This window comes from Triticum aestivum, chromosome 6B (genome assembly GCF_018294505.1).
Source record: "Triticum aestivum cultivar Chinese Spring chromosome 6B, IWGSC CS RefSeq v2.1, whole genome shotgun sequence".
Classification (NCBI taxonomy): Eukaryota; Viridiplantae; Streptophyta; class Magnoliopsida; order Poales; family Poaceae; genus Triticum; species Triticum aestivum.
Genome location: NC_057810.1, coordinates 70,718,795 through 70,790,883, shown reverse-complemented (window position 1 = coordinate 70,790,883; position 72,089 = coordinate 70,718,795).

Below are 72,089 nucleotides of genomic sequence, written 5' to 3'. Positions count from 1 at the left end.
GCGGTGTGTCTCAACTCCCCGTCCGACTTACGGTCCTCTTTGTGCCATCGCAACAACTTGGCATGCTCTTTGTTCCTGAACAGACGTTTCAACCGTGGTATTATAGGAGCATACCACATCACCTTGGCGGGAACCCTCTTCCTGGGTTTCTGGCCCTCAACATCGTCACCAGGGTCATCGCCTCTGATCTTATAACGCAATGCAGTGCATACCGGGCATTCATTCAAATTCTCGTATTCACCGCGGTAGAGGATGCAGTCGTTGATGCATGCATGTATCTTCAGAACCTCTAAACCTAGAGGGCAGACAACCTTCTTTGCTTCGTACGTACTGGCGGGCAACTCGTTATCCTTCGGAAACATATAACTCAGCAGCCCGGAGAGTCAGCCCGGAAGCTCTGAAACGATTCCTTATCAAAAAGAATCAGATAGTTGATTGTCCGGACGCAGAGGCCCTAGCAGCTTTCAAACATAGCGTCCGAGATGAATGGATCACCAGACACCTCGGCCAAGAAAAACCGCGAACAATGGCCGCGTTAACAAGCCTCATGACCCACTTTTGTGCAGGAGAGGATAGCTGGTTGGCAAGAAGCAGCACCAGCGACCCGAATACGTCCGAACCCAGAGATGGGAACGGGAAGCCGCGCCGTAACAAAGAACTGCGTTGGATCAAGGACAACAACCCGATGAGCACGGCAGTAAACGCCGGATTCAAAAGCTCTCGGCAAAATCAGAAAAAACCGCCCCCCAAAGACGATAGGGACGAGCTATCCAACCTGAACAAAATCTTGGACAAAATATGTCAAATCCACAGCACTCCGGGAAGACCTGCAAACCATACCCACAGAGATTGTTGGGTCTTTAAGCAGTCCGGCAAACTCAACGCCGAACACAAGGGGCTCGACACACCAAGCGAAGATGACAATGCACCCCACAAGCAGAACACCGGAGAACAAAAGAAGTTCCCACAAGAAGTCAAGACAGTAAACCTGCTTCATGTGACAAAGGGGAAGAGCAGAACGACACCTACGAAGACACGCGCCGTACGGCCAGCCCCAGAGGAGCAACGCCACTGGTTGTTACAACCAATCACCTTCGATCATCAGGATTACTCTAGAGGAGACCAGAACGCAGGCTGGACTGCCTTAGTCGTAAATCCAATTATTAACGAACTCCAATTTACAAACGCCCTTATGGACGACAGCAGCGACTTGAACCTGTTATATCAGGACTCAGTCCGCAAACTCGGGGTAAACCCATTTATAATCCACCTTGGCAACACTTCCTTTCAAGGAGTCACGCCAGGCCCGGATACCCCAAGTATGGGTTCCCTTACGTTAGAAGTCACGTTCGGATCACCCGACAACTTCCAAAGTGAAAAGCTAACATTCCACATCGCCCCATTCGTAAGTCGCTATCAAGCGCTATTGGGATGTGAAGCTTTCGCCCGCTTTAACGCAATACCGCATTACGCATCCCTTACACTCAAAATGCCCGGCCCAAAGGGCATCATTTTATTACAGGGGAACATAAATTGACCCCCACAGTACGGGTAAAGGTGCGGCTGCCTGGACAGCCGCCCACAAATCCAGCCCTACTATCCCGGACACGGCTCGACGAGTCCGGCGTAAACATGCTTAATAACCGCATATCCCCGTACAAGGGGCTCCGTGTGCTCACGCCCGGAGACAAAAAGGCTCAACTCTTGCTCCAACTATATTTTGTTTATTTCAATATAGATTTCTCGCATGCTTATTTTTTACTAAGTTCCTCTCTTTCGCAGACGAACATCATGCTACGCCCGTCCAGGATACGGCACAACAGAGACACAGGCGCAGACGTGCAGCAGGGACCCATTTTAAGGATTCTTTTCAGATTAAGACCCTGCGTAAACCTTTTTTACTGCCTCTTGTTGATAAGATCCCCCGGTTTTCTCTATAACCGAGGAGGAGGCTGGCGTCTTGGCATGTGGCCACGCTAGAATTTTTGCGCGTACCTGGACACTAGGGGCTTTTTTACCAAGGGCTCTATTTTGGCCCGTCTTCATAAAGACCGAATACCTTAGGGAGTGTTCGGCTTCGCGAGTTTGGCCCTATATGCATCAGCTCCGAATCATGTCTTTGGTCAAATGTTGGGTTTGCCCGGCTCCTGTGTTTTGCTGCCTTACGTTCCGTTATATCGGCTAATGCGGCACCAGGAGAACTACTGCGATTGTGCCCCGGTTCGGCCAGGTGAGCACCTCAGTAGAGAAAGCCGAAAACTGACTGTCATGATATAGCGAGAGACTGGTCAACCACTTGATGACTTTCGGAATCTTTAGGATTCCCCCGCATTAACGAAGGGCCGCTTCCCGGTTAGGCACACTCGCGCCCTGAATTCGTGCGAGCACGGTGCCCCTAGGGGCTATTTAGTAGCCCCACTGTCAAACTCCTAAGGCTAAGTGAAAGTGATAAAGCATTATAGTCCGGTTGCCTAGTTCGCCGCGCCACCACCTCCTTTTTAGGACCAAGACGTTGGATTAAGTGTGAAACGGCGCCTTTTTGCGAACACCCCCGCATTCTATGCGTGGGGGCTGAAGCCAACGACTGCCATCTTTCAGGTTATATACAAATATATACATTAAATGGCCGCACAGGAGGCGTCATGATTCTTGCAAGCACAAGTATAAAAAGCTTTTTTCATAAAAATAAAATTCGTTTTACAAATAGTATAAGCTATTCGAACACAACATCCTTCAAGCACTGCGACTCTATTATATGAGTGCCAGGAAGAACTTCCTCAAAATAGTGCTTGGCAGGTACTCGGCTTTCGTCCGAATCCTGGGACGCAACAATACTGGCCTTCATATCTGCCCAGTATGTTTTGACACGGGCAAGAGCCATCTGTGCGCCCTCTATGCACGCCGACCTCTTCATTGCATCAGCATGCGGCACCGAACCAAGGAACTGCTGCACCAAGCCAAAATAACTCTTCGGCTCCGGCTTCTCCGGCCACAGACGACTCGCAACATACCTCATGGCGAGTCCGGATAACCTGTTCAGCTCCGCCCAGGCGGCCAAACGGTCGGATACTGACAGTGGGCGTTCTGGATTGTCGTACTGTGACCAAAAAAGCTCTTCCAGTCCATGGTCACCTCGGCTACGGAAGTGTTCGGTCGTGTCCGCCGCACTTGCTGCCAAATCCAGATAAGCGTTTTCCGCACTCCACTGTCGGTCTAATGGAACATACTTGGGGTCTCCGAACTTCATCCGCAGCATATAAGGCTTTCCAGCCGTGATATCTCCCGCCTGACGCAGCTCCTCCTTCATCGCTCTCATGGCAGAGCGAGTATCCTTGGCTTCGGAAGTGATCTTTTCAAGGTCCTTCTGAGCCGCCCTATCTTCTTGTTCAAGAAATTTACAGCGGTCGGTAGCATCCTTCAATTTTATGGCCATCTCAGCTATTTCCTTCTTGCTCTGGCAGTGAGCAGCCTGTTCGGCTTTTAGCTCTTCAGCCTCTTTAACGGCAGCCGCATCACTTTTCCTTGCTTGCTCCTTGACTCGGGCAAGTTCCGCCCGAAGGTTCTCTACGGCAGCAGCACCATCTACATAAAGTATATATATATAAGGCCTGAGCATCGAGATCCTATTACTGGGTGTCTTTTGAACATACCTTGAGCCTCGTCTAGCCGCTTATTTACAAGCGCGATGTCGGCATCTGCTACGTCAAGTTGTCGCTTTAGTTCGGTAGATTCATCAGTCCGGCTAGCCACCGAACGCCTCGCCACCTTCATGGAATAGGCGACATATTATACCTGGGGTTATGATCCTCTGTGCATCGTCACTCGTGACGACACACAGAGTCTCAGGGGCTACTATTCATACAGGGCACATTTAATATGCGGCTCTACCAAAAGGTACACCTTTTTACGTACCTCAAAGCCTGTTAGTAAACTCCTGGCAGCCTCGTACAATCCTCTATCTGCGGATGAAATCCTTCCAATCACCGTATCCATCAACATACGGTGTTCTTCTGAGATGGACGCCCTACCAAGCAGATCCTTCAGCCCCTCCGCCGGTGCGCAAGAGGGTGCCGGACTAGCTTGACGACCTTTTCCAGGGTCCGGACTTGAAAAAACCCTCCGGAACGATACCTCGGGGTCACCAGCCTCGTGAGACGGTGCAACAAGGGGAGGCGTTTCGCTCTCTATCATCTCTGGACGAAGATCCCCTGAAGATGAGCTCTGCTGAGAAGGGTTGAGATCCCAACTGCAAGATAATGTTTCGGTTATTTTCCTCAGGAATAAAACATGAGTGTGGTTCATTATGGAACCCCTCCCTTCACTTACGTCTCGGGGGAGAGCGGGTCCCCTTTAGGGGGCAATTCGGCCGGGGCGTTCTCCGGTGCCGAACCCTCTGACGAAGATTTCTTTCCCCGTTTTGAGGTTATCACCTCCGGGTCTTCAGAGGCAGTCCTTTTCTTTCCCTGGTCGGGGGAATTTTTGATTCTTCCCTTCCTAACGGCCTCCTTCGCGGAGGCGGTAGCTCCTTGGTTCCCTCCTTCGCCTTCTGCCAACAGCGCGACCTCCAGCATCCTGGTCAGCATGGGATTCGGCACGGTCTTGGGCAGGGGGGCTGGACACCTGATAAGTTTTGCCTTCGCCATCCACTCCTGTTCAAAGGACAACTCTGCTAAAGGGTAGATTTGATAAAAATATGGATGGTGTATCCAAATACGGGGCTACTTACTTTAGCATCCGGGCGATTGCAGCTCAGACCTGCATCCTCGGACAAATCCGGACACCTTGCTTGTGATCCGAAGAACAATTTGTACATCTCCACTGGTGTCATTCCCATGAAATGTTGTAGGACTCATGGTCCCTCCGGATTGAACTCCCACAGGCGGAGAGGTCGATGTTTGCAGGGCAGTGTGCGGCGAATCACCATGACTTGTGCCACTATGGTAAATTGATATCTCTTTCTAGAAGATCTCGAATACGGCCCTGCAGCAAGGGCACGTCTTTGGGCGGCCCCCAGATAAGTCCTTCATTAACCCATGACGCCAGCCGTGGTGGGGGACCCGAGCGAAAAGTAGGTGGTGCCACACATGTGCTGCCCCTAGGGGCTGTGATGTAAAACCAGTCCCGTTGCCATAAGCCGAGCTCCTCTTGAAAAGAGCCTTCGGGCCATGGAGCGTCGTCCATCTTGCTTATTATTGCCCCTCTGCACTCAGCGTGCTGCCCCTCGATCATTTTCGGTTCCACTTTGAAAGTTTTTAGCCACAATCCGAAGTGAGGGGTGATATGGAGGAAGGCCTCGCACACGACAATGAATGATGAGATCTAGAGGATGGACTCCGGATCTAGGTCGTGGAACTCCAGCCCGTAGTAAAACATAATCCCCCTCACAAAGGGATCGATTGGGAAGCCTAGCCCCCGAAGGAAGTGAGATGCGAACACCACGCTTTCATCGGGCTGGGGAGCAGGAACAACTTGCCCTTGAGCAGGCAGTCTATGCGAGATTTCGCCGGTTAGATACCTGGCATCTCTCAGCTTTCGTACATCTTCTTCCGTAATGGAGGAAGGCATCCACCGGCCTTGAAGGTCGGAGCCGGACATCGTCAAAAGTCCGAAGCGCCTAAAACTAGAGCTTTGGGTGTTGGAACTCAAAGCGAGGGGCGGATTTGATTGGTTTGAGAAGAAGGGAGCTGGGCCTTGGTTCCTTTATAAAGGAGGTGAATACCAAGAGCCCTCGCCGTAACCGTTTGAGACTCGCTTTCAATTAGGGAGTCATACCTAAGTCACGGTTGGCTTACCCACGCCCGTATTGATGAGAATCCTGGAATAAGGGGACACGGTCTCTACTTTGACAAAGACGTGCCAAGGAAACCGCCTCGCTAAACGCGCCGGGGTGGAACAGTAAGATGAATAAAAGCCTGGCCATGGCATGATGTCACGCCGCGGAATACGTCAGCAGATCCGATTGATGCAAATATTATTCTCTCTACGATGGAATGTGGAACTTATTTTGCAGAGCCGGACACTACCCTGGTGTTCAACATCTTCTACGGAATATTCGGAGGAGGAACCCGCCTTGCAATGCCGAAGACAACTTGCACGCCGGACTCATCGTCATTGAAGCCTGGTTCAGGGGCTACTAAGGGAATCCTGGATTAGGGGGTGTCCGGATGGCCGGACTAAGACCTTTGGCCGGACTCCAGGACTATGAAGATACAAGATTGAAGACTCTGTCCCGTGTCCGGATGGGACTTTCCTTGGCGTGGAAAGCAAGCTTGGCGATATGATATGAAGATCTCCTCCCATTGTAACCGACTCTGTGTGACCCTAGCCCTCTCCGGTGTCTATATAAACCAGAGAGTTTTAGTCCATAGGATGAACAACAATCATACCATAGGCTAGCTTCTAGGGTTTTGCCACTCCGGTCTCGTGGTAGATCTACTCTTGTACTACCCATATCATCAATATTAATCAACCAGGAGTAGGGTTTTACCTCCATCGAGAGGGCCCGAACTTGGGTAAAAACATCGTGTCCCTTGTCTCCTGTTACCATCCGCCTAGACGCACAGTTCGGGACCCCCTACCCGAGATCCGCCGGTTTTGACACCGACAGTCATCTTCTCGTGGAAAAGAAAGTCGCCGCTGCTCGTGGCCCTTGACAAGGTTGAACTCCGAGTCATCCATGTCTGCACCGTCGTTCTTGTCTCATAGTTAAAAACAGAGGTAATGTACCACACCACCAGGCAAGTAGTCCGAATCAACTTTCAGATTTCATATGGTTAGATATAGTAGACTAAATTAATTAGTCAGGGTTTGTGTACACATCAGTAACAAAATCAATAATCAATAAGGCAAAGTTAGGCAAATCCACATACTAAAAAAACATTGTTAATGCAGTGTGAAATAAGAGAGGGATGGAACATAGAATACCTGTTCATCATATGGTAAGAGAAGATGTGCAGCAAAACAATTTGTGCCGTTTGAAGATGAGTGTAACCATGGACAATTAGGTCAACATGTCCTGATGCTAACAAAACCAGGGACACCTGATTTAGTACTAAAATTATGTTAATGTCAAATTCTTCAATTTTGTTCCTATAAAAAACGCCCACTGTAACTATGTTTTAGTTCTTCATCACTCCTTCCACTTTCCTGAAAAAGGAAAAGGAATAGGGCAATATTAACAAAGGGGGATATCTTACTGGAGTAATAACAATGAATATCTTTATACTTCAAAAATGTTGAAGTGGTATCCCAGGCCAAAATAATTAAAATTGCAATTGATCTAACACAAATTCATGTGTAGCTGAATCTGTAATGTTCATGTGAACGAATGTGAACAAATGACACAGCAGAAAACAACAGTGCAATATTTAAACCTGGTTATAAGCAGAATATGAACATCGTAACTGAAATTGAAGAAAAAACCTGAAACCGTTTGATGCAATTCAAAATCTTATCAATAGCATCTTGACACCAGTCTAAGATCCTTGGCAATTTGAGCATTGCAGCTCCTAGAAGTATGTCAATACAGAAAGGGGGAAGATTGAATCCACGGACGATGACAAACCTGAAAACATATGATTTGATCACTTCCAAGTTCGAACATTACCTAGTCTAGTTCATCAGATAGAAAAACATTACCTTGTCTAAGACCTGACTTCTGATAACATGTAAGTGCAGACCTTTGCTTCATATATACTTTCTGAAGCAGGATTTGGATCTAGCAGGTTATAGAACTTCAGTTCAATTAGAAAATCTTGATAATATCACAAGGAATAGGAAGAAACCATTAAAAAATATGTGAATGCATCCTAACTCGTGCCTCTCCAAATTAAATCATGTCACTCACGTGAAGAACTTCCAAATTGCAGCCAATACCACAATTTACGTCGTCTTCTACTAAAAACTCTGTGCAAGCTCTTGTCCTTCTCCAGTTGATTACATCATCTAAACCAGATTAAATTTTATTAGTTTACCCATGCTAAATTATGTATCAAAACCAAGGTAAGAACTTTTCAAAGGTAAAGAAGTATAGAACAACATGTAGCCTGATCTTCCCAAAATACGCACTAAGCAGAATATTAATGATAGGGGTGGAGATGGGAAGGTGTTATGACCGGCTATATTATAGCCCAGGCAGTTATGGGCCTGGCTCAGTTATCTTATCATTATTAGGGGCTTAACCCAGTTATTGGTGGCTATCAAAGGATGAGTCTATCAGAAGTCTACATTAGACACTCTTGTGCACCAAGCATCGATAATTTGTTCAAACATTACCTTGTTCTAGCCGGCATGCAGCAAGCATTTCATTTCCCTGTCTAATTTTGGGAATTTTAGGCCTACCACTCTTGTGCACCATACTGACAAAATAGAAGACAAAAAACGTCCTGGCAATTTTTCACCTTGAATGCTAATCATGTTTTACAAATGCAATTATGTTTTGGAGCAGAAATTATGCATGTTTGGGAATTGATTAGTGGTAAGTAAGCGAAGAGGTTAATTGTTATTACCGCGAGGACTTTCTTGTACTCGGAGATGATGAAGGGGATGTAGTCGTGGATCTTGAACTGCTGGGACCTAGCGGAGAAGGGCACAAGGAAGTACTTGTTGATGAAGTCGTTGCCGCCGAGCGTGATGAGCACCAGCGACTGGCTCACGCGCTCCCTCGCCACGTCCTCGCCGATGTACGCCGCCAGCCTCCGCTGGTAGTCCTTGAAGTTCTGCAGCTGCTGCGCGGTCCTGATGATGTTCACCTGCACATGCACACGTACAACATTATTGTCATCTCTGTTGCATTATTGTAGATACGTATACCTGATTCGAGCATGTGTGCATGCGTGCATGGAGCTTGCGAATTGCACGCCTGTGTCGTTGAGGATGCCGATGCCGGCGGACGCGAAGTTGGTGCCGACGAGCAAGTTCTCGCCGCGCATGTAGGGGCTCAGGTACGGTAGCGCGGGCTCTGCCCCGAGGTACTCACCTGATCAAACATGTGGCAATGTCAAGAACTACTCTCCCAACCGAAAGAGAAATGGTGCAGCGGGGAGGATAACGTACTGATGATGTCGGGGAAGGATCGCGGGGGGGTGACCTTGTAGGTGGGCGTCAATGATGTAGAGGTTGCCGGTGTCATAGCCGTCCAAGGAGGTGCAAGTCCGTCGGAGGGACAGAGATGGCCAGCGGCGAGTGCTTGTACCCGTGGAGGCTAGGCATTGTATCAATGTAGCTGCAACTGTCGATGGTGTCGAAGCATAACATGCGGTTCACGCGATTGGCCAAAATGACCTTGCGCTCCGAGGTCGTGGGCAAGAAATGAAGACAACAAGGAGACCTTATGGAGTAGGAGACTCCGCTCATGTCCGACGATCCTTCTCTCCTGAGAGGGTAGTAAGGAAAAAAATTAGATCGATTGAATTTCCAAGGTTGGTTACTATGAAGTGAGGTTCCTAAAACCCGCAGACGTCGGTGAATCACGTGAGGTTCCTAAAACATTTGCATGACCAGGTTAGTATGAAGCTTCAGAAAATAAGTGCATCACGTGAAGTTCCCTAAGTGAGTACGTTTACCTCTATATATTTGACTAACAACATGACAGGTTGTGTGTGCTATTATGAACAAAATACAATGAACAAATTGATGGATCGATATGGTTGCTTCACTTTACTTCATAATAAGTGGATTTCTTTTCCTGAACAAATTGACTGCTGATTTCAGGCAGTAGGGTAGATGTTAAGCAAGCAGATATATAAACCCAAGAGCACAAGACAAGATCATGCACGTATCGTAACGGGGAAGATGTGAATTACTTAACAATGTATCCAAACGAAGCAGATCGAAGACACACGTACGTACGTATGTATACAAATCCAATGAGCAACACCAAAATCACATAAGTACACATCCAAATTAACCTTGATGGGGAAGGAAGGAAATTGAGATGGAGAAAGCACCTTACCTTGGCGGTGGCTGGAACGGTCACGACGGTGGTGGCTAGCTAGGTATTCGCAGGCGCTCGCTTTGGAAATGGACGGAGCCCAGGAGGCGTCTCGCCTTGACGTGCGTGGCGGGTTCCTCACGGCGCGGAGGTGGAGGAGACCAGAGCCGGCGGCGGCGCGGCACCGAGGTTGGTGCGATGGCGAGCTCGGGCGGTGAGGCAGCGGGGCAGAAGCTGCAGGAGACGGCAGCGGGGACCTCGAGGCCGAGCTCAGGCCATGGCTTCCCTGGCTCCAGAGGCCGTGGTGGTGCCGGATGCAGCGGCGGGGCGAGGAGGAGGCCCGTCGTTGGGGAGGCAGGAGCTCCTCGTCCCCTCGATCTAGATCAGGATCGAGGAGGGAGCAATAGGGGTGCGAGGGAGCGGGCGGCGTTCCGGGTGTAGGTTTAATTTCGTAGGTTAACCGTCGTAGATTTTTTTAGGATGATTTTCTGTCGATGAACCGTAGTGTTGCACAACTGGCATCGTGGGAGTATACCGATTTTTATTTCCTGGATCGAGGGCGGAGGGGGGAATCGAGGGGACGCGGGAGGTGGGATCAAGGACGAAAAAAAACCGTCTATGGTGGGACGAAAATTGACCGGCGGAGACTACCAACTGCTCCATTAGGAGTAGAGATAAGAGAGAATAGCCATAAGTAATGAGATATAATGTGTAATAACAACCCATATGCAATAAATATTGATATAAAAGCATGACGCAAAATGGACATATCAACTCCCCCAAGCTTAGACCTCGCTTGTCCTCAAGCGGAAGCCGATATCGAAAAATATGTCCACATGTTTAGAGATAGAGGTGTCGATAAAAATAAAATACGGACATGAGGGCATCATGATCATTCTTATAGCAACAACATATAAAGATTCCATTAAATAATTTCTTATGCTCAAGTAACAATCAATTCACAATATCAAATATGGTTCACAAACCTCATTAAGAACTAACAAACTATAATCTCAGTCATTGAAGCAATCGCAATTTATCATAACATCAGAAAGAGTCAATAATAGAGCTTTCTAGCAAGTCCACATACTCAACTATCATATAGTCTTCTACAATTGCTAACACTCACGCAATACTTGTGGTTATGGAGTTTCAGACGGACACTGAGAAAGATAGGGGCTTATTATGTTGCCTCCCAACGTATTCACCTTTAGGTGATGTCAACAATAATAGCCCATGCTAACGAACATCCAATTGGATATGTATATCACGATATTTTAAACACGAAGAGCTTGCCAAAGGATAAAATGAAAAAGGGAAAGGTGGAGATCACCTTGACTCAAGCACAAACATAAAAGCATAAAGTAAGAACATGAAGTAAAAGATAGGCCCTTCGCAGAGGGAAGCAGAGGTTGTCATGCACTTTTTAGGGTTGATGCATAAAATCTTAATGCAAAAGAACGTCACTTTATATTGCCCCTTGTGTGCGGACCTTTATTATGCAGTCTGTCGCTTTTATTACTTCCACAACAAGTTCATACAAAGCTTATTTTATCCGCACTAATAGGTCATACATAATTAGAGAGCAATTTTTATTGCTTGCACCGATGACAACTTACATGAAGGATCTTACTCAATCCATAGGTAGGTATGGTGGACTCTCATGGCAAAACTGGGTTTAAGGGTAATTAGAAGCACAAGTAGTATCTCTACTTGGTGCAAGGAATTTGGCTAGCATGGGGGGGAAAGGCAAGCTCAGCATGTTCGGAAGGTCAATGACAACATACTTTAACTGAGATGTGAGAAAACATAAACTATTATGTTTTCTTCCTTGTCCATCGTCAACTCTTTTAGCATGTCATACTTAATGAGTGCTCACAATCATAAAAGATGTCCAGGATAGTGTATTTATATGCGAACCTCTCTTACCTTATTACTTCCTATTAATTGCAATGATGACCAAGGCTACGTTCATCAACTCCCAACAATTTTTATGCCTCATACTTTCTATGTGTGAAGTTATCACTATCCATAAGATCAATATGAACTCTTTTATTCTTTTTATTCTTACTATTTTTCTCAAGATCATGGCAACAAAGCAAAGCCCTTGACTTCAACACTAATCTTTATTATAGATAACTCGCGGACTCGAATACAAAAAGAGATCACAATGCAGAACTCAAACTACTTGATATCAAAACTACAATCTACTAGATCAAGATACTACTAAAAGGATCGAACTAAATAAAGCGGTAAAGGTAAGAGTGTGATGGTGATACGATACCGGGACACCTCCCCCAAACTTGGCAGTTGCAAAGGGGAGTGCCCATACCCATGTGATTATGTCCCCGGAGGTGATGGAGGTGGTGATGATGACGGTGGATTTGTTGCATTTTTCTTCTCTAGCTTGCGTCTAAGACTAAAATTTTCCTCCCTCAGATCCTCATTCTCAAGCTCAAGTTTCATTATCTTTTTGCATAGTCCTGCCTTGCTGTCCTGCAAAAAACATGGTGGGATAGATTGGACCTTAGGGAGGCTTGACTTCTTGAACTCCACATGCATATCACCAGGTTGAGGTAGTGGATCGTCCTCTTCATCGGAGCTTGTCTCCTCCTTCCCCTTTGGATCATAGTCTTCTTCTTCCTCCGTGGTCCAGCCATAATGTTCCACATCCCCATATACTTTTGGGTTTGCGATATAATCAGCCATGTAGCTCTCCCCCTCCGAATCTTGAGACGACATCTTGTTCCAAATCTGCAACAGGAACAGCTCGAAACGAAAACAGAGGATATTTGCATGATACAATGGTCAAAACCTTCGGGAGTATATATAATGATTTTTTACCGACCAAAATACGTATCATACAAGAAAATGGAGTCCGGGAGGCACACGAGGTGCCCACGAGACAGGGGCGCGCCCTACAGGGGGGCGCCCTCCACTCTCGTGGGAGCCTCGTGTCCCTTTCGGACTACTTCTTTCTTCCTAAAATTCTTAAATATTCCAAAACTGATAAAAATTGCCATTGGAGTTGTTTTGTAGTCGGTTTACTTACCGTACCACATACCTATGCCTTTTTGGAGTCTGGAACGTTCTGGAAAGTGTCCCTTATGTATTCTGCAGGGGTTACGGTTTCAATAATATTAGTTTCAACATTGATAGGATTACCTGAAATATAGTGTTTAATTCTTTGATCGTTTACCACCCTCGGACTTGTGCCTTCGAAGTTGTTGATTTTTATGGCACCAGAACGATAGACCTCCTCGATAACCTAGGGACCTTCCCATTTTGAGAGAAGCTTTCCTGCAAAAAATCTTAAGCGAGAGTTGAATAATAACACATAATCACCTACGTTAAACTCACACTTTTGTATCCTCTTATCATGCCAGCATTTGACTTTTTCTTTGAAAAGCTTGGCATTCTCATAGGCTTGGGTTCTCCATTCATCAAGTGAGCTCATATCAAATAACCTCTTCTCACCGGCAAGCTTGAAGTCATAATTGAGCTCTTTAATAGCCCAATATGCTTGATGTTCAAGTTCAAGAGGTAAATGACATGCTTTTCCATAAACCATTTTATACGGAGACATACCCATAGGATTTTTGTATGCAGTTCTATAGGCCCATAATGCATCATCAAGTTTTTTGGACCAGTTCTTCCTAGATCTATTAACAGTCTTTTGCAAAATTAATTTGAGCTCTCTGTTGCTCAACTCTACTTGACCACTAGACTACGGGTGATAGGGGGATGCAATTCTATGATTGACATCATACTTAGCAAGCATCTTAGGGAAAGCACCATGAATAAAATGTGAAGCACCATCAGTCATAAGATATCTAGGGACTCCAAACCTCAGAAAAATAACTTCTTTAAGCATTTTAATAGAAGTGTTATGATCAGCACTACTAGTTGGAATAGCTTCTACCCACTTAGTAACATAATCAACAGCAACTAAAATATGTGTATAACCATTAGAGGCAGGAAAAGGTCCCACATAATCAAAGACCCAAACATCAAATGGTTCAATAACAAGAGAATAGTTCATAGGCATTTCTTGACGTCTACTAATGTTACCTATTCTTTGACATTCATCACAAGATAAGACAAACATACGAGCATCTTTGATGAGAGTAGACCAATAAAAACCAAATTGTAGTACCTTGTGTGCAGTTCTATCTCCAGCGTGTTGTCCTCCATAAGATTCAGAGTGACACTTACGTAGAATCTGTTCCTGTTCATGCTCAGGCACACAACGTCTAATAACACCATCTACTCCTCCTTTATAAAGGTGTGGATCATCTCAGAAGTAATGTCTTAAATCATAAAAGAACTTTTTCTTTTGCTGGTATGTGAAACTAGGCGGTAAATATTTAGCAACAATGTAATTAGCACAATCAGCATACCAAGGAGCAGTACGAGAAGCATTGATGACCGCTAATTGTTCATTAGGAAAGCTATCATTAATAGGCAGTGGGTCATCAAGAACATTCTCTAACCTAGACAAGTTATCTACAATGGGGTTCTCAGCTCCCTTTCTATCAATAATATGCAAGTCAGATTCTTGGAGCAAGAGAACCCATCTAATGAGTCTAGGCTTAGCATCTTTCTTTTCCATAAGATATTTAATAGCATCATGATCAGTGTGAATAGTATCTTTGGAATCAACAATATAAGGTCTAAACTTATCACATGCAAACACAACTGCTAAGAATTGTTTTTCAGTGGTAGCATAATTTCTCTGGGCAGTATCAAGAGTCTTACTAGCATACCGGATAACATTCAATTTCTTATCAACTCTTTGCCCTAAAACAGCACCTAAAGCTTAGTCACTAGCATCGCACATTATTTCAAAAGGTAAATTCCAATTAGGTGGCTGAACAATAGGTGCAGTGATCAAAGCTTTCTTAAGCACTTCAAACGCTTCAACACAATCATCATCAAAGACAAAAGGAATATCTTTTTGCAATAAATTAGTCAGAGGCCTAGAGATTTTAGAAAAGTCCTTAATGAACCTCCTATAAAAACCGGCATGACCAAGGAAACTTCTTATACCTTTTATATCCTTGGGACATGGCATCTTTTCAATAGCATCAACTTTGGCTTTATCAACTTCAATAACTCTCTCGGAGATCTTGTGCCCCAAGACAATGCCTTCATTAACCATAAAGTGACACTTTTCCCAATTCAGGACGAGACTAGTGTCTTCGCATCACTGCAAAACTCAATCAAGGTTGCTCAAACAATCATCAAAAGAGGATCCATAGACAGAGAAGTCATCCATGAATACCTCACAAATCTTTTCACAAAAATCAGACAATATAGCCATCATGCATCTTTGAAAGGTAGCAGGTGCATTACATAAACCAAAGGCATACGTCTATAAGCAAAAGTACCAAAAGGGCAAGTAAAAGTAGTTTTAGATTGATCCTTCGCTGACACAGGTATCTGAGAGAAACCAGAATAACCATCTAGAAAGCAAAAATGTGTGTGTTTGGATAGCCTTTCTAGCATTTGATCAATAAAAGGTAAAGGGTAATGATCTTTCTTGGTAGCTTTATTTAACTTACGGAAATCAATTACCATCCTATAACCTGTAATAATTCTTTGTGGGATAAATTCATCTTTATCATTAGGAACGACGATAATACCTCCCTTTTTAGGGACACAATGGACAGGGCTTACCCATTCACTATCAGCAACGGGATAAGTAATACCTGCCTCAAGGAGCTTTAGTATCTCCTTTCTTACCACTTCCTTCATCTTGGGATTTAATCGTCATTGAGGATCTCTAACTGGTTTGGCATCCTTCTCCATTGAAATCTTGTGTTGACATAATGTGGGACTAATGCCCTTAAGATCATCCAGAGTATATCCAATAGCTGCTCGGTGCTTCTTCAGAGTTTTCAATAATCTTTCTTCTTCTTTCTCTGAAAGGTTAGCACTAATAATAATAGGATATATTTCTTTTTCATCAAGATAAGCATACTTCAGATTATCAGGTACTGGTTTGAGTTCAAACACGGGATCACCCTTGGGTGGAGGGGGATCCCCAAGAATTTCAACGGGAAGGTTATGTTTCAGCATAGGTTCCTGTTTAAGGAACACCTCACCTATTTCTTCCCTTTCCTTCATAAACATATCATTTTCATGGTCTAGTAAATATTGTTCTAACGGATCAGTTGGAGGAACAGCAATGGAAGCAAGACCAATAATATCATCCTTGCTAGGTGGTTCCCTTTCACGAGGTTGTCTACTAAACTTAGTGAAATTAAAATCATGAGACATACCATCTATGCCAACGGTGACAATATTCTTTTCACAATTAATATTAGCACTAGCAGTATTCAAGAAGGGTCTACCAAAAATAATGGGACAAAAATCATCTTGTGGGGAACCAAGAACAAGGAAATCAGCAGGGTATTTAACCTTCCCACACAAAACTTCAACATCTCTAACAATCCCAATAGTTTAATGGTGTCCCTATTAGAAACCTTAATAGTAATATCAATGTCTTCTAATTCAACGGGTGCAATGTCGTGCATAATTTCTTTATAAAGATCATAAGGTATCGCACTAGCACTAGCACCCATATCACATAAGCCATGATAACAATGATCTCCTATTTTAACAGAAATAACAGGCATGCCTATGACAGGTCTACGTGTCTTAGTATCAGGTCTAACAATATTAGCGGTCTCACCCAAGAAAGAAATGACATGCCCATCTAAGTCCTCATCCAAGAGATCTTTAACCATAGCAATACTAGGTTCAACATTAATTTGCTCAGGAGGTTTATATGTCCTAGTATTACTCTTACGAACAACAGTCGAAGCTTTAGCATGATCCTTTATTCTAACAGGGAAAGGAGGTTTTTCAACATAAGCAGTAGGAACAATAGGATCACTATAGGTAATAGTCTTTTCTTCGACTGTAATAGGTGCAACTACTTTCACTTCAATAGGAAGAATATATTTAAACCACTTCTCTTTAGGGAGGTCAACATGAGTAGCAAAAGATTCACAAAAAGTGGCTACTATCTCAGAGTCAAGCCCATACTTAGCGCTAAATCCACGAAAAGCATCGGTATCCATAAAAGATTTAACACAATTGAACTTAGGTGTCATACCTGACTCCTTACCATCGTCGGAACCCCAATCTTCAGAGTTGCCTTTAATTCTTTCCAATAAGTCCCATTTGAAATCAATAGTCTTCAGCATATAAGAACCAGCACGGGAAGTATCGAGCAGGTTGCGATTATCAAGAGAAAGCCGAGCATAAAAATTCTGAATAATCATTTCCCGAGAGAGCTCATGATTGGGGCATGAATATAACATTGACTTAAGCCTCCCCCAAGCTTGAGCGATGCTTTCTCCTTTGCGAGGCCAGAAATTATATATGTAATTACAATCACGATGAACGAGATGCATAGGATAGAACTTCTGGTGAAATTCCAACTTCAATCGCTTATAATTCCAAGATCTCGTATCATCACATAGCCTATACCATGTCAATGCATCTCCCTTCAAAGATAAAGGGAAGACCTTCCTTTTGACAACGTCATCGGGAATACCTGCGAGCTTAAATAATCCACAAACTTCATCCACAAAGATAAGGTGTAAATCGGGATGCAATGTTCCATCTCCTGCAAATGGATTAGCTAGCAGTTTCTCTATCATACCCAAAGGAATCTCAAAGTAAACATTTTCATAAAGGTCAGTAGGTTGAGGAGCAACTCTTTGCTCTTCTAGTTGGGGTGAAGATACCCCAAACAAGCCCTTCAAAGGATTAGTTTCCATAGTGACAAGTAACAGAAAATTTCAGCACACTATATAAATGTTTCCTTACCAAGTTCCACTCACCAAAAGAGCTACACTCCCCGGCAACAGCGCCAGAAAAGAGTCTTGATGACCCACAAGTGTAGGGGATCTATCATAGTCCTTTCGATAAGTAAGAGTGTCGAACCCAACGAGGAGCAGAAGGAAATGATAAGCGGTTTTCAGTAAGGTTTTCTGCAAGCACTAAAATTGTAGGTGATAGATAGTTTTATGTTAAGATAAATAGTAACGAGTAACAAGTAAATAAAGTAAATAAGGTGCATCAAGTTGTCCCAATCCTTTATGTAGCAAAGGATAAGCCTGGGCAACTTCTAATAATGAGAAAGGAGCTCCCGAGGACACATGGGAATTATCGTCAAGCTAGTTTTCATCACGCTCATATGATTCGCGTTCGGTACTTTGATAATTTGATATGTGGGTGGACTGGTGCTTGGGTACTGCCCTTACTTGGACAAGCATCCCACTTATGATTGACCCCTATTGCAAGCATCCGCAACTACAACAAAAGTATTAAGGTAAACCTAACCATAGCATGAAACATGTGGATCCAAATCAGCCCCTAACGAAGCAACGCATAAATTAGGGTTTAAGCTTCTGTCACTCTAGCAACCCATCATCTACTTATTACTTCCTTATTCCCTCCTCTAGGCCCAATAATGCTGAAGTGTCATGTAGTCGACGTTCACATGACACCACTAGAGGAGAAGACAACATACATCTCATCAAAATATCGAACGAATACCAAATTCACATGACTACTAATAGCAAGACTTCACCCATGTCCTCAGGAACAAACATAACTACTCACAAAGCATATTCCTGTTCATAATCAGAGGTGTAATAATATGCATTAAGGATATGAACATATGATCTTCCACCAAGTAAACCAATAAGTATCAACTACAAGGAGTAATCAACACTACTAGCAACCCACAGGTACCAATTTGTGATTTTGGATACAAGATTGGATACAAGAGATGAACTAGGGTTTGAGAGGAGATGGTGCTGGTGAAGATCTTGATGGAGATTTACCCCCTCCCGATGAGAGGATCGTTGGTGATGACGTTGGTGATGATTTCCCCCTCCTGGAGGGAAGTGTCCCTGGCAGAACAGCTCTTCCAGAGCTCTAGATTGGTTCCGCCAAGGTTCCGCATCGTGGCGGCGGAGTTTCGTCCCGTAAGCTTTCCAGCGATTTTTTCCAGGGTAAACGTGATGATATAGCAGAAGATGGACGCCAGAGGCCCACCAGGGGACCCAGGAGATAGGGGTGCACCCTATAGGGGGCGCCCCCCTATCTCCTGGACAGGGTGTGGGCCCCCTGGACTATTTCTTTCACTCAGAAATTGTTCTAAATTCCAAAAAGTTGTTTCATGGAGTTTCAGGACTTTTGGAGTTGTGCAGAATAGGTTTCCAACGTTTGCTCCTTTTCCAGCCAGAATTCCAGCTGCCGGCATTCCCCCTCTTCATGGTAAACCTTGTAAAATAAGAGAGAATAGCCATAAGTAATGAGATATAATGTGTAATAACATCCCATAATGCAATAAATATTGATATAAAAGCATGATGCAAAATGGACATATCAGTGGGCACCCTAGAGATAATACAATTGATCGTTTGATCTTTTAGCCTTGTGCGGTGCCCCCCTCCACCATAGTCCACCTCGATAATACTGTAGCGGTGCTTAGGCGAAGCCCTACGTCGGTAGAACATCATCATCGTCACCACGCCGTCGTGCTGACGAAACTCTCCCTCAACACTCGGTTGGATCGGAGTTCGAGGGACGTCATCGGGCTGAACGTGTGTTGAACTCGGAGGTGCCGTACATTCGGTACTTGATCGGTCGGATCCTGAAGACGTATGACTACATCAACCGCGTTGTGCTAACGCTTCCGCTTATGGTCTACAAGGGTATGTAGACAACACTCTCCCCTCTTGTTGCTATGCATCACCATGATTTTGCGTGTGCGTAGGAATTTTTTTGAAATTACTACGTTCCCCAACAGTGGCATCCGAGCCAGGTTTTATGCGTAGATGTCATATGCATGAGTAGAACACAAGTGAGTTGTGGGCGATATAAGTCATATTGCTTACCAGCATGTCATACTTTGGTTCAGCGGTATTGTGAGATGAAGCGGCCCGGACCGACATTACGCGTACGCTTACGCGAGACTGGTTTCACCGCCACGAGCACTAGTTTCTTAAAGGTAGGGTGTCTGTCTCTCTCACTTTAGTTGAACCAAGTATGGCTACGCCTGGTCCTTGCGAAGGTTAAAACAGCACCAACTTGACAAACTATCGTTGTGGTTTTGATGCGTAGGTAAGAACGGTTCTTGCTCAGCCCGTAGCAGCCATGTAAAATTTGCAACAACAAAGTAGAGGATGTCTAACTTGTTTTTGCAGGGCATGCTATGATGTGATATGGTCAAGACATGATGCTAAATTTTATTGTATGAGATGATCATGTTTTGTAACCGAGTTATCGGCAACTGGCAGGAGCCATATGGTTGTCGCTTTATTATATGCAATGCAATCGCCCTGTAATGCTTTACTTTATCACTAAGCGGTAGCGATAGTCGTAGAAGCATAAGATTGGCGAGACGACAACGATGCTATGATGGAGATCAAGGTGTCACGCCGGTGACGGTGGTGATCATGATGGTGCTTTGAAGATGGAGATCACAAGCACAAGATGATGATGGCCATATCATATCACTTATATATTGATTGCATGTGATGTTTATCTTTTTGCATCTTATCTTGCTTTGATTGATGGTAGCATTATAAGATGATCTCTCACTAAATTTCAAGATAAAAGTGTTCTCCCTGAGTATGCACTGTTGCCAAAGTTCGTCGTGCCCAAACACCACGTGATGATCGGGTGTGATAAGCTCTACGTCCATCTACAATAGGTGCAAGCCAGTTTTGCACACGCAGAATACTCAGGTTAAACTTGACAAGCCTAGCATATGCAGATATGGCCTCGGAACCCTGAGACCTAAAGGTCGAGTGTGAATCATATAGTAGATATGATCAACATAATGATGATCACCATTGAAAGCTACTCCATTTCACGTGATGATCGATTATGGTTTAGTTGATTTGGATCACGTGATCACTTAGAGGATTAGAGGGATGTCTATCTAAGTGGGAGTTCTTTAGTAATATGATTAATTGAACTTAAATTTATCATGAACTTAGTACCTGATAGTATCTTGCTTGTCTATGTTGATTGTAGATAGATGGCCCGTGTTGTTGTTCCGTTAAATTTTAATGCGTTCCTTGAGAAAGAAAAGTTGAAAGATGATGGTAGCAATTACACGGACTGGGTCCGTAACTTGAGGATTATCCTCATTGCTGCATAGAAGAATTACGTCCTGGAAGCACCGTTGGGTGCCAAACCTACTGCAGGAGCAACACCAGATGTTGTGAACGTCTGGCAGAGCAAAGCTGATGACTACTCGATAGTTCAGTGTGCCATGCTTTACAGCTTAGAATCGGGACTTCAACGATGTTTTGAACTTAATGGAGCATATGAGATGTTCCAGGAGTTGAAGTTAATATTTCAAGCAAATGCCCGAATTGAGAGATATGAAGTCTCCAATAAGTTCTATAGCTGCAACATGGAGGAGAATAGTTTTGTCAGTGAGCATATACTCAAAATGTCTGGGTATAATAATCACTTGATTCAACTGGGAGTTAATCTTCCGGATGATAGCAGCATTGATAGAATTCTTCAATCATTGCCACCAAGCTACAAGAGCTTCGTGATGAACTATAACATGCAAGGGATGGATAAGACGATTCCCGAGCTCTTCGCAATGCTAAAGGCTGCGGAGGTAGAAATCAAGAAGGAGCATCAAGTGTTGATGGTCAACAAGACCACTAGTTTCAAGAAAAAGGGCAAAGGGAAGAAGAAGGGAAACTTCAAGAAGAACAGCAAACAAGTTACTGCTCAGGAGAAGAAACCCAAGTCTAGACCTAAGCCTAAAACTGAGTGCTTCTATTGCAATCAGACTGGTCACTGGAAGCATAAATGCCCCAAGTATTTGGCGGATAAGAAGGATGGCAAGGTGAACAAAGGTACATGTGATATACATGTTATTGATGTGTACCTTACTAGAGCTCGCAGTAGCACCTGGGTATTTGATACTGGTTCTGTTGCTAATATTTGCAACTCGAAACAGGGACTACGGATTAAGCGAACACTGGCAAAGGACAAGGTGACGATGCGCGTGGGAAATGGTTCTAAAGTCGATGGATCGCGGTCGGCACGCTACCTATACATCTACCTTCGGGATTAGTATTAGACCTAAATAATTGTTATTTGGTGCCATCGTTGAGCATGAACATTATATCTGGATCTTGTTTAATGCGAGACGGTTATTCATTTAAATTAGAGAATAATGGTTGTTCTATTTATATGAGTAATATCTTTTATGGTCATGCACCCTTGAAGAGTGGTCTATTTTTGATAAATCTCGATAGTAATGATACACATATTCATAATGTTGAAGCCAAAAGATGAAGAGTTGATAATGATAGTGCAACTTATTTGTGGCACTGCCGTTTAGGTCATATCGGTGTAAAGCGCATGAAGAAACTCCATACTAATGGACTTTTGGAACCACTTGATTATGAATCACTTGGTACTTGCGAACCGTGCCTCATGGGCAAGATGACTAAAACGCCATTCTCCGGAACTATGGAGAGAGCAACACATTTGTTGGAAATCATACATACAGATGTATGTGGTCCGATGAATGTTGAGGCTCGTGGCGGATATCGTTATTTTCTCACCGTCACAGATGATTTAAGAAGATATGGGTACATCTACTTAATGAAACATAAGTCTCAGACGTTTGAAAAGTTCAAAGAATTTTAGAGTGAAGTTGAAAATCATCGTAACAAGAAAATAAAGTTTCTATGATCTGATCGTGGAGGAGAATATTTGAGTTACGAGTTTGGTCTACATTTGAAACAATGCGGAATAGTTTCGCAACTGACGCCACCCGGAACACCACAGCGTAATGGTGTATCCGAACATCGTAATCGCACTTAACTAGATATGGTGCGATCTATGATGTCTCTTACTGATTTGCCGCTATCGTTTTGGGGTTATGCTTTAGAGACGGCCGCATTCACATTAAATAGGGCACCATCAAAATCTGTTGAGACAACGCCTTATGAACTATGGTTTGGCAAGAAACCAAAGTTGTCATTTCTTAAAATTTGGGGCAGCGATGCTTATGTGAAAAAGCTTCAACCTGATAAAGCTCAAACCCAAATCGGAGAAATGTGTCTTCATAGGATACCCAAAGGAGACTGTTGGGTACACCTTCTATCATAGATCCGAAGGCAAGACATTCGTTGCTAAAAATGGATCCTTTCTAGAGAAAGAATTTCTCTCGAAAGAAGTGAGTGGGAGGAAAGTAGAACTTGATGAGGTAACTGTACCTGCTCCCTTATTGGAAAGTAGTTCATCACAGAAACTGGTTCCTATGACATCCACACCAATTAGTGAGGAAGTTAATGATGATGATCATGGAACTTCAGATCAAGTTGTTACTGAACCTCGTAAGTCAAACAGAATAAGATCCGCACCAGAGTGGTACGGTAATCCTGTTCTGGAGGTCATGCTACTGGATCATGATGAGCCTATGAACTATGAAGAAGCGATGGTGAGCCCAGATTCCGCAAAATGGCTTAAGGCCATGAAATCTGAGATGGGATCCATGTATGAGAACAAAGTATGGACTTTGGTTGACTTGCCCGATGATCAGCAAGCAATTGAGAATTAATGGATCTTCAAGAAGAAGACTAACGCTGACGGTAATATTACTGTCTACAAAGCTCGACTTGTTGCAAAAGGTTTTCGACAAGTTCAAGGGATTGACTACAATGAGACCTTCTCACCCGTAGCGATGCTTAAGTCTGTCCGAATCATGTTAGCAATAGCCGCATTTTATGATTATGAAATTTGGCAAATGGATGTCAAAACTGCATTCCTGAATGGATTTCTGGAAGAAGAGTTGTATATGATGCAACCGGAAGGTTTTGTCGATCCAAAGGGAGCTAACAAAGTGTGCAAGCTCCAGCGATCCATTTATGGATTGGTGCAAGCCTCTCGGAGTTGGAATAAATGCCTGTATTTACAAGAAAGTGAGTGGGAGCTTTGTAGCATTTCTGATATTATATGTGGACGACATATTACTGATTGGAAATGACATAGAATTTCTGGACAGCATAAAGGGATACTTGAATAAGAGTTTTTCAATGAAAGACCTCGGTGAAGCTGCTTACATATTAGGCATTAAGATCTATAGAGATAGATCGAGACGCTTAATTGGACTTTCACAAAGCACATACCTTGACAAAGTTTTGAAGAAGTTCAAAATGATCGAGCAAAGAAGAGGTTCTTGCCTGTGTTACAAGGTGTGAAGTTGAGTAAGACTCAATGCCCGACCACTATAGAAGATAGAAAGAAAATGAAAGATGTTCCCTATGCTTCAGCCATAGGCTCTATCATGTATGCAATGCTGTGTACCAGACCTGATGTGTGCCTTGCTATAAGTCTAGCACGGAGGTACCAAAGTAATCCAGGAGTGGATCACTGGACAGCGGTCAAGAACATCCTAAAGTACCTAAAAAGGACTAAGGATATGTTTCTCGTTTATGGAGGTGACAAAGAACTCATCATAAATGGTTACGTTGATGCAAGCTTTAACACTGATTCGGATGATTCTAAATCGCAAACCGGATACATGTTTACATCAAATGGTGGAGCTGTCAGTTGGTGCAGTTCTAAACAAAGCGTCATGGAGGGATCTACATGTGAAGCGGAGTACATAGCTGCTTTGGAAGCAGCAAATGAAGGAGTCTAGATGAAGGAGTTCATATCCGATCTAGGTGTCATACCTAGTGCATCGGGTCCAATGAAAATATTTTGTGACAATACTGGAGAAATTGCCTTAGCGAAGGAATCAGATTTCACAAGAGGACCAAGCACATCAAGAGACGCTTCAATTCCATTCGGGATCTAGTCCAGGTGGGAGACATAGAAATTTGCAAGATACATACGGATCTGAATGTTGCAGACCTGTTGACTAAGCCTCTTCCACGAGCAAAACATGATCAGCACCAAGACTCCATGGGTGTTAGATTCATTACTGCGTAATCTAGATTATTTACTCTAGTGCAAGTGGGAGACTGAAGGAAATATGCCCTAGAGGCAATAATAAAGTTATTATTTATTTCCTTATATCATGATAAATGTTTATTATTCATGCTAGAATTGTATTAACCGGAAACGTAATACATGTGTGAATACATAAACAAACAGAGTGTCACTAGTATGCCTCTACTTGACTAGCTCGTTAATCGAAGATGGTTATGTTTCCTAACCATAGACATGAGTTGTCATTTGATTAACGGGATCACATCATTAGGAGAATGATGTGATTGACTTGACCCATTCCGTTAGCATAGCACCCGATCATTTAGTATATTGCTATTGCTTTCTTCATGACTTATACATGTTCCTATGACTATGAGATTATGTAACTCCCGTTTACCGGAGGAACACTTTGTGTGCTACCAAACATCACAACGTAACTGGGTGATTATAAAGGTGCTCTACAAGTGTCTCCAAAGGTACTTGTTGGGTTGGCGTATTTCGAGATTAGGATTTGTCACTCTGATTGTCGGAGAGGTATCTCTGGGCCCTCTCGGTAATGCACATCACTTAAGCCTTGCAAGCGTTGTAACTAATGAGTTAGTTGCGAGATGATGTATTACGGAACGAGTAAAGAGACTTTCCGGTAACGAGATTGAACTAGGTATTGAGATACTGACGATCGAATCTTGGGCAAGTAACATACCGATGACAAAGGGAACAACATATGTTGTTATGCAGTCTGACCGATAAAGATCTTCATAGAATATGTGGGAACCAAAATGAGCATCCAGGTTCCACTATTGGTTATTGACCGGAGACGTGTCTCGGTCATGTCTACATAGTTCTCGAACCAGTAGGGTCCGCACGCTTAACGTTACGATGACAGTTATATTATGAGTTTATATGTTTTGATGTACCGAAGGTTGTTCGGAGTCCTGGATGTGATCACATACATGACGAGGAGTCTCGAAATGGTCGAGACATAAAGATTGATATATTGGAAGCCTATGTTTGGATATCGTAAGTGTTCCGGGTGAAATCGGGATTTTACCGAAGCACCGGGAGGTTACCGGAACCCCCCGGGAGGTTAATGGGCCTTAGTGGGCCTTTACGGAGAAGAGGAGAGGCGGCCAGGGCTGGGCCGCGCGCCCCTCCCCCCTAGTCCGAATAGGACAAGGAGAGGGGGGCGGCGCCCCCCTTCCTTCCTCTCTCCCTCCTGTTTCCCCCCTCCCAAGTCCTAATCCAACTAGGAAAGGGGGGAGTCCTACTCCCGGTGGGAGTAGGACTCCTCCCGGCGCGCCTCTCCCCTTGGCTGGCCGCACCCCCCTTGCTCCTTTATATACGGGGGCAGGGGGGCATGTCGGTGTCAAAACCGGCGGATCTCGGGTAGAGGGTCCCGATCTGTGCGTCTTAGGCTGATGGTAACAGGAAGCAAGGGACACAATGTTTACCCAGGTTCGGGCCCTCTCGATGGAGGTAAAACCCTACTTCCTGCTTGATTAATATTGAAGATATGAGTAGTACAAGAGTAGATCTACCACGAGATCGTAGGGGCTAAACCCTAAGAGCTAGCCTATGATGGTATGATTGTAATTGTAATCGTCCTTCTAAGGACCATCCTCTCTGGTTTATATAGACACCGGAGAGCTAGGGTTTACATGGAGTCGGTTACAAGGAAGGAAACATAATATCCGGATTGCCAAGCTTGTCTTCCACGCAAAGGAGAGTCCATCCGGACACGAGCTGAAGTCTTAAGTCTTGTATCTTGACGCTTCCATAGTCCGGATGATGAATATAGTCTGGCTGTCCGGATACCCCCTTATCCAGGACTCCCTCAGTAGCCCCTAAACCAGGCTTCAATGACAATGAATCTGGCGTGCAGTCTTGTCTTCGGCATTGCAAGGCGGGTTCCTCCTCCGAATACTCCATGGTTATCATCGAACACGTAGGTCGTGTCCGGATCTGCAAAATGATCTTCACATACCACCATAGAGAGAATGATACTTTAGCTGACAACTTTTAGACAACGTGACATGCCATTAGATCCAGGTCATTATTCGAACCATTTTTTCACAACCAGCCACAGCGCGAATTGCGAGGCGGTTTCCTTGACACGTCTTGTCAAAGCAGAGATCATGTCCCCCTCTCATGGGATTCTCATCAATACGGGTATGGGTAATCCCCCCGTGCCATCAATCGTGGCGCTTGGGAAGTAAGCGATTCTCAACAGGCTAGTGGGGAGGCGCACCGCTTTCGTCGCGTCTATAAAGGGATAAGAGTTCCCCATTCTTACCCATGCCTTCTTCCTCCCTCGCATACTCTTGCCCCCTCGACCTCCAGCGCCCTAGTCCAGGTTTTCTCCGCACAGTTAGTCATGTCCGGAGCAGGAGGCAAGTGGGTGGCTTCCACCGTGACGGAGAAGAAGATCGCGAATCTCTGGGCGGCCGGATACTTGGCCACAGATATAGCGCACCGGCTACCAGACGAGGGGCAGGTCATTCCAACCCCAGGACCCCACGAGAGGGTCGTGTTCCTTGCCTAGTTCATCCGTGGACTGGGGTTTCCGCTCCACCCCTTCGTCCGCGGGCTCATGTTCTACTACGGGCTAGACTTCCATGATCTAGCTCTAAACTTCGTCCTCAACATCTCGGTGTTCATCGTCGTATGCGAGGCTTTCCTCCGCATCAAGCCTCATTTCGGCTTGTGGCTGCAAATCTTCTACGTGAAGCCGAAGATCGTGAACGGGTAACAAGCAGAGTGCGGAGGAGCCATGGTGGGCAAAATGCCTAATGTCACCTGGCCTGACGGCTCCTTTGCGGAAACCGTGAAGGGGTGGCAATAGGGGTGGTTTTACATCACCGAGCCACGCGACGCCAACTGGGCGGCGGCCCCCGAGTTCCGATCTGGAACCCCTATGCGACTCACCTCCTAGGAACAGAAGGGCCTACTATGGGGCGAATCTACAGAGCTGACCGGACTCATAAACTGCATCAAGGGCATGAAGGACAAGAACATCAAGCTTGTCAACGTGATCCAAGTCATGCTCATTCACCGGATTCTGCCATGCCAAAGGCGGGCATTCAATCTGTGGGAGTTCATCCCGGCCGAACACCGGACGCTCCAGAGGCTCTACGGCATGAAGCACAAGAACGTGTGGAAGGCGCTGTTCAAGGCCACCAAAGTACCTCCTCTCATAACCGAGGACCGTGGGCTCCATGTCACACGGCACCCTACCCAGGTGAGTTCTCAGGCCGCCACCGGGTCCGGTTCTTCCCAATGTATTCATGGGGAATTCCTAAGTGATTGTGTATATTTGTTTTAGGAGTATGTGGAGACAGCGGGGCAGATCGACAGTCCGGCTCCGTTGCCAGAAAGCCCAGCCAATGATCTTCTGACAAAGATGCTGGTCCCGGCGCCCTATAAAGGGCCGGAGAAGAAGGCCGATAAGAAGGCCCCGGGGACCCGAAAGGGTCTCCGAAGTAAGGCTGCGCAAGCCTCGTCCAAAGACGACGAGGCGCACTCCTCCCCGAAGGGGAAGAAGAAGAAGAAGAAGAAGAAGAGGCCCCCCCGTCCGGAAAGGATGGGGGGCCTGAGACGGCGGACCAGGGGGGCAGGAGAGGCCCCCGGCGTAAGGCCGTCGTACCCTTGTCGTCCGATGACGACGAGGCTGATTCCTCCCGCGGAGGCGGGGAGGAACAGGGAGAAACTCCACCTCCCCGTATTGGGGGAGGGAAGAAGAGGAAGGCCACCCCGGTGGGAGAGACTGGGACGTCCAAGAAGGGAAAGGTGTCCCTTCCGGACTACTCTGCCACCGCCGCCGATAGGGAGGAAGGGTGGCTGCCCAGGAAGAAGCCCCTAGTGCGATCGTAAGTATCCGCACTCAATCGTAATTTTGCTTCATAGTATTGTTTATAATGCCGAACTTGTATGCAGTCCGGCCAGGGCCCATCCTGAAGTGTCGTCTTCGGACGGGTCCTTGAGTGAGACAGCAATGAACTCACTCCCGATGGCCATGTCTCCTCGGCCTGCGGATGACACGCAGGTGTTGTTCCGAAGGCTCCCGGCAATGGCGGAGGTGTCCCTGGAGGCGCCCCAAGGCGGCGTCCCAGACATCGGACTCGCGGGGTTCAAGGTCCCCGCGTATTGTGTTGATGAGAGCCACGGTAAGCCGGGATCTCAGTCGAACACTGTTCTGGAGCCTTCAGTGGTTCCGGACTTAGGCGGGCAGCCCCTCGTTATGGAGGGAGGGCCGTCTATATCAAGGACTTCTGTTGCGCCCCAGGCGCCGGATTGTCTGCTGGAAGCGCTTCACGGCGCTTTCCTAGATGGAGAGCATCGTACTCTCATGAGTGCGGTGATTCAAAAGGTTGTGTCCGCCAAGAGCGGACTAACCGAAGCCTGCACCATCCTCCTAACATGCTTTGAGGTAAGCAGTAAAAATATGTGAAGTTACCACCCGATAGGTAGTAGCCCCTGATGCTCTGTTTGGTGTTCGGAAAGAAAAAACAAACGGAGGGTCAATTATAATCCGCAGGAGTCTGATAATAAGTTTGAATGTAAACAAATAGGTTGTGCTGCTGGCCGTTGCTGCTCGCACGGCCGAAATCGCCGGCCTAACGCAGGACTTAGAGCGGGCACAGGGAGAGCTCGGCCTCGCGAGGAGGCAGCTCGAGGAGAGCAAAGGTGAATGATTCCCCTCTCTCATATAATGAATATTAAATAAAATTTGATTATGCTAACGACGAGACGTCATGATATGGTAACAGAGGCCACCACCGAAGTGGTGTCTCTCAAGAAGGCCCTGTCCGAGGCCGAACACCAAGCGGCCTTGGAATTCAAGGAGCGCAAAAAACAAGAGGCCCGAGTGGGCGAGGTACAAGAAGAGCTCCAGGAGCTCGGCAAGAAGCTCGAGTCCGTGGAGCATGAGCTTAAAGAAAAAGAGGCCGAGCTTGCGAAGGCCCTTACAAATATAAAAGACGCCAAGGTCGAAGCCGAGAGGGCATAGCAGGAGATCCAGGAGGCAAAGCAGATAGCGGCGGGTAAGAAATTTTTTATGCAAAGCAAACATGTGGAGGAGGCGTTTCTTTTACTTACTCGTATCCGGAGCTCTCTAGGGGCATTCGCAGATCTGCCACGCAGCGTATCAAATGCCGCGGAGTTCTACCATGCCCAGGAGGGGAGCTCAATGGAGAAGTTGTTCTGGTCCCAGTATGCTGGGGCCGAACATTCAACGCCTCTGAGTGACCAACTGAAGCAGTTGGTCGAGCTCCACAAGGCGGCCGAAGTGGCTATGAAGGATCTCATAGTCCGGATATGGCCTAGTGAGCTTCTGCCCACCAGCTACTTCGTCCTGATCAAGCGGTTGGTGGATGCCTGTCCGCGACTGGAAGTCATCAAGCGATCCATTTGCATTGAGGGTGCCCGTCGGGCCCTTGCCCGTGCAAAGGTGCATTGGGGCAAGCTGGATGCGGAGAAGCTGGTGAAGGAAGGGCCGCCGGAGGGCAAGCCGCATCTTGTCCCCGAGAAGTATTATGATGACGTGATGAAGGGTGCTTGCCTTGTGGCCGATGAATGTACTAAAGACATAATTTTTGAATGAATTCACCTCTGTCATGTTTGTAATTTAAAGACGAAGTTACTTGTGCTATGTAGCTCTTTTGTTATTTAAAATATTACCTTCTGTGCGGATGTTTATCAAATTCTGAAAGTAGGCCAGTCGTCGGCTTCCGCCCCCGTGTAACTAGTACTGGGGTGTTCGTGGAAAACCCGAACACTCTTTATCCAAATGTTTGGTCCCTTAAGGAGGTGTCCAGCGCATCGAACAAGGCAATCGGACTATCCGGCTTTATAACCTTCACTTAGCCATAGAAGTCTATGATTTTAAATTTCGGCGAAGCCCCTAGAATCCAGAAGGCCGAATTGGGGCACTATACACGCGTATATCAGACAAAGCCGAATTATCGCCTAAAGCGGAAAAATCTTTAAGGATTTTAAGACCTCTCGAACAGCGACCAGCTCTGGCCACATCATGCCGGACAGTTTTGTGCTTTCTCTACTAAGGTGCTCGTCCGAAAAAACCAGGGCACAATCGCAGTAGTTCTCCCTGCGCTACCTTAGCCGAATTAACGGAACGTAAGGCACCAAAGCAAGAGAGCAGGGCTATCCCAACTATAACCCAAGACATGATTCGGAGCTGATGCATATAATGCTATAAGTTCGGGGTGCCGCACTGTTGAAAGTGTTTGGACTTGTCGTGTCGTATTATGGGGCGCCATAAGAAGCCCCTGGCAAACTAAGCGTACCAAAGTGTATGAATGCAAAATCAAATAGACATTTATAAAAACTGCTCAAATAAAAATAAGTAAGCTGACGCTATATATGGTCTCCCATTGATAAATAATATGTTTAAGCGTATGTTTATAATGAATGCATTAAGCAGAGATAAATAGGATTATTTGACATATCCTATCCAGGAGCAGGCTACGTACAGATAGATAAAGCAGGAACAACAATCGTAAATAGATTCCACCTGGGTGTTTCCTGCTGTCCCCGAAGCCTGTTACCTCCTGGGTTTCCTCTCCTTTATAAGTCCGACAATCCGGCTCTTCTAGAGAAGCTGCACTAAAGTGATGTCCTTAAGGGTAAAAGGAAAGGTTACGAAGCAATACCGTACTGTTGACTGAGCCACTGCTACGCCTCCGCCTGTGCCATGGTATTTTGAGTGTGTAATTGTGTACGCGTGGCACGAATGCTGCTTGGGTGGGAATTGGGCGGAGGCCGGACTGCTAGTCATGCTCTTGACGTGCCTGTTGATCCTGTTGCGGGGTGTTCCGCCCTCGCTTGACGGAGCTTGAGGTTGTCGTCGCCGGATTGCTGGTTTGTTGGAGGAGGCCGCATTGTACTTCGGCCGCAAGGGCCGCAGTGTGTTCTTCTATACGGAGAGAGCGGTCCATATTTCTGTTGACTGTTATGACCCTGCGCGGGCCTGGCATCTTGAGCTTGAGGTATGCATAGTGTGGTACTGCATTGAATCTGGCGAATATGGTTCGTCCGAGCAGTGCGTGGTAACCACTGCGGAAGGGGACGATATCGAAGATTAGCTCTTTGCTTCGGAAGTTATCCGGAGATCCGAAGACCACTTCCAATGTTATAGAGCCCGTACAGCGGCCCTCTACTCCAGGAATGACACCCTTAAAGCTGGTTTTGGTGGGCTTAATCCTTGAAGGATCGATGCCCATTTTGCGCACTGTGTCCTGATAAAGCAGGTTCATGCTGCTACCTCCATCCATAAGGACTCTTGTGAGGTGAAATCCGTCTATAATTGGGTCTAAAACCAATGCGGCTGAGCCGCCGTGACGGATACTAGTAGGATGATCCCTACGATCAAAGGTGATCGTACAAGCTGACCATGGGTTGAATTTGGGGACGACTGGCTCCATCGCGTATACATCCCGTAGTGCTCGCTTCCGTTCCCGCTTGGGGATGTGGGTGGCATAGATCATGTTGACCGTTTTCACCTGGGGGAAATTTCTTCTATCCCCCCATGTTCGGATGCCGGGGCTTGTCGTCATCATCGCTATGCAGCCCCTTGTCCTTGTTTTCAGCGTTTATTTTGCCGGCCTATTTAAATACCCAGCAGTCTCTATTGGTGTGGTTGGCTGCCTTGTCCGGGGTGCCATGAATTTGGCACGAGCACTCCAGTATGCGGTCTAGACTGGATGGTCCCTGATTGTTTCTCTTGAATGGCTTCTTCCGCTGACCGGATTTAGATCCGCTGAATCCGGCATTGACCTTCGTGTCTTCGGTGTTGTCGCCATTGTTCCGTCGCTTGTGTCTATTGCGCCGTGGCTTGCCATTATTGTCCCGGACATCTGAAGTTCCAGAATGTGGCGTAGTGCTACTGCGAGCCAACCAGCTATCTTCGCCCGTGCAAAAGCAGGTCATTAGTGTCGTGAGAGCTGCCATGGACTTTGGTTTTTCCTGGCCGAGGTGTCTGGCGAGCCACTCGTCACGGATATTATGCTTGAAGGCCGCCAGGGCTTCGGCGTCCGGACAGTCGACTATTTGGTTCTTTTTAGTTAGGAACCGAGTCCAGAACTTCCTGACTGGTTCTCCGGGCTGTTGAGTGATGTGGCTCAAGTCATCGGCATCCGGTGGTCGCACATATGTGCCTCGGAAGTTGTCAAGAAATGCGTCTTCCAAGTTTTCCCTATTGCCAATGGAATTTGCGGGCAGGCTATTTAGCCAGTGTCAGGCAGGTCCTTTCAGCTTAAGGGGAAGATACTTGATGGCGTGTAGATCATCTCCACGGGCCATGTGAATGTGGAGAAGGAAATCCTCGATCCATATCGCGGGGTCTGTTGTGCCATCGTATGATTCGATGTTTACGGGTTTAAACCCTTCTGGGAATTCATGATCCATCACTTCATCAGTGAAGCAGAGGGGGTGTGCGGCGCCTCTGTGCCGGGCTATGTCGCGGCGCAGTCCGGCTGCGTCTGACTGGTTGTACTCGGCCCTGCCGGATTTGCTGTTAGCGTATCCGGTATGACGGTCCTCGTCATGTGCTTCGGCGTGCCACCGTGATCTGTAGATCGATCTTGGTTGTCCTGCGGCATTACCCAGTTTATCGCGCAGGTCCTGAGTATTGCCCCAGGCCATAGTAAACCGGCGCGGGGGTGTAGGCTGGTATTCCGACTGATATGTCGTTTTGTCCCGACCTCAAGGCGGTCGGTCAGCCGTTTGGCGCTCGAGTCCATATTCCTTGGCTGCCAGGACTTCTGTCCATCTATCTGTGAGCAGATCTTGATCAGCTTGAAGCTGCTGCTGCTTCTTCTTCACGCTTCTCACAGTGGCGATAACCGGCGCTTGAAGCGCTCCTGCTCTGTGGGGTCTTCGGGTAAGCCGAACTCGTTGTCGCCGAGGCTAACCTCGTCTTCGGAGAGGGGCATGTAGTTTTCCTCCTCCGGATACCCGTCCGTCGCCTGTTCATTTGGGCTGTCCTGCCCGTCTTCCTGTTCGGCCTGCTCGAAGGCGAGCTGTTCGGGGTTGTATTCATCATCGGCACTGTCCGGATTATTATCGTCTCCGGTGCCGGTATTGCCTTGGTGGGGCTTGCAGTGGCGCTGGTGACGCCCATTGTCGGTGTCAAAATCGGCGGATCTCGGGTAGGGGGTCCCGAACTGTGCGTCTAGGCGGATGGTAACAGGAGACAAGGGACATGATGTTTTACCCAGGTTCGGGCCCTCTTGATGGAGGTAAAACCCTATGTCTTGCTTGATTGATATTGATATTATGGATGTTTACAAGAGTGGATCTACCACGATATCAAGGAGGCTAAACCCTAGAAGCTAGCCTATGGTATGATTGTAATGGTTGTTGTTGTTCTTGTCCTACGGACTAGAGCCATCCGGTTTATATAGACACCGGAGAGGGCTAGGGTTACATAGAGTCGGTTACAATGGTAGGAGATCTACGTATCCGTATCGCCAAGCTTGCCTTCCACGCCAAGGAAAGTCCCATCCGGACACGGGGCGAAGTCTTCAATCTTGTATCTTCATAGTCTTGGAGTCCGGTCGATGATGATAGTCCGGCCGATGATAGTTCGGCTGATGATGGTAGTCCGGCTATCCGGACACCCCCTAATCTGGGACTCCCTCAGTAGCCCCTGAACCAGGCTTCAATGACGATAAGTCCGGCGCGTATATTGCTTGGCATTGCAAGGCGGGTTCCTCCTCCGAATGATAGAAGATTGTGAACACCAGGATAGTGTCCGGCTCTGCAAAATAAATTCCACATTTCACCGTAGAGAGAATAATATATACACAAGTTCGATCTGCTGACGTTTTTTGTGGCATGACGTCACGCCACTACCAAGCCATTACTTGAATCGTTTTTACTCTACCACCTCAGCGCATTTAGCGAAGCGGTTTCCTTGGCATGTCTTGTCGAAGCAGAGATCGTGTTTCCCCTTAATCCGGGATTCTCATCAATACGGACATGGGTAACCCAACCGCGCCCGTCGCCATGCCCCCTCTATCGAAGGCGAGTCCCATACGGTCACGGAGACAGCTCTTGGTATTCTCCCTCTTTATAACGGGACCAAGGCTCGTTTCTTTTCTTCAATCCTCCACCGAATCCTCTCCCCGCTCCAATTCCAGCACCTAGAGCTCCAGATTCGAGCGCTTCGGACCTTCAACGATGTCCGGTTCCGACCTCCAGGGCCGGTGGATGCCCTCCTCCGTCACGGAGGAGGACGTGCTAAAGCTGCGGGAGGCCAAGTACCTGGCTTATGAGATTTCGCACAGGTTGCCTGCCGAAGGGCAGGCCATCCCCACCCCCGAGCCCAGCGAGTATGTCGTCTTTGTATCCCACCTCCGTCGGGGTTTAGGCTTCCCGATGGATCCTTTTGTGAGAGGGCTCATGTTTTACTATGGGTTGGAATTCCACGATTTGGCTCCGGAGTCCATCCTCCATATTTCCGCATTTATTGTTGTCTGCGAAGCCTTCCTCCGCGTCGCCCCTCACTTTGGCCTATGGCTGAAGACCTTCAATGTGGCGCCGAAGATGATCGGGGGGCGTCAAGCGGAGTGCGGCGGGGCGGCCATAAGTAGGAGGGCCGATGCCCCGTGGCCCGCTGGCTCCTTCCAAGAGGAGCTCGACCCGTGGCAGCAAGAGTGGTTCTATATCACTGTTTCGAGGGGCCACAGACAAAAGCCGCCGCCCTCATTCCGCCCGGGACCTCCATGATGGTTGATGTCGTGGGTCAACCAAGGGCTCAACTGGGGGCCGTCAAAGGACGTGCCCCAACTGCAGGGCCGGATTCGAGATCTCCAAACGAGGGAGGTCGATATGGTGGTGGTAATGCAGGTTATGCTGATTAGGCGTATCCCGCCCTGCAAACGCCACCCTCTCCGGCTGTGGGAGTTTAATCCGGAGGGCCCATGGATTCTTCAACACTTCATGGGTATGACACCCCTGGAGATGTACAAATTATTCTTCGGATCGCAAGAGGCGCGTCCGGAATTGACCAAGGATGCTGGCCTAAGCTGCAATCGCCCGGATACTCAAGTAAGTAGTTCCACGTCCGGACATATCGTTTGTTTGCCTTTCGATAATTCGCCTTATGACCAACTTCCTTCTAAACAGGAGTGGATAGCGGCAGCAAAATTGATACGGTGTCCGGCCCCCCTCCCCGAGACCGCGCCGGATTCCGTGCTGGTTCGGATGCTTGAGGTTGCGCCTCCAGAGGAAGGCAAAGGGGAAAGCTGGAAAGCTACTGCCTCGCCTAAGGAGGCTCTTGAAAGAGGGGGGATCGAGAATCCCTCCCTCCAAGGGGAGAAGAGGACTGCCTCCGAGGACCCGGGGGCAAAAGCCCCTAAACGGGGGAAGAAATCTTCGCCAGAGGGTCCTGCGTCTGGGGAGGCCCCGGGCGCACAATCTCCCTTAAAGAGTCAGCCCTCCAACGATCCGTAAGTAGAAAGAAGGGAGTATAATAAGGGACATCCCTATTTGTGCTTCTGAGGATAACTAAAGTTTTTACCTTGTAGTTCGGATCTCCGTCCTTCGCAAATGAGCTCGTCTTCGGGGGACCTTCGTCCGGAGATGATGGAGAGCGAGACGCCTCCGTCCGGGGCACCGTCGGATAGGGCGGACGAGCCTGAAGTGTCATCATGGAGGGAGCCCCCTGGTTTGGCAGAGCCAGATAGTTCAGCGCCAACTGGTGTACGGCTGAAGGATCTGCTTGAGAAGGCGTCTATCTCAGAAGATCACCACGCATTGATGAGCATGGTGATTGAAAGGATTTCGTCCGCCGAAGGCGGGTTGCATAATGCCGTCAGGAGTTTGCTGGCGGGGTTTGAGGTGCGTAAAAATGACACACCTTTTAACAGTTTAGCATATAGAATGTGCCCTGTATAGATAGTAGCCCCTGAGACTCGGTAGGTTGTCGAAATCGACAGCGTGCCGAGGATTAAAATCGCAGGTTTAAATTTCCGCCGTGCCGATGCAGGTGGCGGGTCGTCCGGGGGCCAGCCGGACTGATGGAGTTGCTGAACTAAAGCGGCAACTCGCTGTTGCGGATGCGGACATCACGCTAGTCAACAGGCGACTTGATGAGTCGCAAGGTAAGTGTTTTTGTGCGGTCACTTGGTAAGGGGGCCGAAGCCAGCTCCTTACAACATGTGCGTGAAATGCAGATAGTGCCGCTGCTGTGGAGAGCCTTCGGGCCGAACTTGCTCAAGCCAAGGAGCAGGCTAGAAGGAGTAATGCGGCGGCCTCGAGGGCGGCCGAGGAGTTAACGGCAGAAAGGGCCGCACACTGCCGGAGCAGGGAAGAGATGGCTGAAATGGCCGTGAAGTTAAAAGATGCTACCGACCGCAATGAGGCTCTTGGGAAGGAGCGCCTAGCGGGGCAAGAAGGCCAGGAGAGGGCCACCGCCGAAGCCAAGGATGCCCGCTCTGCAATGCGGGCTATAAAGGAAGAGCTGCGCCAGGCCGGAGAAATTGTAGCTGGCAAGCCTTTTCTGCTGCGCCGAAGGTTCACGGATCCAAAGTATGCTCAGCTGGGCCAACTGTGGGGTCCAGAGGACCCTTATATGGACTTAGCAATGAGTGCGGCGGATGTCGTTGTGCATTTTCGAAGCCAGAAGGATCACAAGACGGAAGAGCTGTTTTGGTCTCAATTCCATAGTCCGGAGCGTTCACTTCCGCTGACCGACCGTTTGGCCGAGTGGGCTGAGCTAAATAGGTTGTCCGGACTTGCTATGAAGGATATAGTGACCCATGTCCGGCCGGATAGGCCCGAGCCGAAGAGTTACTTTGGCTTATTGCAGCAATTTCTTGGGGCGGTGCCGCATATCAAGGCGATGAAGCGGTCGGCCTGCATAGAGGGTGCGCGGATGGCACTCGCTCGTGTGAAGACACATTGGACAGAGATGGATGCCACCGCTGTTGCAACCCCGGGTTCGGATGATAACCGGTTACCCACCGAGCACTATTTTGGCGAAGTGCTGCGTGGTGCTCGTGTAATAGAGTCGCAGTGCTCAAAAAATGTTACGTTCAAATGAACGTTTTTATGATGTAAAACAATATTCATGATGTAAGCGCCTTTTATACTTGTGCGTTCAAGTAATAGAATATCTCCTATGCGGCCGTTCATGTATACGTGTGTATAACCTGAAAGATGGCAGTCGTCGGCTTCAGCCCCCACGCACAAGGTGCGGGGGTGTTCGCAAAAAATAGCATGTTTTCACACTTAATCCGACGTCTCGGTCCTGTAAAGGAGGTGGTAGCATAGCAAACGAGGCAACTGGACTATAATGCTTTATCACTTTCACTTAGCCATGGAGTTCGAGGGTGGGGCTACGACATAGCCCCTGGGGGCACCGCGCTCTCCGAATTTGGGGCGCGTGTGTGCCTGACCGGGAAATGGCCCTTCGTCAAAGCGGAGGAATTCTAAACATTCCCATGGTCGATCGAGTGGTTGACCAGTCTCTCGCTGTATCATGACAGTCAGTTTTCGGCTTTCTCTACTGACGTGCTCGCCCGGTCGAACTGGGGCACAATCGCAGTAGTTCTCCTGGTGCCGCGTTAGCCGATGATACGGAACGTAAGGCAGCAAAACACAGGAGCCGGGCAAACCCAACATTTGACCAAAGATATGATTCGGAGCTGATGCATATAAGGCCTAACTCGAGACGCCGAACACTCCCGAAGGTGTTCGGTCTTTACAATAGCGGGCAAAACAATGCCCTAAGCCCCTTGTGTCCAGGTACGGGCAAGTTCTTCTGGCGCGGCCGATGCCAAAACGCCAGTCTCCACTCTGGTTATAATGAGAAACCAGGGGATTATAGCAACAAGAGACAGTAAGAAAGGTTTACGTAGGGTCTTAGTCTGAAAAGAGTCCTTGCAACGGGTCCCTACTGCACGTCTGCGCCTGTGTCTCTGTTGTGCCGTATCCTGGACGGGTGTGCACGCTGTTCATCTGTAAAAAGAGAGGAACTTAATTTGAAAAGAAGTCGTGCGAGAAAGTTCATAAAAAAATTGAAATATAGATTAATAAAGCTGAGCCTATGCTAGCTCATTATGGCTTATATGTACAAACCCTTGTGAAGGGGTGTGCGGCTAGGTAGCCCCTAGCTTATTCATTCCGGACTCGTCCAGCCGTGTCCGGGGTCTCATGCGACCTTTTAATGGAATGATGCCACGTTGACTGGGCATTTTAAGCGTAAGAGACGCGTAATGTGGTAGTGCATTGAAGCGGACGAAAGCTTCCTGTCCCAGTGATGCTTGATAGCTACTTTTAAATGGGGCGACATGAAAGGTTAGCTTTTCTCATTGGAAGTTGTCAGGTGACCCGAACACAACTTCTAGTAATAATGAAACTGTGCACCTGGCGTAAGGGCCTAGCGCCACTCCTTTGAAGGAAGTGCGGCTATGCCGAATTATAGTAGGGTCTATCCCAACTTGCGGATTGTGTCCGGATATAGCAGGTTTAAGTCACTGCCGCCGTCCATCTAAACTTGCGTGAATTGCAGTCCGTCTATTATGGGATCCAACATCAGGGTAGTCTATCCTGCGTTCCGGATACTTCTGGACTAATCCAGATGGTCGAAAGTGATTGGTTTTGACATCCAATCTCGGTGTTCCGCTGGGGAGGACCTTGCAACACTTGTCGAAGCGAGTGCCGTGTTGGTTTTCCGTACTATCACATGAAGTGAGTTTACTGTTTTGACTTCTTGTGGGAAAGTCTTTTGAATTCCGGTGCTCTGCTGGTGGGGTTCGTCATCGTCCTCGCTTGGCGCATCGAGCCCCTTGTGTCCGGCGTTGAGTCTGCCGGACTGTTTAAAAACCCAACAATTTCGGTTGGTATGGTTTGCAGGCCTACCGGAGGTACTGTGGATTTGACATATCCGATCTAGAATTTTGATTAAATTTGATAGCTCGTCGCTGTTGTCCTTAAGAGGCAGTGTTTTATTGTTTGGCCGCGAGCTTTTGAATCCGGCGTTGACCGTCGTGCCCTTTGGGCTTTTTTCTTTATTCCGGCGCTGATCTTTCCTGCGCCGTGATCTTCCATTTCCATCTCTGATCTCGGATGTACTCGGGTCGCTGGTACTGCATCTTTCTAGCCAGCCGTATTCTCCTGCGCAAAAGCGCGTCATGAGGCTTGTTAGCGCGGCCATTGTTCTTGGCTTCTCTTGGCCGAGGTGTCTGGCGAGCCATTCGTCTCGGACGTTGTGTTTAAAAGCTGCTAAGGCTTCCGCGTCCGGACAGTCGACTATTTGGTTCTTTTTGGTAAGGAACCTGTTCCAGAATTTGCGCGCTGACTCTCCGGGCTGTTGAGTTATATGACTCAAATCGTCTGTATCCAGAGGGCGGACATAAGTCCCTTGAAAATTTGCTCTACACGCGTCCTCAAGCTCTTTCCAACTTCCAACAGTGTTTTCTGGGAGGCTTTTGAGCCAATGCCGAGCTGGCCCTTTGAGCTTGAGGGGTAGGTATTTTATGGCGTGGAGATCGTCTCCTCTAGCCATGTGTATGTGTAGTATGTAATCTTCTATCCAGACTCCGGGGTCTGTTGTGCCGTCGTATGCCTCTATGTTTATGGGTTTGAACCCTGCTGGAAATTCATGATCCAGCACCTCATCGGTAAAACATAGCGGGTGTGCGGCGCCCCTGTATTTGGGTGTGCCGCTGTCTTCGAACACTTGTCGTGTTGTGTTATTTCCTGGGGCCCTCTTTTTTGGCCCGTAGATGGACCTAGTTGGGTCGTCCGTTTTCCCAAGATCATAAGTCGGCTTGTGTGCGGCGCTGCTTGTCGCTTTTGGCCTTTCATCTGGATGTCTATCCGGCCAGGCGGCTTCTTTATTTTTTGACTGTGAGGGCTCTATGGCTTCCTCGTCAAATTCTCGCAGCAACTTGCGCTTTGGGTAGCTCTTTGTTTGATGGCCATTGCCATATTTGTCTGCGGTCTTGAGTACTTTGCTCCACTTCATTCTGAGTATGTCTTCCGCTGTTTTGAGCTTCCATTTTTCTTTCTTCAAACTTCTTGCAGTGGCGACGAGTCTTTTGTGAAGGTTCTTATGCTCCGGTGGTGTGTCCGGACTGTTGATTGCTCCGTGAAGGGTTTGATTATCCGGTTCGTCCTGTTCGGATAGTTGCTTGGTTGTATGTTCGTCGTCCGCTGGTTCGCCCTGCTCTATCGTTGGGTCGTTAGGAATGCTGCTTTGATCGAGGCGGGACTTAGGGCGGCGTCTACGTCGCCGTTTTGGTTGTTTATCAGCGAGATTATCCTCTGCCACGTCCCATTGTTCCTCGTTATCGCTTCCCTTGGGGGTGTCCACCATATGTATGTCATGTGACGAGGTGGCCTTCCAGTGCCCTGTAGGCACTGGTTCTTAATAGTCTCCGGCATCGTCGTCCATACCGTCGATGTCTTCGGAGTCGTAGTCGAGTACGTCGGTTAGATCGTCGACGGTGGCTACGAAGTGGGTGGTGGGTGGGCTCTGAATTTCTTCATCGTCCGCATCCCAACCACCCTGGCCGTAGTTCGGCCAGGGCTCTCCGGATAGCGAGAGATGCTTCAGCGAATTTAAGATATCGCCGAAGGGTGAGTGCTGAAAGATGTCCGCAGCAGTGAATTCCATGATCGGTGCCCAATCGGATTCGACTGGCAGGGGCGCAGGAGGTTCGGAGTCCGGCAAAGAGTCCGGCACCTCGGAGTCATGAGCTTTATGCGGGACAAGGTAAGTGTTCAGCTCCATCGCCGTAGAGGTTGTAGCTCCCGAGGCGGTGTCCAGCCATCCATCCTTGATCTGAGCGATCGGCTCTAGACTATGGGTCGGAGCGGATTCGTGTGCGGCCTCCAAGATGTTGTCCGGCGGCAGAGTTAGGTCGTGCCTATCATGACAGCGCGGCACGCTCGGCTATGGCTCAGATCCATCGAAGATCAAGTCCCCGCGGATATCGGCCGTGAAGTTTAAGCTTCCAAACCTGACCTGACGGCCAGGGGCGTAGCTTTCGATCTGCTCCATATGGCCAAGTGAGTTGGCCCGCAGTGCGAAGCCGCCGAATACGAAGAGCTGTCCGGGGAGAAAAGTCTCACCCAGGACTGCGTCGTTGTCGATTGAAGAGGCCATCAAGCCTATCGGTGACAACACAGAGGAACTCTCAATGAAAGCACCAATGTCGGTGTCAAAACCCACGGATCTCAGGTAGGGGGTCCCGAACTGTGCGTCTAGGCGGATGGTAACAGGAGACAAGGGACACGATGTTTTACCCAGGTTCGGGCCCTCTTGATGGAGGTAAAACCCTACGTCCTGCTTGATTGATATTGATATTATGGATGTTTACAAGAGTGGATCTACCACGATATCAAGGAGGCTAAACCCTAGAAGCTAGCCTATGGTATGATTGTAATGGTTGTTGTTGTTCTTGTCCTACGGACTAGAGCCATCCGGTTTATATAGACACCGGAGAGGGCTAGGGTTACATAGAGTCGGTTACAATGGTAGGAGATCTACGTATCCGTATCGCCAAGCTTGCCTTCCACGCCAAGGAAAGTCCCATCCGGACACGGGGCGAAGTCTTCAATCTTGTATCTTCATAGTCTTGGAGTCCGGTCGATGATGATAGTCCGGCCGATGATAGTTCGGCTAATGATGGTAGTCCGGCTATCCGGACACGCCCTAATCCGGGACTCCCTCACCCATGCTTTGCTTTTTCTTGGAGGGGTTGGCCTCCATTGCCTCATCGCCATTGGTTTCTTTTGGAGTGTCCACCATATATATATCATATGAGGAAGTGGCTGTCCACCGCCCTATGAGCGGTGGCTCCTGTATGTCTCCTACATCGTCGTCCATACCGTCGATGTCTTTGAAGTCGAAGTCGAGCACGTCGGTTAAATCATCGATCATGGCGACAAAGTGGGTGGTGGGTGGGCAGCGAATTCCTTCGTCGCCTACTTCCCACTCAAGCCGGACATAGTTCGGCTCAAAGCCTCCTGACAAAGAGAGAGACTTTAATGAGTTCAGTATGTCATCAAAAGTCGAGTGCTGAAAGATGTCCGTAGTGGTAAACTCCATTACCGGAGCCCAACCTGGCTCGGCTGGCTCGAGAGTGTGCGGACCAGGACCAACAGCCAGATATGAGTCCGGGGGCCCAGGGTTACAGGCCTCCACAGAGGTGAGACCTATGTTCGGCTCCACCACCGATGAGCGTGGGGCCTGCGAGGCAGGGTCCAGCCCTCCATCCATAGGCAATGCAACCTGCCCTGGATGTAGATCCAGGGATGCTTCGGGGATGATGCCCCAAGCATTGGCCGACAGCAGGTCTAGGCCATGCTCTTCGTGACTGTCCGGCGTTCCTGGCACAGGCTCGAATCTGTCGAAGATCAAGTCTTCACGAATATCTATCGTGTAGTTCAAGTTTCTGAACCTGATCTGGTGGCCAGGGGCGAAGCTATCGATCTGCTCCAACTAGCCAAGCGAATTGGCCTGCAGTGTGAAGCCGCCCAACACAAAGATCTGTCTGGGGAGAAAAGTCTCACCCTGGACCATGTTGTTGACAATTGAAGACGCCATAAAGCCTCGAAGCGACGACACAGAGGAACTCTCAATGAAAGCACCAATGTCGGTGTCAAAACTGGCGGATCTCGGGTAGGGGGTCCCAATCTGTGCGTCTTAGGATGATGGTAACAGGAAGCAAGAGACAGAATGTTTACCCAGGTTCGGGCCCTCTCGATGGAGGTAAAACCCTACTTCCTGCTTGATTAATATTGAAGATATGAGTAGTACAAGAGTAGATCTACCACGAGATCATAGAGGCTAAACCCTAAGAGCTAGCCTATGATGGTATGATTGTAATTGTGATCGGCCTTCTAAGGACCATCCTCTCCGGTTTATATAGACACCGGAGAGCTAGGGTTTACATGGAGTCGGTTACAAGGAAGGAAACATAATATCTGGATCGCCAAGCTTGTATTCCATGCAAAGGAGAGTCCCATCCGGACACGAGCCAAAGTCTTGAGTCTTGTATCTTGACGCTTCTATAGTCCGAACGATGAATATAGTCCGGTTGTCCGGATACCCCCTTATCCAGGACTCCCTCAGGGCACCCCAGAGATAATACAATTGATCGTTTGATCTTTTAGCCGTGTGCAGTGCCCCCCTCCACCATAGTCCACCTCGATAATATTGTAGTGGTGCTTAGGCGAAGCCCTGCGTCGGTAGAACATCATCATCGTCACCACATCGTCGTCCTGACGAAACTCTCCCTCAACACTCGACTGGATCGGAGTTCGAGGGACGTCATCGGGCTGAACGTGTGCTGAACTCGGAGGTGTCGTACGTTCGGTACTTGATCGGTCAGATCGTGAAGACGTACGACTACATCAACCGCGTTGTGCTAACGCTTCCGCTTACGGTCTACAAGGGTATGTAGACAACACTCTCCGCTCTCGTTGCCATGCATCACCATGATCTTGCGTGTGCTTAGAATTTTTTTTGAAATTACTACGTTCCCCAACAGGGCGCGCCCTGGACCCTCATGGCTTCCTCGAAGCTTCCCTAACGTCTACTCCAAGTCTCCTGGATTGCTTCCGTTCCAAAAATACTCTCCCGAAGGTTTCATTCCGTTTGGACTCCGTTTGATATTCCTTTTCTGCGAAACACTAAAATAGGCAAAAACAGCAATATGGGTTGGGCCTCCGGTTAATAGGTTAGTCCCAAAAATAATATAAAAGTGTATAAGAAAGCCCATTAAACATCCAAAACAGGTAATATAAGAGCATGGAACAATCAAAAATTATAGATACGTTGGAGACGTATCAAGCATCCCCAAGCTTAATTCCTGCTCGTCCTCGAGTAGGTAAATGATGAAAACAGAATTTTTTATGTGGAATGCTACCTAGCATATTCCTCAATGTAATTTTCTTTATTGTGGCATGAATGTTCAGATCCAAATGATTCAAAATAAAAGTTCATATTGACATAAACACAGTAATACTTCAGGCATACTAACGAGTAATCATGTCTTATCAAAATAACATAGCCAAAGAAAGCTTATCCCTACAAATACATATAGTTAGGCTATGCTTCATTTTCGTCACACAAAATACTCCCATCATGCACAACCCTGGTTTCAGCCAAGCAATTGGTTCATACTTTTTAACGCGCTTCAGCTTTTTTTTAACTCTCACGCAATACATGAGTGTAAGCCATGGATATAGCACTATGGGTGGAATAGAATATGATGATGGAGGTTGTGTGGAGAAGACAAAAAAGGAGAGAGTCTCACATTGACGAGGCTAATCAACGGGCTATGGAGATGCCCATCAATTTATGTCAACATGAGGAGTAGGGATTGCCATGCAACAGATGCACTAGAGCTATAAATGTATGAAAGCTCAACTAAAGAAACTAAGTGGGTGTGCATCCAACTTGCTTGCTCATGAAGACCTAGGGCATTTTGAGCAAGCCAATCATTGGAATATACAAGCCGAGTTCTATAATGAAAAATCCCCACTAGTATATGGAAGTGACAACATAGGAGACTCTCTATCATGAAGATCATGGTGCTACTTTGAAGCACAAGTGTGGAAAAAGGATAGTAACATTGTCCCTTCTCTCTTTTTCTCTCATTTTTTTATTTTGGTGGGCTTCTTTGGCCTCTTTTTTGTTTGGGCTTCTTTGGCCTCTTTTATTTTTCATAAAGTCTAGAGTCTCATCCCGACTTGTGGGGGAATCATAGTCTCCATCATCCTTTCCTCACTTGGGATAATGCTCTAATAAGGAAGATCATCACACTTTTATTTACTTTACAACTCAAGAATTACAACTCAATACTTAGAACAAAATATGACTCTATGTGAATGCCTCCGGCGGTGTACTGGGATATGCAATGAATCAAGAGCAACATGTATGAAAAAATTATAATGGTGGCTGTCGGTGTCAAAACCGGCGGATCTCGGGTAGGGGGTCCCGAACTGTGCGTCTAGGCGGATGGTAACAGGAGACAAGGGACACGATGTTTTTACCCAGGTTCGGGCCCTCTCGATGGAGGTAAAACCCTACTCCTGCTTGATTAATATTGATTAATATTGATGATATGTGTAAACCATCGAATCAAAGCCGGATGGATGAAGTGGCGCCAAGCTTCTGGCATTCTCTGTGACAAGAGAGTGCCACAAAAGCTAAAAGGCAAGTTCTACAGGACGGCGGTTCGACCCGCAATGTTGTATGGCGCGGAGTGTTGGCCGACTAAAAGGTGACATGTTCAACAGTTAGGTGTGGCGGAGATGTGTATGTTGAGATGGATGTGTGGCCACACGAGGAAGGATCGAGTCCGGAATGATGATATACGAGATAGAGTTGGGGTAGCACCAATTGAGGAGAAGCTTGTCCAACATCGTTTGAGATGGTTTGGGCATATTCAGCGCAGGCCTCCAGAAGCTCCAGTGCATAGCGGACGGCTAAAGCGTGCGGAGAATGTCAAGAGAGGGCGGGGTCGACCGATTTTGACATGGGAGGAGTCCGTTAAGAGATACCTGAAGGATTGGAGTATCGACAAAGAGCTAGCTATGGACAAGGGTGCGTGGAAGCTTGCTATCCATGTGCCAGAGCCATGAGTTGGTTGCGAGATCTTATGGGTTTCACCTCTAGCCTACCCCAACTTGTTTGGGACTAAAGGCTTTGTTGTTGTTGTTGTTGTATATGGGTAGTACAAGAGTTGATCTACCACGAGATCAGAGAGGCTAAACCCTAGAAGCTAGCCTATGGTATGATTGTTGTTCGTCCTACGGACTAAAAACTCTCCGGTTTATATAGACACCGGGGAGGGCTAGGGTTACACAGAGTCGGTTACAATGGGAGGAGATCTTCATATCGACTCGCCAAGCTTGCCTTCCACGCCAAGGAAAGTCCTATCCGGACACGGGACGAAGTCTTCAATCTTGTATCTTCATAGTCCAGGAGTCCGGCCAAAGGTCATAGTCCGGCCATCCGGACACCCCCTAATCCAGGACTCCCTCAGTAGCCCCTGAACCAGGCTTCAACGACGACGAGTCCGGCGCGCAAATTGTCTTTGGCATTGCAAGGCGGGTTCCTCCTTCGAATATTTCAATGGAAGATGTTGAACACAAGGACAGTGTTCGGCTCTGCAAAATAAGTTCCACATACAACCATAGAGAGAATAATACCTGCACAAATCTAATCTGCTGACGTATTCCGCAGCGTGACATCACGCCACGGCCAAGCCCTTATTCGAATCGTTTTACTGTTCCACCTCAGCGCGTTTAGCGAGGCGGTTTCCTTGGCACGTCTTGTCAAAGCAGAGATCGTGTCCCCTTATTCCGGGATTCTCATCAATACGAGTGTGGGTGACCCAACCGTGCCTTTGGTATGCCTTCCTAATTGAAAGTGAGTCCCAAACGTTCACGGGGAGGGCTCTTGGTATTCAACCTCTTTATAAAGAGACCAAGGCTCGACTCCTTTCTTTTAAATTCAATCAAATCCGCCCCTCGCCTCGAGTTCCAACACCCAAAGCTCCAGATTCAGGCGCTTCAGACCTTCGATGATGTCCGGCTCCGACCTCCAAGGTCGGTGGATGCCTTCCTCCGTTACAGAAGAGGACGTTCGAAAGCTGAGAGATGCCAGGTATCTAACCGGCGAAATCTTGCATAGGCTGCCTGGTCAAGGGCAGGCTATTCCCACTCCCCAGCCCGGTGAGAGCGTGGTGTTCACATCTCACTTCCTTCGGGGGCTAGGCTTCCCGATTGATCCCTTCGTGAGGGGGCTCATGTTTTATTACGGGATGGAATTTTACGACTTAGCTCCAGAGTCCATCCTCCAAATCTCATCGTTCATTGTCGTGTGTGAGGCCTTCCTCCATATTACTCCTCACTTCGGATTGTGGCTTAGAACCTTCAAGGTAGAACCGAAGATGATCGAGGGGCAGCACGCTGAGTGCGGAGGGGCTACCATAAGAAAGATGGTCGACGCTCCATGGCCCGAGGGCTCTTTTCAAGAGGAGTTCGGCTTATGGCAACGGGACTGGTTTTACATCACAGCCCCCAGGGGCACCACATGGGTGGCGCCACCTACTTTTCGCTCGGGTCCCCCACCACGGCTAGCGTCATGGGTCAATGAAGGGCTTATCTGGGGGGCGTCCAAAGACGTGCCCTTGCTGCAGGGCCGCATTCGAGATCTCCTAGAAAGAGATGTCAACTTGACCGTAGTGGCGCAAGTTATGCTGATTCTCCGCGTGTTGCCCTGCAAACGTCGCCCTCTCCGCCTGTGGGAATTTAATCCGGAGGGACCGCGAGTCCTGCAACATTTTATGGGCACGACGCCCATGGAGATGTACAAATTGTTCTTCGGATCACAAGCAAGGTGTTCGAACTTGTCCGACGACGCAGGTCTGAGCTGCAATCGCCCGGATGCTCAAGTAAGTAGCCCCGTATTTGGACACATCGTCCGTATTTTTATCATAAAACTGCCCTTAAAAGAGCTATCCTTTGAACAGGAGTGGATGGCGAAAGCAAAGCTTATCAGGTGTCCGGCCCCCCTGCCTGAGACCACGCCGGATCCCGTGTTGACCAGGATGCTGAAGATTGCGCCTTTGGAAGAAGGCGAAGAGGGGAACCCAGGAGCTACCTCCTCCGCAGAGGAGGCTGTCAGGAAGGGAGGAATCAAGAATTCCCCCAACCAGGGAAAGAAAAGGACCGCCTCTGATGACCCGGAGGCGATGGCCTCAAAGCGGGGGAAGAAATCTTCGTCAGAGGGTCCGGCGCCGGTGAATGCCCCGGCAGTATTGCACCCTCAAGGGGATCAGCTCTCCACCGAGCCATAAGTAAAGAGAGGGGTTCCAAAATGAGTGACCTCCCTGTTTTATTTCTGAGGAAGGTAACCGAAATATTACCTTGCAGTTCGGATCTCAACCCTTCTCAGCAGAGCTCATCTTCAGGGGATCTTCGTCCGGAGATGATGGAGAGCAAAATGCCTCCCCCAGCTATACCGTCTCATGAGGCGGGCGACCCTGAGGTGTCATCTCGGAGGGTTTCTCCAAGTCCGGACCCTGAAAAAGGTCGTCAGACTAGTCCGGCACCCTCTGGTGCACGGTCGGAGGGGCTGAAGGATCTGCTCGGGCGAGCGTCTATCTCAGAAGAACACCATGTGTTGATGAACATGGTGATTGGAAGGATTTCATCCGCGGAAAGCGGATTGTACGAGGCCGCCAGGAGTTTACTGACAGGCTTTGAGGTACGTGAAAAGGTGTACCTTTTGGTAGAGCTGCATGTATAAAATGTGCCCTGTATAAATAGTAGCCCCTGAGACTCTGTGTGTTGTCAAAAATGACGGTGCACAGAGGATCGTAATCCCAGGTATAATATGTCACCTTTTCTATGTAGGTGGCGAGGCATTCAGTGGCTAGCCGGACTGATGAATCTGCCAAGCTAAAGCGGCAACTTGACGTAGCAGATGCCGACATCACGCTTGTAAATAAGCGGCTAGACGAGGCACAAGGTATGTAATGTCTCCAAAGACATCTGATAAGAAGATCTCGATGCCCGTGCCTTATAGTATATGTGCTTAATGTAGATGGTGTTGCTGCCATGGAGAACCTTCGGGCGGAACTTGCCTGAGCCAAGGAGCAAGCGAGGAAAAGTGATGCGGCTGCCGTTAAAGCGGCTGAAGAGCTAAAAGCCGAACAGGCTGCTCACTGCCATAGCAAGAAAGTAATAGCCGAGATGGCTATAAAATTGAAGGATGCTGCCGACCGCTGTAAACTTCTCGAACAAGAAGATAGGGTGGCTCAGAAGGACCTTAAAAAGGTCACTGCCGAGGCCAAGGACACTCGCTCTGCAATGAGAGCTATGAAGGAGGGGCTACGTCAGGCCAGAGATATCATGGCTGGAAAGCCCTATATGCTGTGGATGAAGTTCGGGGATTCTAAGTATGCTCCGTTAGACCGGAAATGGAGTGCGGCGAACACTTATCTGGATTTGGCGGCGAGTGCCGCAAACGCGATCGGACACTTCTGGGGTCGAGGTGACCATGAATTGGAAGAAATTTTTTGTTCGCAGTTCCACAATCTAGAGCGCCCACTTTCGGTATCCGGCCGTTTGGCCGCTTGGGCGGAGCTGAACAGGTTATCCGGACTCGCCATGAGGTACGTCGCGAGTCGTCTGTGGCCGGGAGAGCCAGAGCCGAAGAGTTATTTTATCTTGGTGCAGCAGTTCCTTGGTTCAGTGCCGCGTGTTGATGCGATGAAGAGGTCAGCGTGCATAGAGGGCGCGCAAATGGACCTTGCCCGTGTCAAGACATACTGGGCAGATATGGCAGCCAGTGTTGTTGCATCCCGAGATTCGGACGAAAGCCAAGTACCTGCCAAGCACTATTTTGAGGAAGTCCTGCAGGGCGCTCGTGTAATAGAGACGCAGTGCTCGAAGGATGTTGTGTTTGAATAGCATGTGCTATTGTAAAACAATATTTTGATGAAATATAAAAGCCTTTTATACTTGTGCTTTCAAGAATTAGAATGCCTCCTGTGTGGCCGTTAATGTATATATGTATATAACCTGAAAGATGGCAGTCGTTGGCTTCAGCCCCCACGCATATAATACGGGGGTGTTCGCAGAAGGCGCCTTTTCACACTTAATCCAACGTCTTGGTCCTATAAAGGAGGTGATAGCGCAGCGAACTAGGCAACCGGACTATAATGCTTTATCACTTTCACTTAGCCATAGGAGTTTGACAGTGGGGCTACTGAATAGCCCCTAGGGGCACCGCGCTTGCCCGAATTCGGGGCGCGTGTGTGCCTGACCAGGAAGCGGCCCTTCGTTAATGCGGAGGAATCCTAAAGACTCCAAAAGTCAGGTGGTTGACCAGTCTCTCACTATATCATGATAGTCCGTTTTAGGCTTTCTCTACTGAGGTGCTCGCCTGGCCGAACCGGGGCACAATCGCAGTAGTTCTCCTGGTGCCGCCTTAGCCGATAGAGCGGAATGTAAGGCAGCAAAACACAGGAGCCGGGCAAACCCAACATTTGACCAAAGACATGATTCGGAGCTGATGCATATAAGGCCAAACTCGCGACGCCGAACACTCCCGAAGGTATTCGGTCTTTATGAAAATGGGCCGAACAAAATCCCTTGGTAAAAGCCCTTGGTGCCCAGGAACGCGCAAAATTCTGGCGTGGCCACATGCCAAGACGCCAGCCTCCTCCTCGGTTATAGCAAAAACCGGGGGATGTTATCAACAAGAGACAGTAAAAAAGGTTTACGCAGGGTCTTAATCTAAAAAGAATCCTTGAAACGGGTACCTACTGCACGTATGCGCGTGTGTCTCCATTGTGCCGTATCCTGGACGGGTGTAGCACGGTGTTTGTCTGCGAAAGAGAGGAACTTAGTGGAAAATAATCGTGCGAGAAGTCTATGTTAAAATAAACAAAATATAATACAGAAACATGAGTAGAATTGAGCTGTATTGTCTCCTGGTGTAAACATGCGGAGCCCCTTGTACAGGGTTATGCGGCTATTAAGCCTTTGTATGTTTACGTTGGACTCGTCGAACCATGTCCGGGGTAGTAAAGCTGGATTAGTGTGCGGCTGTCAAGGCAGCCGCACCATTATCCGCACTTCGGGGAACACTTGATATTTCCCTTTAATGAGATGATGCCTCGTGGATAGGGCATTTTGAGTGTGAGGGATGCGTAATGCGGTATTGCGTTAAAGTGGGCGAAAGCTTCGCGTCCCAGTAGCGCTTGATAGCGACTTATGAATGGGTCGATGTGGAAGGTTAGCTTTTCGCTTTGGAAGTTGTCGGGGGAGCCGAATATGACTTCTAACCAAAGGGAACCCATACTCTGGGTATCTGGGCCTGACGTGACTCCTTGAAAGGAAGTGTTGCCATGGTGAATCATTGCTGGGTTTACTCCCAGTTTGCGGATTGTGTCCTGATATAGCAGGTTTAGGTCACTGCCGCCGTCCATTAGGACTTGTGTAAATTGGATCCGTCAATAACCGGATCTAAGACCAAGGCAGTCCAGCCTGCGTTCTGGATACCTCTAGAGTAATCCTGATGATCGAAGGTGATTGGCTGTAACAACCAATGGCGGGGCTCCTCTGGGGCAGGCCATATGGCGCATATCTTCGTAGGCGCCACTTTGTTTTTCCCTTTTGTCACCTGAAGTGAATTTACTATTTTAACTTCTTGTGGGAACTTCTTTTGTTCTCCGGTGTTCTGCTTGTGGGGTGCATCGTCATCCTCGCTTGGTGTGTCGAGCCCCTTGTGTTCGGCGTTGATTTTGCCGGATTGCTTGAAGACCCAACAATCTCTGTGGGTGTGGTTTGCAGGTCTCCCGGGAGTACTGTGGATTTGACATATTTTGTCCAAGATTTTGTTGAGGTTAGATGGCTCGTCCCTGTCATCTTTGGGGGCGGCTTTTTCTGATTTTGTCGAGAGCTTTTGAATCCGGCATTGACTATCGTACTCACCGGGCTGTTATCCTTGATCCGGCGCTGTTCTTTGTTACGACACGGTTTCCCGTTTCCATCCTTGAGTTCGGATGTACTTGGGTCGCTGGTGCTGCTTCTTGCCAACCAGCTATCCTCTCCTGCGCAAAAGCGGGTCATGAGGCTTGTCAATGCGGCCATTGTTCTTGGCTTTTCTTGGCCGAGGTGTCTGGCGAGCCATTCATCTCGGACGCTATGTTTGGAAGTTGCTAGGGCTTCGGCGTCTGGACAGTCGACTATCTGATTCTTTTAGGTATGGAATCTGTTCCAGAGTTTCCGGGCTGACTCTCCGGGTTGCTGAGTTATATGACTCAAATCGTCTGCATCCGGAGGTCGGACATAGGTCCCTTGAAAATTTGCCCGGAAAGCATCCTCGAGCTCTTCCCAACTTCCTATGGTGTTTTCGGGAAGGCTTTTCAGCCAATGCCGGGCTGGCCCTTTGAGCTTAAGGGGTAAGTATTTTATGGCGTGAAGGTCATCTCCTCTAGCCATGTGTATGTGGAGGATATAATCCTCAATCCAGACTCCAGGGTCTGTTGTTCCGTCGTATGCTTCTATGTTTACGGGCTTGAATCCCGCTGGAAATTCATGGTCCAGTACCTCATCGGTGAAACATAGGGGATGTGCGGCGCCCCTATATGTAGGTGTACCGCGATGTTCGGATATTTTTTGCGTTGCATTGCTTACTGGAGCTTGCTTTCTTGGCCTGTAGATGGATCTGGTTGGACCGTTTTTTTGATGTGAATCCTTGGGCGGATCGCGTACCGGATTGAGTGCGGCGCCCTTTGTCGCTTGATGTCGATTGTGGGGTCGTCTATCCGACCTGGTGGCTTCCTTGTTTTTTGACTGTGGGGGCTCTAAGGCCTCTTCATCAAATTCCGGTAGTAATTTCCGCTTCGGATAGCTCTTTGTGTGATGACCGCTGTCGTACTTGTGTGCGGTATTGAGTACTTTGCCCCATCTGATTATGAGTGCATCTTCCGCTGTTTTGAGCTTCCACTTCTGCTTTTTCAGGCTACGCGCAGTGGTGACGAGCCTTTGGTGGAGGTTCTTCTGTTCCAGCGACTTGTCCGGCGTGAGGTCGTCCGGACTATTATCTTTGCCGGGGACGGATTGTTCGGTTTGTCCGCCCTGTTTGGACTGTTGCTCGATGGCATGTTCGTCTTCCGTTGATTCGCCCTGCTCTATGGCTGGGTCTCTGTCGAGGTGGGGCTTGGCGCGGCACTTATGCCGCCGCTTTGATTGTTTTTCGAGGGAATGATCCCTGGTTGTGCCCTTTTGATCCTCGTCGTTGCTTTTTTTAGGTGTGTCCACCATGCATACATCGTGTGATGAGGTGATTGTCCGGTGCTCTATAGGCGTTGGTTCTTGATTGTCTCCTTCATCGGCGTCCATCGTCCATACCATCGATGTCTTCAGAGTCGAAGTCGAGCATGTCGGTTAGGTCGTCGACTGTGGCTACGAAGTGGGTGGTGGGTGGGTTTCGAATTTCTTTGTTGTCCGCATCCCAACCTTGCTGACCATAGTCAGGACAGGGCTATCCTGACAAGGAGAGAGACTTTAGTGAATTCAGGATGTCGCCAAAGGGCGAGCGCTGAAAGACGTCCGCGGCGGTGAACTCCATGATCGGAGCCCAATTGGGTCCTATTGGAAGGGGTGCGGGAGATCCGAAGTCCGGGAAGGAGTCCGGCACCTTGGAGTCACTGGCCTTACAAAGGACTAGGCTGGTATTCGGCTCTATCACCGTAGAGATTGCGGCTTCCGGGGCGGCGTCCAACCATCCGCCCCCGATTAGCGCGATCGGCTCCGAGCTAAGGGTCGGAGCGGACACCTGAGCGGCGCTCTGAGCGTTGTCCGGCGGCAGAGCTAGGTCATGCCCGTCGTGACAGTGCGGCGCGCTCGGCCGTGGCTCGAATCCGTCGAAGATCAAGTCCCCGCGGATGTCGGCCGTGTAGCTTAAGTTTCCAAATCTAACCTAATGGCCAGGGGCATAGCTTTCGATCTGCTCCAAATGGCCAAGCGAATTGGCCCGCAGTGCGAAGCCGCCGAACACGAAGATCTATCCGGGGAGAAAGGTCTCACCCTGGATCGCGTCGTGGTTGATGATCGAAGGAGCCATCGGGCCTATAGGTGACGACACAGAGGAACTCTCAATGAAAGCACCAATGTTGGTGTCAAAACCGGCGGATCTCAGGTAGGGGGTCCCGAACTGTGCGTCTAGGCGGATGGTAACAGGAGACAAGGGACACGATGTTTTTACCCAGGTTCGGGCCCTCTTGATGGAGGTAAAACCCTACTCTTGCTTGATTAACATTTATGATATGGGTAGTACAAGAATTGATCTACCACAAGATCAGAGAGGCTAAACCCTAGAAGCTAGCCTATGGTATGATTGTTGTTCGTCCTACGGACTAAAAACTCTCCGGTTTATATAGACACCGGAGAGGGCTAGGGTTACACAGAGTCAGTTACAATGGGAGGAGATCTTCATATTGAATCGCCAAGCTTGCCTTCCACGCTAAGGAAAGTCCTATCCGGACACGGTACGAAGTCTTCAATCTTGTATCTTCATAGTCCGGGAGTCCGGCCAAAGGTCATAGTCCGGCCATCCGGACACCCCCTAATCCAGGACTCCCTCAGTGGCTTTGCCTCAAATACGATGTCAACTACATGATCATGCAAAAGCAATATGACAACTATGGAGCGTGTCATAATAAACGGAACAGTGAAAGTTGCATGTCAATATATCTCCGAATGGCTATGGCAGTTGTATGGCAATATATCTCTCTATAATTTTTTATTGTTCCATGCTATTATATTACCCGTTTTGGACATCTGTGGACTTTACTTTACACTTTTATATCATTTTTGGGACTAACCTACTAACTGGAGGCCCAGCCCAAATTGGTGTTTTTTGCCTATTTCAGTGTTTCGAAGAAAAGGAATATCAAATGGAGTCCAAACAGAATGAAACCTTCGGGAGTGATATTTTTGGAACAAACGTGATCCAAAGGACTTGGAGTGGAAGTCAAGAAACAAGTGAGGCGGCCACGAGGGTGCCCGACGCGCCCCCTAGGGCTGGGCACGCCCCCCACCCTCGTGGGCCCCTCAATCGTCCACCGACGTACTCCTTCCTCCTATATATACCCATGTACCCCGAAAATATCCGTGAGATCCCATCTTGGAGCCGTCGCCGGCGCTTTGCCGAAGGGGGAATCCACCATGGAGGGCCTCTACATCAACTCCAAGGCCTCTCCAATGAGTTGTGAGTAGTTTACCACAGACCTTCGGGTACATAGTTATTAGCTAGATGGATTCTTCTCTCTCTTTGATTCTCAATACAAAGTTCGCCTTCCTCTTCTTGGAGATCTATTCGATGTAACTCTTTTTGCGGTGTGTTTGTAGAGATCCGATGAATTGTGGGTTTATGATCAAGTTTATCTATGAGAAGTATTTGAATCTCCTCTAAATTCTTTTATGTGTGATTAAGTTATCTTTGCAAGTCTCTTCGAATTATCAGTTTGGTTTGGCCTACTAGATTGATCTTTCTTGCAATGGGAGAAGTGCTTAGCTATGGGTTCAATCTTGCGATGTCCTTTCCCAGTGACAGCAGGGGTAGCAAGGCACATATTGTATTGTTGCCATCGAGGATAAAAAGATGGGGTTTATATCATATTGCATGAGTTTATCCATGTACATCATGTCATCTTTCTTAATGCATTACTCTGTTCTTATGAACTTAATACTCTAGATGCATGCTGGATAGCGGTTGATGTGTGGAGTAATAGTAGTAGATGCAGAATCGTTTCGGTCTACTTGTCACGGACGTGATGCCTATATACATGATCATGCCTAGATAATCTCATAATTATTCGCTTTTCTATCAATTGCTCGACAGTAATTTGTTCACCCACCGTAATAATTATGCTATCTTGAGAGAAGCCACTAGTGAAACCTATGGCCCCCGGGTCTATCTCTTATCATATAAGCTTTCAATCTACTTTTATTTGCATCTTTACTTTTCCAATCTATATCATAAAATACCAAAAATATATTTATATTATCATATTATCTCTATCAGATCTCACTTTTGCAAGTGGCCGTGAAGGGATTGACAACCCCTTTATTGTGTTGGTTGCGAGTTCTTGTTTGTTTGTGTAGGTGCATGGGACTTGTGAGGAGCCTCCTACTGGATTGATACCTTGGTTCTCAAAAACTGAGGGAAATACTTACGCTACTGTGCTGCATCACCATTTCCTCTTCGAGGAAAACCAACGCAAGCTCAAGACGTAGCAAGAAGGATTTCTGGAGCCGTTCTCGGGGAGGTCTTCGCTCAAGTCAATACATACCAAGTACCCATCACAAACTCATCTCCCTCGCATTTACATTATTTGCCATTTGCCTCTCATTTTCCTCTCCCCCACTTCAGCCTTCCTTTTTATTCGCCCTCTCTTTCCCAATCTCTTTCTCCTCTCTCTTTCGCCTTCCTTTTTGTTTGCTTGTTTGTTGGATTGCTTGTCGTGATTTTCCTCTCCCCCACTTCAGCCTTCCAAATTGTTTGATTTTTCCAATACCAATAATAATGATTTCCTTAGTAGTCCGATTGCTCCTCTTATTGATGTTGAGTCTTGTGAAATCAATGCTGCTTTTCTAAATCTTGTTATGAAAGATCAATTCTCCGGCCTTCCTAGTGAAGATGCCGCTACCCATCTAAACAACTTTGTTGATTTGTGTGAGATGCAAAAGAAAAAAGATACGGATAATGATATTGTTAAATTGAAGTTATTTCCATTTTCACTTAGAGATCGTGCTAAAATTTGGTTTTCGTCTTTGCCTAAAAATAGTATTGATTCGTGGAATAAGTGCAAAGATGCCTTTATCTCTAAGTATTTTCCTCCCGCTAAGATCATCTCTCTTAGGAACGATATTATGAATTTTAAACAACTTGATCATGAGCATGTTGCCCAATCTTGGGAACGAATGAAATTGATGATTCACAATTGCCCTACTCATGATTTGAATTGATGGATGATCATACAAAAAATTTATGCCGGATTGAATTTTGCTTCTAGAAATCTTTTAGATTCGGCCGCGGGAGGCACGTTTATGGAAATCACCTTAGGAGAAGCTACTAAACTCCTTGATAATATTATGGCTAATTATTCTCAATGGCACACCGAAAGATCTACTAGTAAAAAAGTGCATGCTATAGAAGAAATTAATGTTTTGAGTGGAAAGATGGATGAACTTATGAAATTATTTGCTACTAAGAGTGCGTATATTGATCCCAATGATATGCCTTTGTCTACTTTGATTGAGAATAATAATGAATCTATGGATGTGAATTTTGTTGGTAGGAATAATTTTGGTAACAATGCTTATAGAGGAAACTTTTATTCTAGACAGTTCCCTAGTAATTCCTCTAATAATTATAGAAATTCCTACAATAATTCTTATGGTAATTTTAATAAGATGCCCTCTGATTTTTAAAATAGTGTGAAAGAATTTATGGTCTCTCAAAAGAATTTTAATGCCTTGCTTGAAGAAAAATTGCTTAAAGTTGATTATTTGGCTAGGAATGTTGATAGACTTTCGCTTGATGTTGATTCTTTGAAAATTAGATCTACTCCTCCTAAGCATGATATCAATGAGTCTCTCAAAGCTATGAGAATTTCCATTGATGAGTGCAAAGAAAGAACCGCTAGATTGCGTGCCAAGAAAGATTGCTTTGTGAAAGCGTGTTCTTCTAGTTTCCATAAAAATAATGATGAAGATCTAAAAGTTATAGATGTATCCCCTATTAAATCTTTGTTTTGTAATATGAATCTTCATAATGATGGGACTGGAGATGAGTCAACTTTAGTTAAAAGGCGTCCCAATGATTCGGAGTTTTTAGATCTAGATGCTAAATTTGGTAAAAGTGGGATTGGAGAGGTCAAGACTTTAAATAGCATAGAACCACTATCTTGGATTTCAAGGAATTTAATTATGATAATTGTTCTTTAGTAGATTGTATTTCCTTGTTGCAATCCGTGTTGAATTCTCCTCATGCTTATAGTCGAAATTAAGCCTTTACCAAACATATTGTTGATGCCTTGATGCAATCTTATGATGAAAAACTTAATTTGGAAGTTTCTATACCTAGAAAACTTAATGATGAGTGGGAACCTACTATAAAGATTAAAATTAAAGACTCTGAGTGTTATGCTTTGTGTGATTTGGGTGCTAGTGTTTCCACAGTTCCGAAAACTTTATGTGATATTATAGGTTTCCATGATCTTGGTGATTGCTCTTTAAATTTGCACCTTGTGGATTCCACCATTAAAAAGCCTATGGGAAGGATCAATGATGTTCTTATTATTGCAAATAGGAACTATGTGCCCGTAGATTTTATCGTTCTTCACATTGATTGCAATCTTTCATGTCCTATTATTCTTGGTAGACCTATCCTTAGAACAATTGGTGCGATTATTGATATGAAGGAAGGGAATATTAGATTCCAATTTCCATTAAGGAAGGTCATGGAGCACTTTCCAAGAAAGAAAGTCCAATTGCCTTATGAATCTATCATGCGAGCTACTTATGAACCAAGTGCCAAAGATGGCACTACTTAGTTCTATCCTCGCTTTTATTCCTAGCTTGGGGCGTTAAATGATAGCGCTAGTTGGGAGGCAACCCAATTTTATTTTAGTTTCTTTCTTTTTGCTCCTGCTTAGTAATAAATTTTGCATCTACTTTCTGGTTAGATGTGTTTTCTTGTTTTAATTAGTGTTTGTGCCAAGTAGAACCTATAGGATAACCTATGGTAAGAGTTAATTTGATTCTGCTGAAAAACAGAAACTTTGTGCTCACGAGAAAAAAATCAATAAATCACAGAAACGTGATTTTGCGTTGATTATTTTTTCTGTAGATCAATAGACAAATTTCCTAGGACTTCCCATTTTTTTAGGATTTTTAAGGTTCCATAAGTATTCGGAAGTTACAGATTGCTACAGACTGTTCTGTTTTTGACAGATTCTGTTTTTCGTGTGTTGTTTGCTTATTTTGATGCATCTATGGCTAGTATGTAGGGGTATGAACCATAGATAAGTTGGAATAAAGTAGGTTTAACACCAATATAAATAAAGAATGAGTTCATTACAGTACCTTATGTGGTGGTTTTTCTTTCTTGCACTAACGGAGCTTATGAGATTTCCTGTTGAGTTTTGTGTTGTGAAGTTTTCAAGTTTTGGGTAAAGATTTGATGGATTATGGAATAAGGAGTGGCAATAGCCTAATCTTGGGGATGACCATGGCACCCCAAGATATTCAAGGATAACCAAAAGCCTAAGCTTGGGGATTCCCCGGAAGGCATCCCCTCTTTCGTCTTCGTCTATCGGTAACTTTACTTGGAGCTATATTTTTATTCGCCACATGATATGTGTTTTGCTTGGAGCGTCATGTATGATATTAGTATTGGCTTTTTAGTTTACCACAATCATCCTTGTTGTACACACCTATTGGGAGAGAAATACTTGATTTGAAATTTGTTAGAATACTCTATGTGCTTCACTTATATCTTTTGAGATAGATAATTTTTCCTCTAGTGCTTCATTTATATCTTTTAGAGCACGGCGGTGGCTTTATTTTGAAGAAATTATTAATCTCTCATGATTAACTTATATTATTTTGAGAGTCTTTTAGGACAGCATGGTATTTGCTATGGTTATAAATTTGGTCCTAGAATGATGAGCATCCAAGTTGGGTATAATAAAAACTATCATAGAAAGTGCATTAAAAGCTATGATCAATTTGATGCTTGATAATTGTTTTGAGATATGAAGGTGGCAATGTTAGAGTCATGCTAATTGGGTAATTATGAAACTGAGAAATACTTGTGTTGAAGTTGGCAAGTCCCGTAGCATGCACGTATGGTAGAAGTTATGTGACAAATTTGTTGCATGGGATGCTCTTTTAATTGCTTTCCTTATGAGTGGAGGTTGGGATCACGCGATGGTTAACTCCTACCAACCCTTCCCCTAGGAGCATGCATAGTAGAATCATGCACCCATTATTTACCTTCCTCAAAACAGCCACCATACCTACCTATTATGGCACTTCCATAGCCATTCCGAGATATATTGACATGCAACTTTCCACCGTTCCATTTATTATGACACGCTCCATCATTGTCATATTGCTCTTTGCATGATCATTTAGTTGACATCGTATTTGTGGCAAGGCCACCTTCATAATTTTTCATACATGTCACTCTTGATTCATTGCATATCCCGGTACACCGCCGGAGGCATTCACATAGAGTCATATTTTGTTCTAAGTATTGAGTTGTAAATTAATAAAAGTGTGATGATCTTCATTATTAGAGCATTGTCCCAAGTGAGGAAAGGATGATGAAGACTATCATTCCCCCACAAGTCGGGATGAGACTTCGGACTTTATAAAAATAAAAGAGGCCAAAGAAGCCCATGAAAAAAAAGAGGCCAAAGAAGCCACCAAAAAATAAAAAAATAAAAAAAATAAAAAAGGATAAAAGAAAAAAAGAAAAAAATGAGAGAAAAGAGAGAAGGGACAATGCTACTATCTTTTTCCACACTTGTGCTTCAAAGTAGCACCATGGTCTTCATGATAGAGAGTCTCCTATGTTGTCACTTTCATATACTAGTGGGAATTTTTCATTATAGAACTTGGCTTGTATATTCCAATGATGGGCTTCCTCAAAACGCCCTAGGTCTTCTTGAGCAAGCAAGTTGGATGCACACCCACTAGTTTCTTTTTGTTGAGCTTTCATATATTTATAGCTCTAGTGCATCCGTTGCATGGCAATCCCTACTCACTCACATTGATATCTATTAATGGGCATCTCCATAGCCTGTTTATACGCCTAGTTGATGTGAGACTATCTTCTCCCTTTTTGTCTTCACAACCACCACCATATACCACATATAGTGCTATGTCCATGGCTTGCGCTCATGTATTGCGTAAGAGTTGAAAAATCTGAAGCGCGTTAAAAAGTATGAACCAATTGCTTGGCTGAAACCGGGGTTGTGCATGATGGGAGTATTTTGTGTGATAAAGATGAAGCATGACCTAACTATATGATTTTGTAGGGATAAGCTTTCTTTTGGCTATGTTATTTTGATAGGACATGATTATTTGTTAGTATGCTTCAAAGTATTACTATATTTATGCTTTATAAGCTTTTATCTTGAATCATTTGGATATGAACAATCATGCCACAAAAAACAGAAATACATTGAGAATTATGCTAGTTAGCATTCCACATCAAAAATTCTGTTTTTATCATTTACCTACTCGAGGACGAGCAGGAATTAAGCTTGGCGATGCTTGATACGTCTCCAACGTATCTACAATTTTTGGTTGTTCCATGCTATTATATTACCCGTTTTGGATGTTTATGGGCTTTACTTTACACTTTTATATCATTTTTGGGACTAACCTACTAACCGGAGGCCCAGCCCGAATAGATGTTTTTTTGCCTATTTAAGTGTTTCGAAGAAAAGGAATATCAAACGGAGTCCAAATGGAATGAAACCTTCGGGAGCGATATTTTTGGAACAAACGTGATCCAGAGGACTTGGAGTGGAAGTCAAGAAACAAGCAAGGCGGCCACGAGGGTGCCCGGCGTGCCCCCTAGGGCTGGGCGCGCCCCCACCCTCGTGGGCCCCTCGATCGTCCACCGACATACTCCTTCCTCCTATATATACCCATGTACCCCGAAAACATCAGGGGCGACCATGAAAAACTATTTCCACCAACGTAACCTTATGTATCCGCGAGATCCCATCTTGGAGCCGTCGTCAGCGCTCCGCCGGAGGGGGAATCCACCATGGAGGGCTTCTACATCAAATCCAAGGCCTCTCCGATGAGTTGTGAGTAGTTTACCATAGACCTTCGGGTCCATAGTAATTAGCTAGATGGCTTCTTCTCTCTCTTTGATTCTCAATACAAAGTTGTCCTTCCTCTTCTTGGAGATCTATTCGATGTAACTCTTTTTGCGGTGTGTTTGTCGAGATATGATGAATTGTGGGTTTATGATCAAGTTTATCTATGAGAAGTATTTGAAACTCCTCTGAATTCTTTTATGTGTGATTAAGTTATCTTTGCAAGTCTCTTCGAATTATCAGTTTGGTTTGGCCTACTAGATTGATCTTTCTTGCAATGGGAGAAGTGCATACCTTTGGGTTCAATCTTGCGGTGTCTTTCCCAATGACAGCAGGGGTAGCAAGGCACGTATTGTATTGTTGCCATCAAGGATAAAAAGATGGGGTTTATATCATACTGCATGAGTTTATCCTTCTACATCATGTCATCTTTCTTAATGCGTTACTCTGTTCTTATGAACTTAATACTCTAGATGCATGCTGGATAGCGGTCGATGTGTGGACTAATAGTAGTAGATGCAGAATCGTTTCGGTCTAGTTGTCACGGACGTGATGCCTATATACATGATCATGCCTAGATAATCTCATAATTATTCGCTTTTCTATCAATTGCTCGACAGTAATTTGTTCACCCACCGTAATAATTATGCTATCTTGAGAGAAGCCACTAGTGAAACCTATGGCCCCCGGGTCTATCTCTTATCATATAAGCTTTCAATCTACTTTTATTTGCATCTTTACTTTTCCAATCTATATCATAAAATACCAAAAATATATTTATCTTATCATATTAATTCTATCAGATATCACTTTCGCAAGTGGTCGTGAAGGGATTGACAACCCCTTTATTGCGTTGGTTGCGAGTTCTTGTTTGTTTGTGTAGGTGCGTGGGACTTGTGAGGAGCCTCTTACAGGATTGATACCTTGGTTCTCAAAAACTGAGGGAAATACTTACGCTATTGTGTTGCATCACCCTTTCCTCTTCAAGGAAAACCAACGCAACCTCAAGACATAGCACCTATGGTGGTGGCTAGTCCTATTTATAGTGGCCTTGGTCCTCTTCCCAAATATGAGCGGGAAGGGATTCCACAACGGCGGGATTTGAAAGGGACAAGGGGTACAGTCTATCCTGACAAAAGTAGTCTTCGCCTACGAAAAGCCTCTGGTCGTCACGTTGTGGTGGGCTCGTTGATGACCTCCGTCCTACCATCCTAGCGGTCTTGGTCTCGCTGCACCGAAATGGCAACCTTTGGCTGATTCCTCGGGACTTCGGGCCTGTGGATTGCTTCCCTTGCACCGAAGAGGAAACATGTGCTCTGCGCCCGCCTGGCGCCCGTCTGGCCCCGGTCGTCATGGCTCACGTTGAGCCTCGTGTGGTACCTTGCATAGAACTCTCCGCCCCTCAGGAGCCCTCCTGAGGAGGCTGCTTCCTTCGGGGGTCTTGGCATCGTCTGCCTCGCGAGGCTTGGCCCCTCGCGAGGGTCTTGTGGTGTTTGTGTTGAAGCTGGGTCATACCAAGGCGTCGATGGAGCCACGTGGTGGGCCGCGGGCAGGCAGGGCTGGATACCCCCAAATCTAGGACGCCGACGGTAGCCCCCAGGCCCAAGGCGCGCTCGGACTTGGCTTCCAGGCGAAGCCAAACGGCAAGTGCGGAGCGCCGCAGGCCCTAACCACCTGCGGCCTTGATGACGTGTGGCGATTGATGGGATGCGGGCGACTCCGCTTCCCCATGCTGCCTCGGCAACTGCTTGACTTGACTGGTCGATGCGGCATGCAAAAGGTCATGATGGCGCGGGGTCGTAGAGGCCGGTGATACGTCTCCAACGTATCTATAATTTATGAAGAATTCATGCTATTATATTATCAGTTTTAGATGTTTAATGGGCTTTATTTTACACTTCTATATTATTTTTGTTACTAACCTATTAACCAGAGGCCCAGCCCATATTGCTGTTTTTTTGCCTATTTTAGTGTTTCGCAGAAAAGGAATATCAAACGGAGTCCAAACGGAATGAAACCTTCAAGAGAGTTATTTTTTGGAACCGGAGCAATCCAGGAGACTTGGAGTTGACGTCAGGGAAGCTTTGAGGTGGCCACGAGGCAGGGAGGCGCGCCCCCCACCCTCGTGGGCCCCTCGTGGCTCCCCTGACCGACTTCTTTCGCCTATATATGTTCATATACCCTAAAACATCCAGGAGCAGGATAGATCGGGAGTTCTGCTGCCGCAAGCCTCTGTAGGCACAAAACCAATCGGGATCCTGTTCTGGCACCCTGCCGGAGGGGGAATCCATCACCGGTGGCCATCTTCATCATCCCGGCGCTCTCCATGACGAGGAGGGAGTAGTTCACCCTCAGGGTTGAGGGTATGTACTAGTAGCTATGTGTTTGATCTCTCTCTCTCTATCGTGTTCTTGAGGTGATACGATCTTCATGTATCGCGAGCTTTGCTATTATAGTTGGATCTTATGATGTTTCTCCCCCTCTACTCTCTTGTAATGGATTAGTTTTCCCTTTGAAGTTATCTTATCGGATTGAGTCTTTAAGGATTTGAGAACACTTGATGTATGTCTTGCCATGCTTATCTGTGGTGATAATGGGATATTCACGTGATCTACTTGATGTATGTTTTGGTGATCAACTTGCGGGTTCAATGAACTTATGCATAGGGGTTGGCACACGTTTTCGTCTTGACTCTCTGGTAGAAACTTTGGGGCACTCTTTGAAGTTCTTTGTGTTGGTTGAATAGATGAATCTAAGATTGTGTGATGCATATCATATAATCATGCCCACGGATACTTGAGGTGACAATGGAGTATCTAGGTGACATTAGGGTTTTGGTTGGTTTGTGTCTTAAGGTGTTATTCTAGTACGAACTCGATAGATCAAACGGAAAGAATAGCTTCATGTTATTTTACTACGGACTCTTGAATAGATAGATCAGAAAGGATAACTTTGAGGTGGTTTCGTACCCTACCATAATTTCTTTGTTTGTTCTCCTCTATTAGTGACTTTGGAGTGACTCTTTGTTGCATGTTGAGGGATAGTTATATGATCCAGTTATGTTATCATTGTTGAGAGAACTTGCACTAGTGAAAGTATGAACCTTAGGCCTTGTTTCCTACCATTACAATACTGTTTACGCTCACTTTTATCGCTTGCTACCTTGCTGTTTTTATATTTTCAGATTACAAATACTCATATCCACCATCCATATTGCACTTGTATCACCATCTCTTCGCCGAACTAGTGCACCTATACAATTTACCATTGTATTGGTTGTGTTGGGGACACAAGAGACTCTTTGTTATTTGGTTGCAGGGTTGCTTGAGAGAGACCATCTTCATCCTACGCCTCCCATGGATTGATAAACCTTAGGTCATCCACTTGAGGGAAATTTGCTACTGTCCTACAAACCTCTACACTTGGAGGCCCAACATCGTCTACAAGAAGAAGGTTGCGTAGTAGACATCAAGCTTTTTCTGGCGCCGTTGCCGGGGAGGTGAGTGCTTGAAGGTATATCTTTAGATCTTGCAATCGAATATTTTAGTTTCTTGTTTTATCACTTGTTTACTTTATAAAAGAAAACTACAAAAAAAGGGAATTGAGTTTGTCTCATACGCTTCATCTTTTTAATATCTTTCATAAGAATGATGGTAAGGAAAATTGTGCTCAAGTGCTAGAAGAAGAAATCTATAAAAATATTGGCACTAAATCTTTGAATGATGAGCATGATTGCAATGTTATTAGTATGAACTCTTTGAATATCCATGATACCAATGATGATTGCACTAGTCATGATGAAAATGTCTCTTATAAGAATGTCAATTTTTGTGGAGTGCATATAGTTTGCAATTACACACCAAATAGGGAAGATAGATTTTGCAAAAGGCATAACTATTTAGAAACTAAATGGTTGCAAGAAAGGATAGATGTTTGTGCTGAAAGATTCAATATTTTTTGCCATCCTTGTGAACTTTGCAATCAACATGGTCATTTAAAGCTCCAATGCTATTTGTTTCATGATCAAATCGTGTCCAAAAATTTTGATAACTTGATTACCCTTGAGCATCATAAAGAGCTTAGTCTTATTTTGGGGTATGAAGAAATGAAACGTATAACTGAGGGTATTCCAAAATTTAATCTTGATAGATTTCTTAATTTTGACCTAGAAGAAATTTTTTATGTATTGCACAGTAAATTGCATTGAAAATCCTTATATTGCGAATCACATAAAGAAAAGAAAGCAAATAGAAGAAGAAAATAATACTAATGAAAGGGAAGAGACTTCCCAATATCCTCCTATTATTTCTTATGATGAATCAGGTAACGAGGAGGAGCTTTCTATTCAACCAATCTAATCAATAAGGAGCTCAAAAAAGAGGGTTAAACCCACACATGATGTGAATAAGAAAAAGAAAAGATGAGAAGCAAAGGTAGAAAGGTATCCCTCCCAAATGATGGTCCTATTACTCATTGTGATGATGATAATTGCTATACTATTGGTGCTACCCATACTATTAATGATGAGAGTGATTATGCTTATGATATGAAAAGGCCCAAGCTTGGGGAAGATATGTTTGATGAGGGTGACATATTTTAGAATATATATGCTGCAATTAATGTTTGTCCCAAGCTTGGGGATGCTATGTTTAATGAAGATGATATTTTTAGCCTCCCAAGTTTTGATGAGCAAATTTACTATGATGATAGCATGCCTCCTATTTATGATGATTATTGTGATGACACTTATGCTATAAAAAGTAGTGATGATTATACTTATAAAAGTTGTCATGATTATGATTACCCTTTTTCTGACCATTACTCTTTTAATGTGGAAACAATTTATAGTATTCGAGTCTCTTATGATACTCCCACCATTCCGAATGAGAAGAAATTTGCATATGTGGAGAGCAGTAAATTTTCTATGCAAGTAGATCATGAAAAGAATGCTTTATGTGTTGGTTATATTGTTGAATTCATTCATGATGCTACTGAAAATTATTATGAGGTAGGAACATATGCTTGTAGTAATTGCAATAATATCAAGTTTCCTCTCTATGTGCTTAAAGTTTTGAAGTTATGCTTGTTTTGCCTTCCTATGCTAGTTGATTATTGTTCCCATAAGTTGTTTGCTCACAAAATCCCTATGCATAGGAAGTGGGTTAGGCTTAAATGTGTTAGTCATATTCTTCATGATGCTCTCTTTATGTTTCAATTCTTATCTTTTATGTGAGCATCATTGAAATCATCATGCCTAACTAGGGGCGTTAAACGATAGCGCTTGTTGGGAGGCAACCCAATTTTATTTTTTTTATTTGCTTTTTGCTCCTCTTTAGTAATAAATAATTCATCTATCCTCTGGTTATATGTGGTTTTATGATTTAATTAGTGTTTGTGCCAAGTAGAACCTTTGGGAAGACTTGGGTGAAGTCTTTATGATCTTGCTGTAAAAAACAGAAACTTTAGCGCTCACGAGATTAGCTGCCATGTTTTACTGGAGAGTGATTCTAGGTTGATTCGTTTTTCAGATGATTAATAGACAAATTCCTCAGGTCTAGAAATTTATTTAAGAACTTTTGGAGTTCCATAAGTATACGTTTGATACAGATTACTACAGACTGTTCTGTTTTTGACAGATTCTGTTTTCATCGTGTTGTTTGCTTATTTTGATGAATCTATAAGTAGTATCGAAGGGTATGAACCATAGAGAAGTTGTAATACAGTAGGTTTAACACCAATATAAATAAATAAAGAGTTCATTACAGTACCTTAAAGTGGTGGTTTGTTTTCTTGTACTAACGGAGCTCATGAGATTTTCTGTTGAGTTTTGTGTTGTGAAGTTTTCAAGTTTTGGGTAAAGATTCCATGGACTATGGAATAAGGAGTGGTAAGATCCTAATCTTGGGGATTCCCAAGGCACCCCAAGGTAATATCCAAGGACAACCAAGAGCCTAAGCTTGGGGATGCCCCAGAAGGCATCCCCTCTTTCATCTTCGTTCATTGGTAACTTTACTTGGAGCTATATTTTTATTCACCACATGATATGTGTTTTGCTTGGAGCGTCCTTTTATATTATTAGTATTTGCTTGATGTTAATTATAATAATGTTTTGCATCTATATTTTCAATAAAAATGTCAAGGATAGCCTTTACCATGCTTATTTTGCAAGTATACATGTTGCTGTTTCAAAACAGAAAGTTTACCGCTGTTGCAAAAATTCCCTAGAAAAGTCAGAGAATGATATAATATTGAAACTTTTTGCATATTGAGCTCTGATAAATCTTATACAGTGTAGTATTTTTCTCATAATTTTTGGAGATAGGGAAGTATGATGGATCTTGCATTCTTTACAGACTATACTGTTTTGGCAGATTGCTGTTATGTTTGCATTGTTTGCATGTGCTTGCTTGTTTAATGATTCTATTTGAGGATAGGAGTATTAAATATGCAGAGACATTTAGTATTCAATGTTGAATAATAATGTTAGTAATTTGTTACAGTAGAAAATGATAAGGTTTTTGCATTGTTTTATACTAACTTATCTCACGAGTTCTTGTTGAGTTTTCTGTGGATGAAGTTTTTGAGATTTAGGAAACCGGGATATAAAAGGAATTAAGGAGACACAAAAGCTCAAGATTGGGGATGCCCAAGGCACCCCAAGATAATATTTCAAGAAGTCTCAAGCATCTAAGCTTGGGGATGCCCCGGTAGGCATCCCACCTTTCTTCTTCAACAATTATCGGTTAGTATCGGTTGAACCTAAGTTTTTGCTTCTTCACATGATGTGTGCTATCCTTGAAATGTCATTTTGTTTTGTTTTGCTTGCTGTTTGAATGAAATACCAAGATCTGAAATACTTAAATTAGAGAGAGTCTTCACATAGCTACATAATTATTTAACTACTCATTGATCCTCACTTATATCTTTTTGGAGTAGTTTGTCATTTAATCGTGTGCTTCACTTATATCTTATGAGTAAATGGTTGAATGATTTGAATGTCATAAATCTGAAATTATATATGTTTCATATGCTTATCCCATGGGGAGTAATGACTTCACATACAAGAAGTAGAGGTGGTAAATTTATTGAAGGTTAGCAAACATTGTATTGGTCACTTGAACAATTCATGAAAGAATATTGAAGGAAGAGATATTTCACATATAAATATACTATCTTGGACATCTCTTGTAGTTGTGAGCACTCATTAAAATATGACATGCTAAAATGTTGATGTTGGACAAGCAAGACAACATAATGGGTTATGTTTTCCTATATCTGAAAAGTTATATTGTCTTGGATCATCCAACATGTTGAGCTTGCCTTTCTCCCTCATGCTAGCCAAATTATTTTGCACTAAGTAGAGATACTACTTGTGCTTCCGATTACCCTTTAAACCATTTTTGCCATGAGAGTCCACCATACCTACCTATGGATTGAGTAAGATCCTTCAAGTAAGTTTTCATCGGTGCATGCAATAAAAATTGCTCTCTAAATATGTATGACTTATTAGTGTGAAGAAAATAAGCTTTATACGATCTTGTTATGGAAGCAATAAAAGCGATGGACTGCATAATAAAGGTCCATATCACAAGTGGCAATATAAAGTGACGTTCTTTTGCATTAAGATTTTGTGCATCCAACCATAAAAGCGCATGACAACCTCCGCTTCCCTTAGTGAAGGGCCTATCTTTTACTATTATCTTCTACCCTTATACAAGAGTCATGGTGATCATCACCTTTCCTTTTTACACTTTTTCCTTTGGCAAGCACTTTGTGTTGGGATGATCCGGATATATATATCCACTTGGATGTAGGAGTTCATAAATTATTATTGTTGACATTACCCTTGAGGTAAAAGGTTGGGAGGCGAAACTATAAGCCCCTATCTTTCTCTGTGTTCGATTAAAACTTTGGACCCATAAATATCATGTGAGTGTTAGCAATTGTGAAAGACTAAATGATAGTTGAGTATGTGGAGTTTGCTAAATCAAAGCTCTGACATAGACCCTTCCTGAAAATAAGATGAATTGCAATTGTTTGATGACTAAGAATGAAGTTTGCTAGTTTTCAAGAAAGTTTATGGTCTATGCTTTAACATGTGAATAGCTTGTTACTTGACCATGAAAAGTTTTATGAGATGAGCTACTGTTATGATATATTATGATGCTAGAAAAGGTGATTGAAATTATCATTGATCAAACTTATGCACCTGCTAGCATTCACACTTCATAAATTCTTTCTTTTATCATTTACCTACTCGAGGATGAGCAGGAATTAAGCTTGGGGATGCTGATACGTCTCCAACGTATCTATAATTTATGAAGTATTCATGCTATTATATTATCTGTTTTAGATGTTTAATGGGCTTTATTTTACACTTTTATATTATTTTTGGGATTAACTATTAACCGGAGGACCAGCCCATATTGCTGTTTTTTTTTGCCTATTTCAGTGTTTCACAGAAAAGGAATATCAAACGGAGTCCAAACGGAATGAAACCTTCGGGCGAGTTATTTTTGGAACGGAAGCAATCCAGGAGACTTGAAGTAGACGTCAGGGAAGCTTCGAGGTGGACACGAGGCAGGGAGGTGCACCCTACCCCCCTGGGCGCCCCCCCCCCAACCTCGTGGGCCCGTCGTGGCTCCCCTGGCCAACTACTTTCGCCTATATATGTCCATATACCCTAAAGACATCCAGGAGCAGGATAGATCGAGAGTTCCGCCGCCGCAAGCCTCTGTAGCCACCAAAAACCAATCAGGACCCTGTTCCGGCACCCTGCCGGAGGGGGGATCCCTCACCGGTGGCCATCTTCATCATCCCGGTGCTCTCCATGACGAGGAGGGAGTAGTTCACCCTCGGGGCTGAGGGTATGTACCAGTAGCTATGTGTTTGATCTCTCTCTCTCTATCGTGTTCTTGAGGTGATACGATCTTGATGTATCGTGAGCTTTGCTATTATAGTTGGATCTTATGATGTTTCTCTCCCTCTACTCTCTTGTAATGGATTGAGTTTTCCCTTTGAAGTTATCTTATCGGATTGAGTCTTTAAGGATTTGAGAACACTTGATGTATGTTTTGGTGATCAACTTGCGGGTTCAATGAACTTATGCATAGGGGTTGGCACATGTTTTCGTCTTGACTCTCTGGTAGAAACTTTGGGGCACTCTTTGAAGTTCTTTGTGTTGGTTGAATAGATGAATCTGAGATTGTGTGATGCATATCATATAATCATGCCCACGGATACTTGAGGTGACAATGGAGTATCTAGGTGACATTAGGGTTTTGGTTGATTTGTGTCTTAAGGTGTTATTCTAGTACGAACTCGATAGATCGAACGGAAAGAATAGCTTCATGTTATTTTACTATGGACTCTTGAATAGATAGATCGGAAAGGATAACTTTGAGGTGGTTTCGTACCCTACCATAATCTCTTCGTTTGTTCTTCTCTATTAGTGACTTTGGAGTGACTCTTTGTTGCATGTTAAGGGATAGTTATATGATCTAGTTATGTTATCATTGTTGAGAGAACTTGCACTAGTGAAAGTATGAACCTTAGGCCTTGTTTCCTACCATTACATTACCGTTTACGCTCACTTTTATCGCTTGCTACCTTGCTGTTTTTATATTTTCAGATTACAAATACTCATATCCACCATCCATATTGCACTTGTATCACCATCTCTTCGCCGAACTAGTGCACCTATACAATTTAATATTGTATTGGTTGTGTTGGGTACACAAGAG